This window comes from Hordeum vulgare, chromosome 1H, assembly GCF_904849725.1.
Source record: "Hordeum vulgare subsp. vulgare chromosome 1H, MorexV3_pseudomolecules_assembly, whole genome shotgun sequence".
Lineage (NCBI taxonomy): Eukaryota > Viridiplantae > Streptophyta > Magnoliopsida > Poales > Poaceae > Hordeum > Hordeum vulgare.
Window position 1 is genome coordinate 44,896,384 of NC_058518.1, and position 72,089 is coordinate 44,968,472.

A 72,089-nucleotide genomic window follows, 5' to 3' on the forward strand; every position below is an offset into this window, starting at 1 on the left:
CAGCTTCCACTTCAATTGGTGTAGGCGCCACAGGAACAACTTTTCGCGCTCTACTACACACTGGTTGAAGTGATGGTTCACTAACCTCATCAAGTTTTCACCATACTCCCACTCAATTCTTTCGAGAGAAACTTTTCCTTGAGAAAGGACCCGTTTCTAGAAACAAACACTTTGCTTCCGGATCTGAGATATGTTGTTGACGTGTTCCTGACTTGATGTCTCCATGGTAAGAGAGCCAGAACTGCTCCAAGTTGCTCAACAATTAGCAATTGTCTTGCAATGGCCCACCAGCGCGTCAGTTCGCGTTAGTTTTCGAGGGTAGAGTATTCAACCCAAATTTGTTGGTTCGCCCGACAGTAAGTGAGAGGATACTCTCAAGTATTAGCAGCTGAATGTGTCAGATTCAATCACACCTGAAAGATTAGTATCTGCAAGCAAAGTATCAGTAACAAAGTAGTATGATAGCAATGGTGCCAGAAACAATCTGTTGACAAGGCAGACTATTCCAAACTTTCATATAAATAACGCCAGAAGTTGACCATGGACGGAAAATATTCTTTCCCGTCAACTGCGCGAGAAAAAGTATTGTAGCAGGTAGCAACAGTATAACGAGTAACAATTGTGGGAAGGAACATCAGTAGTGACAGCAATAGCAAGTAGCAACAGTAGCAAGTAACAGCAGTAGCAAGTACCAGCAGGGCAAAGCAAGTAACGACAGCAGAGTAAAAGCAAGTAACAGCAGCAAAGCAAAACAAGTAACATCAGTAGTGGGACAAACTCGTAGGCAATGGGTCGGTGATTTGTTTGGATTATATTCAAAATACAACAGTTATAACACGGAGAGATAAGTGGCTAGCTCCCGTTTGTCAATGTGATGTAGGCATGCATTCCGTGTGTCGTCATACGTGCTTAGGGAAAATAATTTGCATGACATCTATTGTCCATCCCTCCCGTGGCAGCGTTGTCCAAAAGGAAACTACGGGATATTAAGGTTCTCCTTTTAATAAAAAACTGGAGCAACACATTAGCACTTGGTGAACACATTAACTTCTCAAACTATAGTCATCACCGGGAGTGGTTTCGGTTATTGTCACTCCGGGGTTGCCGGATCGTAACACATAATAGGTAATTACAACTTGCAAGATCGGATCTAAAACACAGATATATTGGTGACAAGATAATAATTTCAGATCTGAAATCATGGCACTCGGGCCCTAGTGACAAGCATTAAGCATGGTAAAGTAGTAGCAACATCAATCTCAGAACATAGTGGATACTATGGATCAATCTCCGTCAAAACTAACTCGATTACATGATAGATCTCATCCTACTCATCACCGCCTAGCGAGCCTACGAATAGATTACTCATTAACGATGAAGAGCTTCATGGAATTGGAGAGCGAAGAGGTTCATGATGACGATGGCGACGATTTCCCTCTCCGGAGCCCAAAACGGATTCCAGATCTGCACTCCAGATGAAGAACAGGATGTGGCGGCGCTTCTGTATCGCAAATGCGATGAAATCTTGTGTCTTGATTTTTTCAGGACGAAAGTGAATTTATAGAGCTGAGTTTGGGGCGGCAGAGCCACGTGGGACCCACAAGCTTGGTAGCCGCCACCAGGGGGGTGGCTACAAGGCTTGTGGCCCACTGGCCCATCCCCTCCGGTGGATCTTTACACATGTATTTTTCATATTTTTCAGAAATATTGTCCGTAAATTTTCAGGACGATCCGAGAACATCCATTTGTACACAAAAACAACACTAAGGCAATTCTGCTGAAAACAACGTTAGTCCAGGTTAATTTCATTCAAATCATGCAAATTAGAGTCCAAAACAAGGGTAAAAGAGTTTGGAAAAGTAGATACGATGGAGACGTATCAAATCCCCCAATCTTAAAACCTTGCTTGTCCTCAAGCAACTCAGTTGACAAACTGAAATAGAAAGAAAAACTTTGACAAACTCTGTTTGATCTTGTTATTGCAACTATGTTTAACTCATAACCAGAATTTCAGCAAGATCACAAGTTAACCACATTAGCAAGTGATACAGAGGTCTCACGGTAAACTAATATCAATGGCATAATCAGCTAGCGAGCAAATAATAATAAGTTTCAGATACCAACAATTCAATCAAAACAAACATCAAGCAATATGAATAGGTGGTATCTCGCTAGCTCTTTCTGCGACCGCAAAACATAAATGCAGAGCACTTTCAAAGATCAATGGCTGACTAAACATTGTAATTCATAGCAACGAAGATCCAGTCATAGTCATACTCAATATCAATCGAAAGCAAAACATAAAAATGACAGAGGTGCTCTCTAATTGGTGCTTATACAAAAAGAGGATGACTCAACAGGAAAATAAATAGACATGCCCTTCGCAGAGGGAAGCATTGATTTGCAGAGGTGCCAGAGCTCAAGCTTTGAAAATAGAGATAATAATTTTGGGCGATGCTTTCATTGTCAACGCAATGACTAAGAGTTCTCAATATCTTCCATGCTACTCATGCTATAGGCGGTTCCGAAACAGAAAAGTAAAGTTTTAATTCCCCCACCACCAATCAATCACACTCCACGGCGAGCCGAATCCTCGGGTACCGTCCATACTAACATCAATCCGGGGGAGTCTTGTTTTACAGTTATGTTTTCGATTTAGGTGTGGAACTGGGCATTTCAATTACCGGTCCCTTTCTCGTGAATGACAGTGAATAAACACATGTCGAGGATAACACGCCTAACATGGAAGATATCAATAGCCCCCTGATGACCCACAAGTATAGGGGATCAATCGTATTTCTTTCGATAAGTAAGAGTGTCGAACCCAACGAGGAGCAGAAGGCTTTGATAAACGGAATTCAGGAAGGTAATAATTGCAAGCACTGAAAGTAGCGGTAACAAGTGATTGTGTAGCGATGTGAAACGTAGCAAGCAAAGAGTAACAAGTAAAAAGTAGTAGCAATGGTGCAGCAAGTTGCCCAATCCCTTTTGTAGCAAGGGACAAGCCTGAAAAAAGTCTTATAGGAGGAAAAACGCTCCCGAAGACACACGGAAATTTCTGTCATGCTAGTTTCATCATGTTCATATGATTCGCGTTTGTTACTTTGATAGTTTGATATGTGGGTGGACCGGCGCTTGGGTGCTGTCCTTACTTGGACAAACATCCCACTTATGATTAACCTCTCTCGCAAGCATCCGCAACTACAAAAGAAGAATTAAGACAAAGTCTAACCATAGCATTAAACTAGTGGATCCAAATCAGCCCCTCACGAAGCAACGCATAGACTAGGGTTTAAGCTTCTGTCACTCCAGCAAACCATCATCTACTTACTACTTCCCAATGCCTTCCTCTAGGCCCAAATAGGTGAAGTGTTATGTAGTCGACGTTCTCATAACACCACTAGAGGAAAAACAACATACAACTCATCAAAATACCGAAAGAATATCAAATTCACATGACTATTATTAACATGACTTATCCCATGTCATCAGTAACAAATGTAACTACTCATAAAACATAATCATAATCATGATCAGAGGTGTAATGAGTAGCATCAAGGATCTGAACATAAACTCTTCCACCAAATAATCCAACTAGCATCAACTACAAAGAGTAATCAACACTACTAGCAACCTTACAAGTACCAATCGGAGTCGTGAGACGGAGATTGATTACAAAAGATGAACTAGGGATTGGAGAGGAGATGGTGCTGATGAATATGTTGATGAAGATGCTTCCCTTCAACGAGAGAAGTGTTGGTGATGACGATGATGACGATTTCCCCTCCGGGAGGGAAGTTTCCCCGGCAGGATCGTCCTACCGGAGCTCTAGATTGGATCTGCTCAAGTTCCGCCTCGTGGCGGCGGCAAAACGACGAAAAAGCTCCCGTATGATTTTTTATGGACCAGGACGCTTCATATAGCAAAATAGGGGGGGCTAGTGGGCCGTCAGGGAGCCCACAAGCCCCCACTCCGCCACCAGGGGGTGGCGGTGTCAGGTCTTGTGGCGCCCATGCAGCCCCCCTCCGGTAGTTCTTTCGCCCAATATTTTTTATATAATCCAAAAAAAATCCACGTAACTTTTCAGGGCATTTGGAGATGTGCAGAATAGTGGACTAGGATTTGCTCCTTTTCCAGTCCAGAATTTCAGCTGCCTGAATTCTCCCTCTTCAAATAAACCTTGCAAAATAAGAGAGAAAAGACATAAATATGGCACCACAAGTAATATAACAGACCAAAAAGAAATAAATATCAAAATGAAAGCATGATGCAAAATGGACGTATCACCCCCTGTCACCATATGAGCGGTTTGGACATGCAAAAGAGATTATTTTTTGAAGGTTTAGAGAATGTCACATGCAAATTTACTTGGAACGGAAGGTAGATACCACAAATAGGTAGGTATGGTGGACTCTCATGGAAAAACTTTTGGGTTATGGAAGTGGATGCACAAGCAGTATTCCGCTTAGTACAAGTGAAGGCTAGCAAAAGACTGGGAAGCGACCAACTAGAGAGCGACAACAGCCATCAAGATGCGATGAGTTTGACTAACATTGAATGCAAGCATGAACAGGATATAAATCACCATGAACACGAACATCATCGAGGCTATCTTTATTTTGTTTCAACTACATGGATGAACATGCGCCAAGTCAAGCCACTTGAAACATTCAAAGGAGAATACCATCCTATCATACTACATCATAGTTGTCTCAAAATCTATGTTGGCATTCAAGACAAACCATTATAAGCTCTCAGCTAAATAAGCATAGCATCAGAAACTATGATCTCTAAGTTGTCATTGCAAACATGGTTCTCTCACAACAAAGCTACATCTGGGTCGACAAGCTAGTCATAATTACAAAAACAAAATAGATAGAGTTCATACCAGCTTTTCACTCTCAGTCACTTCATCATATCTCATCATTGTTGCCTTTCATTTGCACGATCGAACGACGTGAACAATAATAAGCGCATTGGACTAAGCTGAATCTGCAAGCAAACACAAAGGAGAAGACAAAGTTATATGGCTCTTTGAAAGCTAAACAGGTGAGCATGTAAGAACCACTAAACATTGTAACCAATATCTTTTCTACCTTGACACAAAGTAAAAGAAAGCTATTTACACGGGAAAACTCCCAACAAGCAAAGGAAGAAAGAAAAATCTTTTTGGGTTTCTCAAAAGGACACAAAACAAGAAAACAAGAAAATGAAAATAAACTAGCATGGATAATACAGTGGCAAAGTGTAAACACCGGCTAACAAAGTGAAAGCATAAGCATGAATGTAAACTCGGTGAGAACACGTACTCTCCCAAGCTTAGGCTTTTGGCCTAGCTTGGTCTACTCCCAAGGTGGGAAATAACCAGCTTTAGGATACTCCGGAGCAGACTTTGGATGTCACTGCTGTGTGAGCTCCTCTGGCTCCCACTGATAAACTAGCGTATGGTACTCGACTGGCGGTTCGGGCACGAAAGTCTGTGGTTGGGCCAAGCCCTAGTATACGTAGATGTCCGCGGGCATTATAGTGTACCTGCCTGCATGAAGATCGAACAAAGAAGGATCAGGCAAAGTAATAGTCTCTCGAGTACCCTGACTAAACACCAGATTATAAATCTTTCATCTACTAGCATCTCTATCCAGAAAATCATGGCGAACCATGCTGTCATAATCCAGATATTTCTCAGGGAGAAGCAACTCTCCTTCCTCTCCCAGTCTAATGGGTATCTCAAAGTGTCTAGCAAGACAGGTAGCATAGATACCTCCATAGACAACACCTTTAGAACGGTTCAGGTTCAACCGTTGAGCTACTATGGCGCCCAAGCTATAAGTCTTATCGTTATAAAGGCCTTCCCGCAAAACCGCAAGGTCTGCAGAACTAAGTGATCCAGCCTCTCCACGGCCAATCAAACATTTTCCCACAAATAGTGAGAAGTACCAAAGCAGAGGAAAATGTATGCTAGCAATTCTAGCGCGAGACACTCCTCTCTCCTCTACAACAGCAATAGAACCAATGAAATCCTCCAAGTCTCGTGGACGAGGGTCACGGATATCCCCAACATATGGTAATTTGCATACGTTGCAAAAATCCTGCAACGTCATGCACTGAGGGACATCGTATATCATGAACTCAACCATGGGAGGATTCTTCCTCAGATAAAAGTTGAAGCTTTGAACGAAAATATTGGTGAGGAGGTATTGTGGGCACTTATCTTCAACGAACGCAGTAAGACCTGCGTTCTCCACCAAGTTATAAAAGTCTTCATAAAGTCCGCCGGCGCGCAAAAGTTCATCACTTGGCCACTCGCACGCTGGAACTTCTGTGACTCGAGGGACTACGTACTTGGGGTGATTCTTCTCATCCTCCTTGGGGTTACGGCTTGAAGAGCCTCTCAAGAACCTCCTCATCATTTCCTTTTTCTAGCTCTGAAAAATTCTGAAATTTTTAGAGACTTCGAAAGAAAAGTGAATAAGGATTAACCCAACTTGTAGCAACTACTCCTACTAGTGCCTAGAGACCATATCACGCGCTAAAACTACTTGGAAGGAAGGACTCCCACCCACCAAACCAAGTCCAACTCGGTTTGGGGGGGGGCCTTCCCCCTTGGACTCGGCCGACCCCCTTGGGGCTCCTTGAGCCCCAAGGCTAGGTCCCCTCCCTCCCACGTATATATACGGAAGTTTTAGGGCTGATTTGAGACGACTTTTCCACGGCAGCCCGACCACATACCTCCACGAGTTTTCCTCTAGATCGCGTTTCTGCGGAGCTCGGGCGGAGCCCTGCTGAGACAAGGTCATCACCAACCTCCGAAGCACCGTCACGCTGCCGGAGAACTCTTCTACCTCTCCATCTCTCTTGCTGGATCAAGAAGGCCGAGATCATCGTCGAGCTGTACGTGTGCTAAACGCGGAGGTGCCGTCCGTTCGGTACTAGATCGTGGGACTGATCGCGGGATTGTTCGCGGGGCGGATCGAGGGACGTGAGGACGTTCCACTACATCAACCGCGTTCACTAACGCTTCTGCTGTATGACCTACAAGGGTACGTAGATCATTCATCCCCTCTCGTAGATGGACATCACCATGGTAGGTCTTCGTGCGCGTAGGAAATTTTTTGTTTCCTATGCGACGTTCCCCAACACTTTCTTCAAAGGCATTATGAACCACTTCGGGGCGCAGCTTCACCACTTTCCCCCGAATGCTATAGCTCATCTCTCTGCCTTCATAGTCCAGTGCGAGTGCTTCATCGGCTGTCCTCCCCATTGGGGGCTGTTCAAACATATTTTCTCTGCTAGATCCCAAACTATCAAACGACTTCACCAGTCGGATGATAAGACACACCTTCTCCAGCTCTGCGGAGGCTTAGGTTTCCAGAAGAAGACTAGGAGTAGTTATCCCGCCCTTCAGCTGATGGAGTCGGTTTAGAACTGGCAGTCGACGTGGTTCTATTTCCAGGACGTTGCTTGCCCGAATGCCACGATAGGGCTGCCTCCCTTTAGCTTAGATCGACCCGCTCCGCCTAAGCAGCTTGCGCTCACGAAGGCGGAGAAGGTCGACATCCAGCCTCTGGTCGACGCACTCGTAGATGTCGTAAGAAGGGGAGTCACCGGCATAGATTTGCTGGAGATTTTCCTCGGTCGGCGCATACAACCACTACAGGCTCGCGACCATGCCATGTGGCACTACGCGGGGCCCGAAGACTCCACTCGGACCAACGTCTTGGGCGTGACCGAGGAGAAGGTGGCGTCGTGGGTGCTCCAGATCACAGGCGCCTGTGAGAACCCCAGAGGGTCTCGGCGAGTGAGGGCTTTCTGCGCGGACAATCCTCCTCCGAACCAGGTGAGTACCATTTGTCGAGTGCACATATCTGTCTTAGTTTTATTGCTTTCTTGAATCTCTGCCTGGCGTCTGATGTCGCCGACTGTATTCTATGCAGAAGTGGACCAACTGGTTTTCTCCTGTCTCGAACGGGAACCCGGCCGAGGAGGAGCAGGGCAGCGTGGAGAGTGCCGAGTATGTCTCCGACAGCGGGGAAACGGAGGAAGAGTCTAGTGAGGAGGAGGAAGACGAAGAGCAGGACTCGCCGCCTCCGCTGCCGAAGCACCGAACCAAGCGCCGACATGAACCTGCAGTTCTCTCAGCCCCTCCAGCATCCTCGAGTGCTCCGCCCACTGCTCCCGTGGTCCCGAGTGCTCGGAGCACCAAGAGGACCAGGGACATTGCTGCTGAGCCTGCGGGTCAGCCTTCCAAGGTGGCTAAACCGAGCGGATCTAAACCTCGGAAGGCTTTGCCGCGGATGAGGGTCACTGTTCCCGTCACCTCAACGTAAGTGCATTGTTCTTCTTCTGATATTCGATTGAACTCCTGTTTGATGGTCGAATGAATTTCACTCGACAGGGTTGCCACCTCAGCCACCTCTCCGGCGCGCCAGGAGGATGATCCCATGGACGCGGACAACGTCGTCTCGTCCCAGCCAGGTGCGTTGTAGCGATTCCGAAAGTTTTATATTATCGCATCGTGAATTCTGTCTTCGGTCTTGCCCCTTTGTTTTTCTGAGATCTCGCGCCGTTCGGTCTCGCAGGGGTGATTTATGTGGATGAGGGTGACCAGGGGAGACCCGAGCAAGCTGTGCAGCCTGTCCTTGAGGCTGTCCCGCCAGTTACTGCTCTCGCCGCGGACGCGCTGCCGATTGAGGCGATGCCGCCGACTGAGGAGGCGCTGGTGGCCGCTGAACCGACTGGAGCGGGCCTTGGGATGCCCAAGGAGCTTCCAACGATGCCAGGCTCGTCAAATGTCGAGTTCAACGTCCAGCGCCTCCCGGAGGATCAGGTGGGAGCGGCCAAGGGGGCCATGGTGCAGGCGGAGCTGATGGCGGGAGAAGCCAAGAAGGCGTACGACTCCATCGCATCCTTGTACCAGCGGAGCTTGGAGCTGCGGGACGATATCCGAGTAAGTGGGCTAGTAAGTATTTACTTTTCTCTTGTAACCCACTGGGTGTGCTCGGATACCGTATGATGTTTGCAATGGGTTCACCCTGAGTGAACCCAGTGGGTGTAGTCCCCGAGACTTCTGTCGAGTGCTTGCACCGGGAGTTGTCTTTATGCATATTGTCTTTGACTTGGTCAGATCCGTAAATAATATGGTCGACTGCTAACAGTTGGGGCACTCGGAGTGCACCTACTGTAAGAGTCCCCGAGAGTAATTTTACTCAGGTCGGGTAGTATTAGCCTTGTAGGCGTAGGTGTTGTCATGTATCTCAATAGGGCGGACCTGTTTGAGTTTCATGCGAGTGGGGTCACTCTCAGTGAACCCACTGGGTGTAGTCTCCGAGACCGCTGTCGACTGCTTGCGTCGGCAGGGGTCTGAAGAACTTAGACTTTTTAGTGTTGGATTTGTCTGATCGTCTCTTGGTGCTGGCTGGCAGAAAACTTGTGAGACGGGGACAACATACGAGACTCTTAGGGCGGAAAAGGTTCAGTTTGCCGGTGAGCTGGATGCGGCACTAATTGCAATGGCTGGTATGAAGGAGGTTCTGGTGGAACGAGAGAAGTCGTTGGAGCAGGCTCGTGAAGCGAACAAGGCACTGACTGCTGAAGTTGAGAAGATGAAGGCTCAAAGGTCTGATCTGATGGGGCAAATGAATGTGCTGAACAAGCGGTGTATAGCGCAGGAGAAATACGTCGGTGACTGGGCTCGGCAGATGATGACGCGTCTGGGTGGTAAGTCCTGTTTTTTTGAGTGCTTGTGGTACGTGCGCTACACTCGGTGCTGATTGTTTGCTTGTCCTGTGTTTGCAGATTTTTGCATGGATGCTGAAGCTGAAGCGGCTGACGTGGAGCGGTCGATTCGCGAGAACATTCCACTCGGAGAGGACGCCAATCGAGATCTGCTGGCAGCGCACATTCGCTTCGGCAAAGTTGGTCTTTTCGTCGGTCGACTGAGAGAAGTCGTCGGCCGGATCGACAAGGAGCTTTGGCCGGAAGATGAATCGCGGCATGAGATGGAAAACTTGATGACTCGACTGGAGGAGGTCCCAAACCGGGTTCAGTCATGGAAGAAGTCTGCGGCTCGCTGTGGTGCAGACATTGCTTTGTCCCTGGTCCGAGTGCATAGCAAGGAGGTGCACGAGGAGAAGCTGAAAGCGTTGAAGGTCGCCAACACGAAGAAAGTTCGATTCGAAGACTTCATGGAAACCTTCCTTGAGAGTGCCACCCGCATCGCCGACGGGATCGACTTGGACACATTCGTGGAGCCCTCCAGTCCTGGCGCCAATCCGGACGACGCGTAAGAAAACTTTTACCTCGGTATGCCGGGTGTTGGTTGTAAGAAACCTTGGCCACTTCTGTTGGCCGTCACATTCTTGGTTTGTTGCGGGTAAGCTTGATCCGCACTTCGAATTTGAATCAAATCGTTTGCTCTTCTGTTGCAATTTTGGCTGGAGTTTTGTTTGTCGTTTCTTGGTGAAGCCAATGGAAAACATGCGGAGCTTGTAATTGGCAGTTTCCTTGACATCTGTGTGAATCTCTTTGAGGGTCTACCAAGTCACCGAGTGGATCTATAGGATACACTCGAGGGTAATAGAGTACTTAGGCGATTCATGATCGCGGCTAAGTCTTCGAGTGCGACAGATATGCCGCACTCGGAGTGAGTTGTTACCCATGTCAGTTGTCTTGACATCCACATGAGCCTCAATGAGGGTCTGCTACTCATGTAATTGTCAGTTGTCTTGACATCCACATGAGCCTCAATGAGGGTCTGCTGAGTCTCCGAGTGGATCTATAGGATACACTCGAAGGTAATAGAGTACTTAGGCGATTCTTGATCGCAGCTAAGTCCCCGAGTGCGACAGACATGCTGTACTCGGAGCGAGTTGTTACTCATGTAATTGTCAGTTGTATTGACATCCACATGAGCCTCAATGAGGGTCTGCTACTCATGTAATTGTCAGTTGTCTTGACATCCACATGAGCCTCAATGAGGGTCTGCTGAGTCCCCGAGTGTATCTCGCGGGAAGCTTTCCCATTTCAGCGATTCTTGATCGCAGCTAAGTCTTCGAGTGTGACGAGTAGTGCACGCTCGGAGAAAGTTATTACTTAGGCGATTCTTGATCGCATCTAAGTCCCCGAGTGCGACGTTCAGTGCATGCTCGGAGAAACTTATTACTTAGGCGATTCTGGATCGCAGCTAAGTCCCCGAGTGTGACGTTTAGTGCACACTCGGAGAAAGTTAGTACTTAGGCGATTCTGGATCGCAGCTAAGTCCCCGAGTACGTCGTTTAGTGCACACTCGGAGAAAGTTAGTACTTAGGCGATTCTGGATCGCAGCTAAGTCCCCGAGTGCGACGTTTAGTGCTCACTCGGAGAAAGTTGGTACTTAGGCGATTCTGGATCGCAGCTAAGTCCCGGAGTGTGACGTTTAGTGCACACTCGGAGAAAGTTAGTACTTAGGCGATTCTGGATCGCAGCTAAGTCCCCGAGTGCGACGTTTAGTGCTCACTCGGAGAAAGTTGGTACTTAGGCGATTCTGGATCGCAGCTAAGTCCCGGAGTGTGACGTTTAGTGCACACTCGGAGAAAGTTAGTACTTAGGCGATTCTGGATCGCAGCTAAGTCCCCGAGTGCGACGGTTGGTGCACACTCGGAGAAAGTTAGTACTTAGGCGATTCTGGATCGCAGCTAAGTCCCCGAGTGCGACGTTTAGTGCACACTCGGAGAAAGTTAGTACTTAGGCGATTCTGGATCGCAGCTAAGTCCCCGAGTGTGACGTTTAGTGCACACTCGGAGAAAGTTAGTACTTAGGCGATTCTGGATCGCAGCTAAGTCCCCGAGTGTGACGTTAAGTGCACACTCAGAGAAAGTTAGAACTTAGGCGATTCTGGATCGCAGCTAAGTTTTTTTTAGACCGGAGTCTGTGACCACGGAAGAATTCTGAATCTGCAAAAGCTCAATCTGCTTTATATTATTTCATCAATACTTGTTCTTTACATTGCTTTAGTCGACGGTCATGTGTAGAAGCGCTTCAGGAGATCTCCGTTCCATGATCGCAGCTCGTCTGTCTCCCTATCGATGTTGTAGAGTCTGTATGCTCCGTTGTTCAGCACCTTGGAGATGATGAAGGGTCCTTCCTAGGGAGGAGCCAACTTGTGAGGTCTTTGCTGATCCACTCGGAGCACCAGGTCGCCTGCTTGGAACGTGCTACTCCTGATGTGGCATGCGTGAAAGCGCCGCAGATCTTGTTGATAAATGGTTGAGCGAGTCAGTGCCATCTCGCGCTCCTCCTCTAGAAGGTCCACTCCATCTTGCCTTGCTTGTTCTGCTTCAGCTTCGGAGAAGAGTTTGACTCGTGGAGCATTGTGAAGCAAGTCACTCGGAAGGACTGCTTCTGCTCCGTAAACGAGGAAGAACGGTGATCGCCCTGTAGATCTGTTCGGGGTTGTGCGGAGACCCCAAAGCACTGAAGGTAGTTCGGTGATCCATGCCAGCGGCATGTCCCACTTCTCGCAGGAGTCGGGGCTTCAAACCTTGCAGAATAAGTCCATTTGCCCGCTCTGCTTGTCCATTGGATTGAGGATGCGCCACGGAAGCAAAATCCACTCGGATGCCTTGGCTTGCACAGAAACCTTTGAATCTGCCCGAGTCAAAGTTTGTCCCATTGTCCGTGATTATGCTGTGAGGTACACCGAATCTGGAGATGATGTCCCTGACAAACTTGATGGCTGTTAGGGCGTCGAGCTTCGTGATGGCCTTGGCTTCAATCCATTTTGTGAACTTGTCGACTGCCACCAACAAATGTGTGGATCCTCCTTGGCCTGTCCTGAATGGACCGACTGTATCTAATCCCCATACTGCAAACGGCCACACAAGAGGGATTGTCTTCAACGCAGATGTTGGCTTGTGGGACTTGTTGGAGTAGAACTGACAGCCTTCACATCGGTCGACCATATCTTTAGCCATTTCGTTTGCCCGCAACCAGAAGAAACCAGCTCTGAATGCTTTGGCGACGATCGCTCTCGAAGAGGCGTGATGACCGCAGGTTCTCGAGTGAATATCTTCCAGGATTAACTGTCCCTCCTCTGGGGAGATGCATCGTTGAAGAACACCTGAAACGCTTTCCTTGTAGAACTGGCCATCAATTACAGTGAACGACTTCGACCTGCGAACTATCTGCCTGGCCTGGACTTCGTCTTCTAGGAATTCCTGCCTTTGGATATATGCAATGATCGGCACAATCCAATCGGGGATGACAGCAAGAATCTCCATGATCAGATCAACCACAGCAGGTACGTCGACTTCAGTCGGATCAGTCAAGCTCTTTGGTTGTGCTGGTTCCTCTGTGAAAGGATCTTCTTTGACTGAGGGAAGGTGGAGGTGCTCGAGGCAGACGTCACTCGGGACTGGTCTCCGAGTGGATCCGAGTTTTGCCAACTCATCAGCTGCTTGGTTCTTCAGTCGCGGCACATGGTGGAGTTCTAGACCTTCAAACTTCTTCTCAAGCTTCCTCACTGCATTGCAGTATGTGGTCATGGTGGGGTTCTTGACGTCCCACTCTTTCATCACTTGATTAACCACCAAATCTAAATCGCCATAGACCATCAGGCGACGGACGCCGAGTGCGATGGCCATACGCTGTCCATAAAGGAGAGTTTCATACTCCGCCTCATTGTTGGAGGAATCAAAGTGTATCTGCAACACATATTTGAGTTTGTCGCCCTTTGGCGATACGATCACAACGCCAGCGCCGGAGCCATTCAACATCTTGGACCCATCAAAGAACATTGCCCAATGAGCCGAGAAGATGTGGGTCGGTTGCTGTTGCTCTACCCATTCTGCTATGAAGTCGGCCAGGGCTTGAGACTTTATAGCTTTCTTGGCCTCGAACTTGATATCGCAGTACAACATCTCCATTGCCCACTTCGCCACTCGGCCTGATGCGTCCCGATTGTGGAGGATTTCCGACAACGGGGCATGGGAAACAACAGATACCGAGTGGTCTTAGAAATAATGGGCTACCTTCTTCGCAGTCATGTAAATCCCATAGATGAGTTTTTGATAGTGGGGATACCTCTGCTTGGAAGGAGTCAGGACTTCGGAGACGTAATACACTGGCCGCTGAACTTTGTATGCTTTGCCTTCTTCTTCTTGTTCGACTGTAAGAACAGTACTGACGACTTGATTTGTAGCCGCGATATACAGAAGAAGGGGCTCTTTATTGAGCGGAGGAGTAAGAACCGGCTGGGTGGAAAGTAGGACTTTGAGGTCGTCGAATGCGACTTGGGCTTCGTCTGTCCACTCGAAAGTATCTGATTTCTTCATGAGCCGGTACAGAGGAAGTGATTTCTCGCCGAGTCGACTGATGAACCTGCTCAAAGCCGCTAGGCAACCTGTGAGTCATTGAACATCGTGTATTCTGACCGGCCTCTCCATTCGGACGATGGTCCCGATCTTTTCGGGGTTGACATCGATCCCTCGTTCAGAAATGAAAAAACCGAGTAACTTTCCGCTGGGAACGCCGAATGAACATTTGGCGGGGTTGAGCTTGATATCGTACCTACGAAGGTTGGCGCATGTTTCTGCCAACTCAGTCAGCAGGTCGGAACCTTTGCGTGACTTGACTATGATATCATCCATATACGCCTCCACATTCCGACCGATCTGGTCGAGGAGACATTTTTGGATCATGCGCATAAAGGTAGCTCCTGCATTCTTCAAACCGAATGGCATAGTGATGTAGCAGAAGCACCCGAATGGGGTGATGAAGGCTGTTTTTAATTCATCGGGGACATACAGACGGATCTGATGATAGCCCGAGTAGGCATCAAGAAATGACAAACGCTCGCAACCCACAGTCGAATCGATGATTTGGTCGATGCGGGGGAGCGGAAAATGGTCTTTCGGGCAGACCTTATTGAGGTGCTTGAAGTCGATGCACATTCGGAGCGACTTGTCCTTCTTGGGCACCATGACAACATTGGCGAGCCACTCGGAGTGGTGAACCTCGCGAATGAAGTTGGCTGCCAACAGCTTGGCCACCTCTTCTCCGATTGCCTTCCTCTTATGCGCGGCGGACCGACGCAGGCGTTCTCGGACAGGCCGAGCGGTGGGATCCACATGCAGTCGGTGCTCAGCCAACTCCCTGGGTACACCTGGCATGACAGAGGGTTTCCATGCGAAGATGTCCCTGTTCTCACGGAGGAATTGGGTGAGCTCGGCTTCCTATTTAGGATCGAGGGTGGTGGAGATGTTCGTCGGGGGAGCAGTGGCGTCCGTCGGGTGGATACTGACCTTCTTCGTCTCTCCCGCCGACTGGAATTCACACTCCAAAGCTAGCTTCTTCGAACGCATCAAGTCAGCGGGGTCGACTGTTTTCTTGTACTCGTCAAGCTCGAGGACGGCCATCTGCTGGTCGGCGATTCTTGATCCCTGCTGCAGACACTCTTCGGCCCACTGTCGATTGCCCGTGATGGTGATCACACCTTTCTGGCCTGGCATCTTCAGCTTCAAGTATACGTAACATGGACGGGCCATGAAAGCGCATACGCTGGGCGGCCCATAATTGTGTGGTAAGCGCTCTGGAAGTCCACCACTTCGAACGTCAGCTTTTCCTTGCGGAAGTTCTTGTCGGAGCCGAAAATGACGTCCAACGCGATCTGGCCGAGTGACTTGGCCTTTCGTCCAGGGACGACTCCATGGAACTGCATGCTGCTCTCGCTGAGTTTGGACATCGGAATGCCCATCCCCTTGAGAGTGTCGGCGTACATGATGTTCAAGCCACTGCCACCGTCCATGAGGACTTTGCGCAGTCGGACTCCCTCCACCACTGGGTCGACTACCAGAGCCTGTCTTCCTGGGGTGGGTATGTGTGCCGGATGGTCCGACTGGTCAAAGGTGATCGCAGTCTGTGACCATTTGAGGAACTTGGGGTTGGTAGGGGTGGCCATGTTCACCTCCCTGTTCACCAGCTTCAGTCGACTCTTGCTCTCAACGTCAGCAAAAATCATTAGTGTTGCATGGACTTGGGGGAACGGATCCTCCTTCTCCTCCTCATCCTGTTCTTTGTCCTTTTCACTCGGTTGCCCTTTGCTGAACCCCTGGATCAGGAGGCGACACTGTCGAGTGGTATGCTTCGCATATATGGGGTTGCCCTCTTCATCTATCTTCGTATGAACCGGACATGGCTGGTCCAGGATGGGGTTATTGAACTGCTTCTTCTTGGGGGTGAACTGAGCCTTCCCTTTGCCCTTGAACTTGGCATTGGTTACGGCTGCAGCTTCTTCCTGCGGAGCGGATGGAGCTTTCTGCTTCTGCTTCCGAGTGTTATTCCCATCTCCATCGGCGACTGTTTTGTGCTTGCCGCTTCGGATGCGGTCCTCTTCTTCGCCATTTGCATAGCGTGTTGTTATCTCCATCATCTTGCTCATGGAGATGTCGCCTGTTCGGTCGAACTTCAGGTACAGATCCCTGTACCGCACGCCTGCCTTGAAGGCGCAGACTGCTTGATGCTCCGTGACGTTCTCCATCGTGTGGTAGAGAGTTGTAGAACGATGAATGAAATCTTGCAGGGGCTCATTCTGCTTCTGGACGCAGTGTTGGAGCTCCACGAGGCCGGCAGGGCGCTTGCACATCCCTTCGAAGGTCCTGATGAACACTCGGGCCAGATCTGCCCAGCTGTAGATGCTTGAGGGGGCCAACTGGTTCAGCCACGCTCACGCCGAGCCGTCGAGCATCAGAGGGAGGTGCTTCATGGCGACATGGTCGTCTCCTCCTCCGATCTGGACTGCTACTCGGTAATCATCCAGCCACGTTTCTGGCTTGGACTCTCGTGTAAACTTGCTAATTCCCGTCGCCAATCGGAAGTTGGGAGGGATGTCAGCCGAACGGATGGCTCGACTGAAACACTCGGGACCAGAAACGATGGTCCTGCTTCCACTCGGACGGTCAATATCGTAACCATCGCGGTGGGCTCGGCCCCTATCGACCCTCCGCTGGGCGATATGCCCTCTCGTGTTGGGCCTTGGGTCGTAAGTGCCGCCGACTGAACGCCGATCATCATGATGTCGGGGCCCGTAGGGCCCACCCCGCGGAGGGGTGCGTGAACGGCGACGATCTTCGGGATTTATGGAACGATTGCCTCCTCTGTGTCGCTGATGAGAACCAGGGCTATGAACTGACTGATGTGTATTCGCATGAACAGAACTATTGTAGATCCTGTTGTGCGACTGGGAGACCGCCGAATTTTGCTGCCGCGCCTTGTGCAACAGGGCGCGGATTTGCTCGATCCCCCTGCCAGCCTCTGAATCAGTCGGCTGAAGGGAATCGGCTATCTTGGCAGCTGCATCCAAGTTGAGGAGGGGTGTGCGGAACAACTCCACGTTGCTCCGCCGAGTGTGCCGATTGGCAGAACAGCGAAGCGGACGACGCGCACCGGACGTTTCGCTGATCTCGTGCTCGTTCCGGCCGGCTTGACGGGGATCTTCGTGGGAGTTGGCCATGTGTACTTCTGCTGCAGGCCCGCGCCCCGCGTACTCGGAACGAAACTCAGTCGGAACCGAGCCCGAGCGCTGGGACGGCGGGGCAACCACAACTGACTCTAGGACCGCCACTTGTGAAGACGCGTTCTGGCGCGCCTGGGCGTGTTGCACCCAACGCTGGAGCCGCGGACGGCGGGACCGCTTGTTGCGGCGCGTGACGGCGGTGTAGGTCGACACCGGAGCCGACTACTGGAGAAGAAGAATGCCGCGGGCGCCGGCACGGAAGTGCGTAGCCCCGCGGCGGGGAAGCGCCTCGACGTCGAGAGGGGCATCCCGAAGCCATGCCGAATCATCGACGATGAAGGAGAGAGCGCCGAAGAGGATCTCGTGACCCATGCTCGAATCTCCGCCGGACGACATGACGAAGTGGTGTAGTCGCAAACTCGCTGGAAGTCGCTTAGACGCTCGCCCCACGGTGGGCGCCAACTGTCATGGGTATAAGCCTGACAGTAGATGTGTAGGGTACGAAAGGGATGGGCAGAGCCTTAGCTACGGCGAGGTTGTATGAGTTCAGGCCCCTCTACGGTGGAGGTAATAGCCCTACGTCTCAGTGCTCAGGGAGCTTGTTGTCGAGTGGAATATCGAATACAGTGAGTTGCTAACCCTTGCACCAGTGGGGGAGGGTGGCTTATATAGAGTGCGCTGCCCTCCACAACGGTTCGGTGCACAGGGGTGGAGTAGTGGCGAATAAATGCCTATGTTACAGGTAACGTACGTCTTAAATGCTAATAAAGGCACATGGAAACGTATGACCGTTTCCCTCCAGGGGGGTTACGATGCACAGAGTGGAATCCAGTCGGTTAGTTTGACAAACTCCGAATGCTAATTTCCGACTGGACGGTCGAGCATCTGTTACCGACTGGATGGAGGGAACTCCTTAGTTCAGTTGGAACTGACTAAGGGTCTTATCCCTTATGAGGGGTAGTCCTTGGGTTGGACCTACAAGGCAGGCCTATGACCCTACCCTAGGACTATGACCCCATCAGTCACGATATCTTTCATGTACTTGGCATACAGATACATCTTCAGCATATCAGTTAACCGCATCTGTAGAAAGACGGGTCTTATCATCTCAACGAAGCGCTCAAAATCCTCATCATCCTTTTTTTGGATGGCTTAGGAGGAAAGGGCATAGGTCTCTGAACCCATGGCTCCCTTTCTTTACCATGCTTCCTAGCAGTAAAGTCATTCTTATCATATTTCTTAGGTTGTGGGTTATCAGGATTAACCATAGGTTCAATCTCCACATCCTCATGATTGCTAGGTTGATCATTATTATGAACATCACTGTCCATATTGTCACCAGGTTCATGTCCATCACCAGATTGTGTTTCGGCATCAGACGCAGAAATATCATTAGGTTCTTCAGGTGTGACAGTATTTGGTGAACTGGCATGCAAGTTTCTATCATCCTTCTTCTTCTCCTTAGGATGACTAGGTGTATCAAAATTGATTCCTTGAGAATCTTGATCAATTCTCTTAGGATGACCTCCAGGATACAAAGGTTCCTGAGTCATTTTGCCTCCTCTAGTAATGACTCTGACAGAGTTGTCATTTAATTCATTGAGCAGGTCATTCTGAGCTTTAAGTACTTGTTCTACCTGAGTAGTAATTATAGAGGCATGTTTACTCAGAAGCTTCGGATCATTGACATTTCTGTCTACACAAGCACTTAAATGGCTAAGCATACGAGTACTTTGTTCCAAATGTGTGCTAACATAATAATTAAAACTCTGTTGTTTGGCAACAAAGTTGTCAAATTCATCAAAGCATAGGCTAGCAGGTTTATCAAAAGGAATATCACTCTCATCAAACCTACGCACATAATTCACTTCTACTACCTGTATCGGGTTATCGAGACCAAAGTTCTCTTCGATAGGTGGTAGATTTTTGACATCTTCAGATCTAATGCCTTTCTCTTGCATAGATTTATTGGCCTCTTGCATATCTTCGGGACCGAGGAATAGAATACCTCTTTTCTTAGGAGTTGGCTTAGGTGGTGGTTCGGGAATAGTCCAAGCATTATCGTTGATCAAGATGTTATTCAATAGGGTCTTAGCTTGTTTTACAGTTCGTTCCCTAAAAACACAACCGGCACAACTATCTAGGTGGTCTCTAGAGGCATCGGTAAGTCTGTTATAGAGGATATCAAGTATCTCGTTCTTCTTAAGAGGGTGATCAGGCAATCCATTCTGTAGCTGGAAGAGCCCCCCCCCCAAGCTTGTGGAAGACTCTCTTCTTGGAGTTGAGCAAAGTTGTATATTTCCTGCAAGGCAGCTTGCTTCTTATGGGCAGAGAAATATTTCTCACAGAAGTAATAGACCATCTCCTGGGGACTACGGACATTTCCAGGAGCAAGAGAGGTGAACTAGGCTTTAGTATCATCCTTTAGAGAGAAAGGAAACATCTTAAGGATATAGTAGTGGCGGATCTTCTCCTCATTAGTGAAAAGATTGGCTATTTCGTGTAGTTTGGCAAGATGGGCTATGACCGTCTCAGACTCATAACCGTGAAAAGGATCAGATTCGACTAGAGAGATTATCTCAGGATCGACAGAGAATTCATAATCCTTATCGGTGATAAAGATAGGTGAAGTGGCAAACTTCGGGTCATATTTCATCCTAGCTTCTCGAGATTTCTCCTTCCACTTGAGAAGTAATTTCTCAGCGTCATAGGCATCCTTACACGCAAGAAAATCCTCAACTATCTCCATAACGTAACCCTCAGGTATATCAGGAAATTCATATCTAGGAGAGCTAGATCTAGCAGGAGCAAAAACAGGTTCTATCTCAATAGTATCGTCAGTTTCAGAAGCATCACGAGCATTGGCAATAACTCTAGCAATATGAGCATCAAGGAACACTCCTAGTGGAACATCAGGGAAAGTAGCATCTCTAGCAGTATCAAGCATAGCATCATCAGGCAAAATAGCATCTCTAGCAGTAACAGGCATAGTATCATCAGGCATAGTATCAAGCATATCATCTCTAGCAGTAGCATCATCAGCATCATCAAGCACATGCGACATATCAAGATTTCTAGCAGGAGGTGATGTCGCAAACTTACTCATAACTGAAGGTGAATCAAGTGCAGAGCTAGATGGCAATTCCTAACCTCCCCTCGTAGTTGAGGGAAGACTTTGGTCTTCGGATCCTTCAGATTCTTCATAGTGATCAGCAGATATAAATCCCAAGTGACTCAGAGAATATAGCAATACCTCCCCGGCAATGGCGCCAGAAAAATGCTTGATGTCAGCTGGTCTTCCTCATGCAACGGCACCAGAAGAATGCTGCTAGCACTCCCCGACAATCGAAACTAGCAGAATGTTGTTGATGGCCCACAAGCGCATGGGATCGCAACAATTGTTGAGGGTAGAGTATTCGACCCAAATTTGTTGATTCGCACGACGGGAGGTGAGAGAATACTATCAAGTATTGGTAGTTGAATTGTCAGATTCAACCACACCTGAAAGATTAGTATCTGCAAGCAAAGTAGTAACAACAAAGTAGCGAGTAACGGTGGTGTAACGAGCAATAGCAACGGCAAGGAAAAGCAGCGGTGACAGCAGTAGCAAGTAGAAACAGTAGCAAGCGACAGTAGTAGCGACAGTAGCAGCAGAGCAAGACAAGTAACAACAGTAGCAACAGTAGTGGTAGCAGTAGAGCCAGACAAGTAACAGTAGTAGCAACAGTAGTAGGACAAACTCGTAGGCAATGGGTCGGTGATTTGTTTGGATGATATTCATCATGCAACAACTATAACACGGAGAGAGATGTGGCTAGCTCCCGTTCTTCAATGTGATGTAGGCATGCATTTCGTGTGTCGTCATACGTGCTTAGGGAAAAGAACTTGCATGACATCTGTTGTCCATCCCTCCCGTGGCAGCGGGGTCCAAAAGGAAACTACGTGATATTAAGGTTCTCCTTTTAATAAAGAACCAAACCAACGCATTAGCACCTGGTGAACACATGCACTCCTCAAACTATGGTCATCACCGGGAGTGGTTCCGGTTATTGTCACTCCGGGGTTGCCGGATCATAACACATAGTAGGTAACTACAACTTGCAAGATCGGATCTAAAACACACATATATTGGTGACAACATAATAATTTCAGATCTGAAATCATGGCACTTGGGCCCTAGTGACAAGCATTAAGCTTGGTAAAGTAGTAGCAACATCAATCTCAAAACATAGTGGATACTAGGGATCAATCCCCATCAAAACTAACTCGATTACATGATAGATCTCATCCTACTCGTCACCGCCCAGCGAGCCTACGAATAGATTACTCACGAACGACGAAGACCTTCATGGAATTGGAGAGGGAAGAAGGTTGATGATGACAATGGCGACGATTTCCCCTCTCCGGAGCCCAAGACGGACTCCAGATCTGCCCTCCAGATGAAGAACAGGTGGTGACGGCGCCTCCGTATCATAAACGCGGCGAAAACTTCTCTTTTTATTTTTTCTGGGACGAAAGGGATCTTATAGACCTGAGGTTGGGGGCGGCAGAGCCATGTGGGCCCCACAAGCCTGCCCACTAGGGGTGGTGGCGGAGCCAGGGCTTATGGCCCACTGGCCCACCCCCTCAGGTGGAACTTGGCGTAGATATTTTTCTTATTTTACAAAACTGCTCCCCGTAAATTTTCAGGACGTTTGGAGAACTTTGATTTCTGCAAAAAAATAACACCAAGGCGATTAGTTCCATTCAAATCATGCGAATTAGAGTCCAAAACAAGGGCAAAAGAGTTTGGAAAAGTAGATACGATGGAGACGTATCAACGGGTCGGAAGAATATCTAACGATATTTTCCGGGTCTCTGGCTACTACCGGTCAGACTGGAAACGAAGGAAAAGTTCCATGTTTGCTATGCTAGGGACGCGTAATAGACCAATGGACCGTGTATCCGGATTTGTCTCGTTCTGCTGATCAACTTTCATGTTGAAAATATTTTGATATGACTTTCGGATTATTTTATATTAATTTTTAAAGTTTTATTCAATAATTAGGAATTAAAAACATATTTAATAAATTTAATTAAAAGAAATTATGACATCAGCATGATGTAATGCTGACATCAGCAGTTGACTGGTCAACTGACCAATGGGTCCCGAGCGTCATAGACACAAGTTTTTAATTAAGATGAAATAGTAATTAATCAGATTAATTTAGTGGGGGACCCACGTGTCTTACTCTAATTATTCTAATTACTTAATTATCCATTTAATTAACCAATTAATTAATATAACTAATTATTCATTTATTTATTTTATTAATAAAAACATATATATATATTTTTCATTTTCTTTTCTCTAAAAACATGTATACATACATAATATAACATACATACAAAATACATACATGTATCTAATACCTACATACATACACAAATAGAAGATTTTCATTTTTATCTCCCTCTTTCTATCTTAACTCTCTCTCTGCATCTCTTTGTTCATCTCTCAGCAGAGAGGAAGGGGGCAATCTCCACTACACCTACGAGACCTCAACGGTGCCGAAACGAGAAACTAACTTCCGGAACGGAACCGTGGCGGAAAACAGAAGGAGAGGGTGGGAGGAGCCCGTAAAAGGGCTCACCGGCGTTGCCGGGGAACAAAGCGGTGAGGCTCGGGTCGGCCGTTGTGGAGGATGACGAGGAGGCCAGTGGTGCGGTGCCGACAAGGAGGAGCCCGAGGTGGTGGTGACCGTTAGTGGTGCGGGGTCGCGGTGGACCGGAGGAGGACCGGCGGGGAGGGGGCCCGGTGACGTGGCCGCCGTGGCCGGTGGGGGCCCCGGTCGAGGCGCCGGTGGGGAGGGGCGGCCACCGGAGAGGTGAGCTCTACCGGAGATGGGGGATCCCGGGGATGGGGAGGTTGACCGACGAGATGGGGGGGGGGGAGGGGTACTGCTCGCGGGGGGCTCTTGGTGGGGAATGGAGGGCCGATGGGAGGGAGGTGGCCCTCGGTCTAGGAGGCTGTGGGGTTTGGTGGGGAGGCAGGGCCGAGGTGGGCACCAAGGCGATTTCCAGGGGAGGAATCGGCAGGAGGGGGCGAGGTGGAGGCAGGCTCCCGCGGGAGGGAGCCGATGGGAGGAGCGCAGGCGGAGGGGGCGAGCTCGGTGGGGGGGGGGTCTGGGGTTCGTCGATGGGTTCTGGACAGGGGGTTAGTGGTGTCGTGGGGTTGGAGGTTGCGGTAGGAGTGGGGGTTGGTGGGAGTGGGGATCGATGGGGGGGGTTCGGGAGGCAGGGGCTCTCGTGGGGTTTGGCCTCGGGGAAGAGAGAGGCCAGCGGTAGGTGGGGAGGGACCGAGTGTCTCGAGAGGAGAGGGGGGGAGCCCTCGGTGGTGGGAGGGGGCCCGTGCGGTTTGGTGAGCGGGAGGGGGTGCCGTGGGGGGGGGGGGTAGGTGGCGATCTCGGGGGCTATTGCCCTAGCGGCGGCAGGGGGAGTTGGGGAGCTAGGGGTTCGGCTAGGGTTTCGGTGGGAGTGGGCCGTTGGATGCTGGCCAGCTGGGCCACTAGGCCCAGTTGGGCCAGGGGGTTTAGACTTTTTTTAATTACTTTCTTTTAATTTAATTTACTTTATTTTACAATTTATTCTATATAATTTTAATACTTTCTTTTATTTACTTATTTTCATTTACTATATTTCCTTTATCTATTATATTTAAAGCTCCTCTTTTAAATATATTGGGATTACCAATAATTCCAAAAGTGCCCGACTCCTATTTATAACTCGTTAGAGAATTTTTACAACTCCCGTGACATTTTTAATTTCACAACCGAAATCCTTTCTCGTTTGACTTTATCAAAATATCACGAGATCATCGATAGAATTTATGATGACGTGGCTTCATTAGCGTGGGATTACTGTTGTTTAATCCGGGGATGTCACAACTCTCCCCTACTAACAAGAATTCTCATCCCGAGAATTAAGAGGTAGAAGGAAAGATCTCGGGGTATTCATCACGAAGATGATCCTCATGTTCCCAAGTGGCATCATCTCTAGAATGATTTGACCACTTCACTTTAAGGAACTTGGTGACTTTGCGATGAGTCTGACGTTCAGCCTGGTCGAGAATGCGGACCGGATGCTCTTTATAGGAGACATCTTGTTGCAGCTCAAGCATATCATGATCCATTGATCGAATAGGATCCTTGAAGAAGAGGCGGAGCTGAGAAACATGGAAGACATCGTGAACCCGAGAAAGGTTCGCCGACAGTTCCAATTGATAAGCCACTTTTCCACGCCTTTCGAGAACAGTGAAAGGACCATATAGCAAGGAGCTAACTTGCCTTTGATCCCAAAATGATGTGCACCTCTCATTGGTGTGACGCGAAGATAAGCCTTTTCGCCAGGTTGATAGACCATCTCTTGATGATGACGGTCATACTGACTCTTCTCACGAGACTGAGCAACCTTCATATTCGCATGAATAATGCGGACTAGATCTTCAGCGTGTTGGAAATCATACGGGCCGAAGAGTGATCGGTCCATTGAACGGTGGATCGAGAATTTCATACCAAGCCAAGTGTAAAGGATATCTAGAAGTCAAATATGTACAGGAGAGCCAGGTTTCAATCCTGTGGAACTTTGGGTTATGGGTCCACCATGTGGGCCGAGAGTAGGTAGAGGGGTGACATCTTGTACGATATTGGTAGCAAGACATGTCAGAGGAAAACCTGTTAGTTATGTTGGCAACCACGTTGGTACCAAGGGCGGGGGACAAATAGAACCATTTTCCTGCTCGTTGAAAACGAGGCGGACCAATAGGCAAAGTTATCATCCACCGGCGGCTACCGGAATGTTATCCACTATAGTAACACGGTCTTATTGACAGAGTTGTACAGTGAGAATTTTACCTAAGCACGGAATTAACACTGCTTAGAAAACTTATGCCACAAGAAAGGTCAAACAGACCAATAGGAAGGAAAATTTGTTCACACACACAAATATTAGAGTATACCATTCCCGAGGAAAACATAGGGTATGGTATACATGATAGGTTATCAAGTACATAACCATTTTGATAAAGAGACAAGAAGAATCAAGATGTTTACCCATACCATGTGGTCTGGATAATTGATCAGGAACACTTTAGCCTTATGCTTCCAATGTTCCTGTTGAAATTCGAAATACCACATCCGTGCTTCAAGGTAGCATCGACATGGTCATCAGATAAAGGATGGATTTGGTTACACAAAGGATCCATGAGAAATAACTTATAAAATAAATCATACGATTTCCCCATGGAAGAACGGTTAACCTTACCAAGGAGGATAATATAACATTAGGTCCTTTGGCCCGGTGTGCCACACAAGACATCACCGTACCCTGTATAAAGACCAAGATTATAATTATAGGGAAATGTTCCAACTATCATATCCGCCCGAGATTCAGATCTGATTGGTGTTAGGATACCTCAGGCTCAAGATACCTGAGAAGAAAAGATGATGATGTAGGAGTCTTAGGATATGAGCTAAACAAGCAATCCTTGAATCAGGAGTTCGGCTTTAAGACATATAAACACAATGTCAAGACATTCATGCCCACATAGAATTCTTACGTCAAAATGCATCTGAGTTCTCATTTGGAAACCATCATCGAGGACAACAAGGCTCCATGTGTAAGCATATATTAGCTCTTCTGAAGGAACTTATTTTCCTTGATAAAATCAGTCAGTGGCTGGGCGTGCTAAGCAAGTTATATGCAGTGAGGATAGCAAATCTTCAAAACATATAACACTTCGCACATGCGTGAATGGCTTGGGATGATCCTAGAGAAAGCAAAACAAAACTTTCACATATTCACGGCGGCAAGAATGCATGTAAATTTTGGGGAAACATTTCTGCTATCAAGCACATTCTTCATGAGCTAGGCACAAGGATAATGCTTCCAAGAGCTTCATCGCGGAACATGGACAAGTTGAGGGTGTGGCTGATGGGCTCATCAACAATCCCTCAAGATTTGGATATGGATGAATTTCCAATATGCAAAAGGACAAGGGGATAGCATTTGTCAAGTCAAATGTTATAATGTTTTTTGCTCAAGGGAACAGTAACAATTAAACATTGGTCGAAGGGTGCACTCGGAAATACAGACGGAGTAGCACAACCAATGTCAAAAATGATGAGTCAACACCCAACACACTAAGAATGAAACAATCAGTTGTTAACCTCAAGGCAATAGGGTTGCCAGAAGTATTGGAATCACACATCAGAGTTCACTTGTCGGTATACCGGTTAGAAACTACACGGGACCAAGAAATGAATGGTGATGGCGAGAAGTATTACTATATCAAGAATTCTTAAGAGGTGCAATGGTGCTCACAACATTCTTGACATAAACATGGTAATACACCAAGGTAGAAGATAACATAAGTTGGATAGCGAGGAACACAGGGGAGAACACAAAACACAAACATGTTTGTGTAGGAGGGAAGGCAAGAAGGTTGTCGACGACAACACATATCATCGAGGGGCAAGGATGGTATTTCTCATCATGCATTCGGTCGATACCTTGCAAGAGCTCGGGATGCTGATGATGATCATGACACATTTGTCGAGAAGCTTCACGAAGATGTAATCGATCAGCGACGACAGCAAGCAAGGGAATGATGAAGCGAGAGGTTGTCAGAATCACAGATAAGACTGCTAGCTTAGACTTGAGATTGTCTTTCACGACAACCAACATGATGTGGAAAACTTGATGTGAGCTTAACGCATAGTTGGAAATGTGTTCCAGAGATGAAGGGCATAGATAGCATGGTCAAGCTCCAACACGACGATGATGATATAGCTTAACAACTTGGAAGGACCTAATCGAGTACAAACTTGTAAGCCAAGGAGATTACGAAAAATTGTTGGATCGCAATGCGTACTTGATTCAGTTATCGATGTACTCGCGTGCCCAACAACTCAAGCACGAGGCACCTGAAATTAAGGAAAATATCAAGTTGATGAGGAGCTCACAAGAAGTTTTCATAGCTCCCGATATCCTCGACCTACAAGGAATAATACTAGAAGGTAGATCAACTTTAAGGTGTGGACCGGTGTGTTGGTCTGAAGAAGACAAGTACTTTAACTCGTCCGAGAATGAAATCAAGGTAGGACAACATGGTCGGAACCACGATTGTAAAGAACAAGATCACATACACCAAATTTAAACCACAGAATGAACGATTATTGATACGAGAAGTTTCTATGATAGGATCAACGTCGTTTCCATGGGCATGAACACAAAGTTCAAGGTCGACTCCCACTTCATCAATGCATCACCTGCCATTTACTCCTCGCCTTTGATCAGGTTGTAGCTTTGAAATAATATCCGACAAAACACCAGAAGAGCAAGACTTGTGAAAACTCTTCGAGTCATATTGATTTAGGAAGGCATAGGTTCAACCCTTCGGGGCATCATTAGGAACATATACCATACATTCCAAAAGTTATTAACACATTGTTGAAGGGCATGACTGACAAAAGCGTAGGGTACAACTTCTCACAGGGAGAAGACACAATTTACCAATGGCATCATATGCCAGGGGATGCAATCACAAGAATTTTCGAAAGCAAAGGATGCCGTCGGATAACAACCCAGAATGAGTCTGGCAGTCCACAAATGATCTGATGTGAGTATCGGTGCTCAATCAGAGGGAGATAGGACGTAATGCATCGGGTTATAGAACATCTGAAAAATATCGCTACTTAACTACCAAAGGAATTAGGATTTCCAGGTTGGTGGTATCAAAATCATATGCTCCGATCAATCAAGGTTGATTTGTCGAGATCCAGCTCTATCTGAAAGGACGTCTGAGCCGGAAGATAATTCATGAGTATCAACAAATGATTGTGTGCATTCACATCAGGTAGAATCAAGAAGATCAAAGGAAAATCACAAAGGATTTTAGTGAATGCTGCTAGACATACAGATTTAACCATAACACAAGCAGGTGAGAAGGTCAAGAGCAATAGGCTGCTGGGGATTCCGAAAGAACGAATAGTAGTTCAAAGATTTTTTCAAACCCATGACAACTGGTGACAGACGGATCCCCGATAAGAAAATTCTTTGCATCTCGTAAAAACAAGAGCATTTGGCAATAAAATATGAATGACATTTGTATACAGTCATCCACAACAGTTGTCGGAGGAAAGGAAGTCTTCTGACGCATTAAGCCATCTTCTGGAATTACGGGGCTCCCCGGGAGGAAATATTTACGAGAACCTAATGTTAGAGTTAGTAAAAATCTTTAACCCGAAAAAGAAGAGAGAGTAGAGCCGAGAGTATAGGAAAGGAGTAAAAGATACTAATACCACCCAATTGAGATGTGGGCCGTAGGCCACAACATCAGTGTTAGTAAAGTTTTTCAAACACTAGACTCAACTTTGGCCAAGGAGTTGGAAAGGGGGCTACCTACAGGCAGTCGGCTCTGATACCAACTTGTGACGCCCTCAGTTTAATTGTACGCTAATCATACACGCAAATGCGTACGATCAAACCCAAGGACTCACGGGAAGATATCACAACACAACTCTAGACACAAATAAAATAGTACAAGCTTCATATTACAAGCCAGGGGCCTCGAGAGCTAGAATAAGAAGCTCGATAAACACACGAGTCAGCGGAAGCAACAAATATTTGAGTACAGACATAACATGGAGTTCCTTAGAGAAGGCTAGCACAAAAGAAACACGACCGAACGAGGTGAGGCCTCCTGCCTGGGAACCTCCTAAACTACTCCTATCTTCAGCGGCCTCCAAGAAGGAGACACCATCGGGATGGCAGACATCGGCAGGAGACTCCACTCCTGGGCTCCGTTATCTTGTCGCAGCAACGGATCAAAGGGACAAAGGGGGAGCAAAGCAACGGTGAGTACGCATCTAAAGTACTCGCAAGACTTACATCAAAACTATGCTAAGTATGCACCAGTATCAAAGAAAGGGGGATGGTTAAAAATGTGGAATGACTGCAGCAATGCGAGGAAAGAGAGAGAAGGCCTAATCCTATCGAAGACTAGCATCTTCAGGGTCTTGCATCAATAGACAAGAATAGAGCAAGGTAACACAATTAATAGTCATATTGTTGCAGCAATATTAATGTGAGGTCACGCCCAGAAATCCTCCCTCGACTCCCTGCGAGGAAGCGATCCTGAAGCAACTAATTCCAGTTAAGTAACAATTGTAGTTGTATAAGATCAGGGCACAACTCCAAGTCGTCCTGTAACCGTGGACACGGCTATTCGAATAGTTAATTTTCATCCCTGCAGGGGTGCACCACATGTCCCGACGCGCTCGATAACACTCTGTCCGGACACACTTTTCTGGGTCCTGCCCGGCCTTGGAATATCGACATGTCGCAGCCCCACCTAAGACTAATAAGAGAGGCCAGCCCGCCGGTCTAAATCCTAAGCACAAAGGGTTCATGGGCCCAGTTCCCCTTCGCACTCCTACACGATGCATGGGTGGCCGACGTCAGTCCTAGCATCCCTTAATCACAAGCGCGATGCATCTCGGGACCACTCGGGCGCGCGCCGCTACGATTGCTGACATCTGAAAAGCTTCGGCTGATACCGCGACGCCGAGTACCCATAATTCTTCCCATATAGACGGTTAGTGCGAAAAGGTCTCCGACCAACCCAGATCAAATACCCAAATCCATTAACATTTTAATTAGGCCATCGACACAGTCTCGCGGGAATCCACCCATCTTAACAACTAATCACCAATGATCCCAGTAACATGGTCGAGTAACTGTGTGGTTGTAACACCGAGGGGAATCGAAGGTATCACCCTCGTTGGATTACAAACGATGTATCCGTCAAGGTGGGCTTAGAGGAATCACCCTCGGGGGCCCCACACTTGAGGGGTTGCACGTTAGAGGCATCGTCGGGAATGGTGAAAGAGGAATCACCCTCGATAACCACGACCGACTAGCTGTACCACAAAGATATCATCAGGAGTACTTAGCGAGGTGTCACCCTCGGTACCCGATAGTATCTCTGTAGCGTCGTACAAATAAGGGGGGTGTATGTGTTGTGTCGGGTCTGGCTCGTTGATCAGGGATCGAGATTTGAAAACAAGCGGGGCAACTGGACTACGGGGTCAGAGGGGATGACTGCTCCACCCATACTAAGCAGATTTAAAGTACAGTGCTGAAAGTAGCAGTTCATCAAAAACAGGCTATGCATCAGATATAGGAGCTAACTACAACGGTAGAAAAATACTAATGCAAGCAGTAGGAAGAAACACATATGCGATATAGGAATGATCAAGGGGGGTTTGCTTGGCTTGTTGCTCTGCGGCAAAGGACTGATCGGCACGGTCGTAGATGTTCCCGACAGCAGCGTCAGTCTCGGGGTCTACCGGTAAGAAGAGGGGGAAGAAACAATAAATAATGGCAACAGTGCAACACAATGCATGACATGGCAAGATGCAGTCCAGACATGAGCTAACGCAGCAACATCCATCGTAGACGGGTCGGAAGAATATCTGACGATATTTCCCGGGTCTGTGGCTACTACCGGTGACACTGGAAACGAAGGAAAAGTTCCATGTTTGTTATGCTAGGGACGCGTGAGAGACGAATGGACCGTGTATCCTGGTTCGTCTCGTTCTGCTAATGAACTTTCATGTTAAAAATATTTTGATGTGACTTACGGATTATTTTATATTAATTTTTAAAGTTTTATTCAATAATTAGGAATTAAATACAGATTTAATTAATTTAATTAAAAGCAATTATGACATCAGCATGATGTCATGCTGACATCAACAGTTGACTGGTCAACTGACCAGTAGGTCCCGAGCGTCATAGACACAAGTTTTTAATTAAGATTAAATAGTAATTAATGAGATTAATTTAGTGTGGGACCCACGTGTCATACTATAATTATTTTAATTACTTAATTATCCATTTAATTAACTAATTAATTAATATAACTAATTATTCATTTATTTATTTTATTAATAAAAACATATATATATATATTTTTTCTTTTTCTTTTCTCTACAAACATGTATACATACATAATATAACATACATACATGTATCTAATACCTACATACATACACAAATACAAGATTTTCATTTTTATCTCCCTCTTTCTATCTTAACTCTCTGTCTCTGGCATCTTTGTGTTCATCTCTCAACAAAGAGGAAGGGGGCAATCTCCACTACACCTACGAGACCCCAACGACGCCGGAACGAGAAACTAACTTCCGTTACGGAACCGGGGCGGAAAACGGAAGGAGAGGGTGGGAGGTGCCCGTAAAAGGGCTCAACGGCGTTGCCGGGGAACGGGGCGGTGAGGCTCGAGGTCGGCCGTTGTGGAGGATGACGAGCAGGCCGGTGGTGCGGTGCCGGCGAGGAGCCTGAGGTGGCGGTGACCGTCGGTGGCGCGGGGGTCGCGGTGGACCGGAGGAGGACCGGTGGGGAGGGGGCCCGGTGACGGGGCCGCCGTGGCCGGTGGGGGCCCCGGCCGAGGCGCCGGTAGGGAGGGGCGGCCACTGGGGAGGTGAGGTCCGCCGGAGATGGGGATCCCGGGGATGGGGAGGTCGGTCGGCGAGATGGGGGGGAGTGCTCGCGGGGGGCTCACAGTGGGGGATGGAGGGCCGACGGGAGGGAGGTCGCCCTCGGTCTAGGAGGCTGCGGGGTAAGGTGGGCGCGGGGCCGAGGTGGGCACCAGGGCGATTCCCAGGGGAGGAATCGGCAGGAGGGGGCGAGGAGGAGGCAGGCTCCCGCGGGAGGGAGCTGATGACAGGAGCGCAGGGGGAGGGGCCGAGCTCGGTGGGGGATCTGGGGCTCATCGGTGGGTTGTGGCCAGGGGGTTGGTGGTGTCGTGGGGTGGGAGGTTGCGGTAGGAGTGGGGGTTGGTGGGAGTTGGGATCGATGGGGGGGGGTCGGGAGGCAGGGGCTCTCGTGGGGTTTGGCCTCGGGGAAGGGAGAGGCCAGCGGTAGGTGGGGAGGGACCGAGTGTCTCGAGAGGAGAGGGGGGAGCCCTCGGTGATGGCAGGGGGCCCGTGCGGTTTGGTGAGCGGGAGGGGGTGCCGTGGGGGGTAGGTGGCGATCTGGGGGGCTGTTGCCCTGCCGGCGGCACGGGGAGTTGGGGAGCTAGGGGTTCGGCTAGGGTTTCGGTGGGAGTGGGCCGTTGGATGTTCGCCAGCTGGGCCACTAGGCCCAGTTGGGCCTCGGGGGTTTAGACTTTTTTAAATTACTTTTTTTAATTTTATTTACTTTCTTTTACAATTTATTATTTATAATTTTAATACTTTCTTTTATTTACTTATTTTCATTTACTATATTTCCTTTATCTATTATATTTAAAGCCCCTCTTTTAAATATATTGAGATTACCAATAATTCCAAAAGTTCCCGATTCTCATTTATAAGTCGTTCGAGAATTTTTACAACTCCCGTGACATTTTTAATTTCACAAACGAAATCCTTTCTCGTTTGACTTTATCAAACTATCACGAGATCATCGATATAATTTATGATGACGTGGCTTCATTAGCGTGGGATTACTGTAGTTTAATCCGGGGATGTCACAATATCTAAAAGAATAGAGCTACATCGCAAGTTATAACATAATTTTCAAAGACCTTTTGACTATGTTCACGATAATTAAGTTCTTTTAATGTAATTATTTAATGAACTTCCACTGAGATAGACATCCCTCTAGTCGTCCAAGTGATACATGACCCACGTCGACTAGGCCGTGTCCGATCATCACGTGAGACGGATTAGTCATCAATGGTGAACATCTCCATGTTGATCATATCCACCATACGACTCATGTTCGACCTTTCGGTCTCCCATGTTCTGAGGCCATGTCTGTACATGCTAGACTCGTCAAGCCAACCTAAGTGTTTTGCGTGTGTAAATCTGGCTTACACCCGTTGTATGCGAACGTTAGAATCTATCACACCCGATCATCACGTGGTGCTTCAAAACAATGATCCTTCGTAACGGTGCACACTTAGGGGGGAACACATCTCTTGAAATTTTAGTGTGGGATCTTCTTATTTACTATCGTGGTTCTAAGGAAATAAGACATAGAAACATGATAAACATCACATACAAATCATATAGTGACATGATATGACCAATATCATCTTGCACCTTTGATCTCCATCTTCGGGGCACGGCTTGATCATCATTGTCACCGGCATGACACCATGATCTCCATCATTGTGTCTCTGTGAAGTCGGCTCTCCAACTATTACTTCTACTACTATGGCTAAGGATAGGAATAAAGTAAAGTAATCACATGGCGTTGCACGTCATACAATAAATTAAGACAACTCCTATGGCTCCCGCCGGTTGTCATACTCATCGACATGCAAGTCATGAATCCTATTACAAGAACATGATCAATCTCATACATCACATATATAACATCACATCCTTTTGGCCATATCACATCACATAGCATACCCTGCAAAAACAAGTTAGACGTCCTCTAATTGTTGTTGCAAGTTTTACGTGGCTGATTTGGGTTTCTAGCAATAACGCTTCTTACCTCCGTGACAACCACAACGTTGATATGACAATGCTATTTACCATTCATAAGGACCCTTTTCATCGAATATGATCCGACTAAAGTGGGATAGACAGACACCCGCTAGCCACCTTATGCAATAAGTGCATGTCAGGCGGTGGAACCAGTCTCACGTAACAGTACGTGTAAAGTTGGTCCGGGCCGCTTCATCCCACGATGCCACCAAATCAAGATAAGACTAGTAATGGCAAGCAATTGACAAAATCATCGTCCACAAGTTTTGTGTTCTACTCGTGCATAGAATCTACGCACAGAACCTGGCTCGGATGCCACTTTTGGGGAACGTAGTAGTAATTCAAAAAAATTCCTACGTCACACAAGGATCTATCTAGGAGAGACCACCAACGAGTGAGGTAGAGTTCATCTTCATACCCTTGAAGACCGCTAAGCGGAAGCGTTACAAAGAACGCGGTCGATGGAGTCGTACTCGTGGCGATTCAAATCACGGAACATCCGATCCAATCACCGAACGAACGACGCCTCCACATTCAACACACGTACAACCCGGGGATGTATCCTCCTTCTTGATCCAGCAAGGGGGAGGGGAAGTTGAGGGAGAGCTCTGGTAGCATGACGGCGTGGTGGCGGTGAAGCTCATGGTTCTTCAGCAGAACTTCGCTAAGCACTACGGAGGAGGAGGTGTAGGAGGGGGGAGGGATGCGCCAGGGGCTAGGGGTCAGCTCCCATGCGCCTCCCCACTATATATAGGGGCGGAGGGGGATGGTTTCTTGCCCTCCAAGTCCATTGGGGCGTTGGCAAAGGTGGGAGGAAAGAAATCCCATCCTTTCCCTTCCCCCCCGATCGTTATCCCCCTTTTTTAGAGATCTTGATCTTATCCCTTCGGGATATGATCTTATTCCTTCTAAGGGGGGTGTTGTTGTGCCTTGACCAGAGGTGTGGGGCCTTTCCCCCACTACCCACGTTCATGTGCCCCCCCATGCATGTGGGCCCCACTCCGGAACCATCTAGAACCTTCCCGGTACAATACCGAAAAATCTCGAACATTTTCCGTTTCCAAAATAGGACTTACCATATATATAAATCTTTACCTCGAGAACATTCTGGAACTCCTCGTGACGTCCGTGACTCATCCGAGACGCCGAACAACTTTTGGTAACCACATGCAATTCCCATTACAACTCTAGCATCACCGAACCTTAAGTGTGTAGACCCTACGGGTTCGGGAACCATGCAGACATGACCGGGATACCTCTCCGACCAATAACCAATAGCGGGATATGGATTCCCATATTTGCTCCCACATGTTCCACGATGATCTCATCGGATGAACCACGATGTCGGGGATTTGATTAATCCTGTATGTAATTCCCTTTGTCTATTGGTATGATACTTGCCCGAGATGCGATCGTCGGTATCGATATACCTTGTTCAATCTCGTTACCGGCAAATCTCTTTACTCGTTACGTAACACATGATCCCATGACTAACTCCTTAGTCACATTGAACTCATTATGATGATGTATTACCGAGTGGGCCCAGAGATACCTCTCCGTCAGACGGAGTGGCAAATCCCAGTCTTGATTCGTACCAACCCAACAAACACTTTTGTAGATACCTATAGTGCACCTTTATAGTCACCCAGTTACATTGTGATGTTTGATACACCCCAAGCATTCCTACGATATTCGGGAGTTGCAAAATCTCATGGTCTAAGGAAATGATACTTGACATTAGAAAAGCTTTAGCAGATGAACTACACGATCTTGTCCTATGCTTAGAATTGGGTCTTGTCCATCACATCATTCTCCTAATGATGTGATCCCATTATCAACGACATCCAATGTCCATGGTGAGGAAACCATGACCATCCATTGATCAACGAGCTAGTCAACTAGAGGCTCACTAGGGACATGGTGTAGTCTATGTATTCACACACGTATTACGGTTTTTGGTTAATACAATTATAGCATGAACAATAGAGAATTATCATGAACAAGGAAATATAATAATAACCAATTTATTATTGCCTCTAGGGCATATTTCCAACACCACATGGATATGTAATCACCATATCTATCAACTGCATAGAAAAATGATTTTATACTACCAATTGTATAATATATCGAAAAGAGATTCCACCTGTAAAGAATAGTTCGGGTATCTGTGTGAAATCTTGTGCTACAAGACTTGCTCTACGTCTCACCACCTTGTGGTTCTCATTCCATTTCTGGAAGAAAACTGGTGTAGGGATTGGTTTTGTGAATACCTTCTTATTATTGAGCAAGATTATTTCTACATGGATTGCACACTTTGCTCGAGTTCAGTCTCGAGTGTTCACTACTGGGAAAGGGCTTATAGATGATCACAAATTAGTGGCGAGCGAAGTGGGTTACCCTCCACAACTATTGTTAAAAACAAGCAGCGGCCGGTAGGAAATATCGCGCGCCACAGCTAGAAGCTCAACTGCGGCGGGCACGGAATGGAACCCGTCAATTGTAATATCTCCCGATTGGGACTTGATTGCATAACTCACCTATGGCGGGCTGCATCTGCCGCTGGCCACAAGTAGGTGACCTGTGAGTGGCGATAAGTGACAATTGTCCGCCACTATATATTTTTGCCACATGCCCAAATTTAGCAGAATATACGTGTGGTGGGGCCGTCGAAGCACCCACCAAAGGTTTTTTAAATTACTGTGGTGGGACGTAGTTCTTGCTAAACACAAAGTATTTTTCCCGCGAGGGGTGCTATCCGCGTCACATATGGGTGGAGGGCTTCTTGCAGTGCCCGCCACTGATAAGATCGTGTGTAATGTGTGCCTCCTAATTGGCCAGTGGCCTCATCCCTGATGACTACTACACAACTTTATTCTTGTAGACTATGTTGGGCCTCCAAGCACAGAGTTTTGTAGGACAGTAGAAATTTTCCCTCAAGTGGATGACCTAAGGTTTATCAATCCGTGGGAGTTGTAGGTTGAAGATGGTCTCTCAAAAATAACCCTGCAATCAAATACAAAAAATCTCTTGTGTCCCCAACACACCCAATACAATGGAAAATTGTATAGGTGCACTAGTTCAGCAAAGAGATGATGATACAAGTGCAATATGGATAGTAGATGTAGGTTTTGTAATCTGAAAATAAAAATACAGCAAGGTAGCAAGTGTAAAATGTCAAGAAAAACATTGCATAAATGCTTGGTAATAAGGCCTAGGGTTCATAATTTCACTAGTGCAATCTCTCAACAATGCTAACATAGTAGAATCATATGATCATCCCTCAACATGCAACAAAGAATTACTCCAAAGTTCCTATGTAGCGGAGAACAATAAGATGAAATTGGTGTAGGTAGCAAAACCACCTCAAAGTTATTCTTTATGATCCATCTTTTGAGCTATTCATATAAGTGTGACAAACAACCCTAGAGTTCGTACTAAAATAACACCCAGGATACATATCAATCAACCCTAATGTCACCTAGATACTCCAATATCACCTAAAGTATTCGTGGGCTAATTATACGACATGCGACAAACAATTTCAGATTCTTCATATTAAATCCAGCACAAAGAACTTCAAAGAGCACCCCAAGATTTCTATCGGAGAACATAGTATGAAAACATGCAATCAACCCATATGCATAGATTCCCAAGGTCACAGAAATCCGCAAGTTGATGCCATAATATATCAAGTGAGTCATTCGAATACCCCAATGTCACTATGGGTATCCGTATGCAATACATACATCAAGTGCTCTCAAACCTGAATATGCAATCCTACATAACAAGATCTTAAAGAGAAAGACTCAATTCACCACAACAATAGCAAGGGACAAAGACTATATGATCCAACTATATTAACAAAGCCTGTGATACATCAATATCATGACATCTCAAGAACACAAGAGGGATGGAGAGAGAGAGATAAAACACATAGCTACTGGCATAGAACTTCAGCCCCGATTATGAACTACTTCCTCCTTGTCACGACCTCTTCCGGGATTATGAATATGGCCACCAGAGATGATACCCCCTCTTTGGCAGGGTACTCTAATGTCTCCAGATTGGTTTTTCGTCGATATATAGAGTTGCGGTGGTGGAGCGGAGGTTCTCTCTTTATTTCTGGAGCTTCTAGTATATATAGGATTTTTCAACCTTTGAATCACGCCAAACGGAGCCACGTGGGCTCCACAAGCCATCACGCCACGGCCTAGGGGGCTCATGGCCTGTTGGCTTGTGGCCCACGGGTGGCTCCCCTCCGGTGGTTCTTCGCTCCAATATTGCTTATTTCCTCCAGAAAAATAGATATAAAAGTTTCGAATGATTCTGAGAACTTTCATTTTATGCACAAGAAACAACACCACGGTAATTCTGCTGAAAATAGCGCCAGTCCAGGTTAGTTCTAACTAAATGATATAAATTTCATCAAAACCATATAAAAGGGTTGTAAATATAGGAAATCATGGCATGAATACTTCATAAATTATCGATACGTTGGAAACGTATCAACATCCCCAAGCTTAGTTCCTACTCGTCCTCGAGTAGGTAAATAATAAAAGAAATGATTTATGAATTGTGAATGCTAGCATAGTATATAAGTTTGATCAATGATAATTCCAATCACTTTTTCTAGCATCATAACGAGCAACTTTTTCATAAAAATCAGCATGGTTGAGTAGGCATCAATTAACATGTCATGGTTCAAACAATGCATACTCTTGAAACCCAACATCATATGTTCTTAGTCATCAAACAATTTCAATGCATCATCAAGTCTAATTAAGATTTCAACCTACTCAATTATCATTTATTCTTCTATGATTCCTAATACTGAAGGCATATTTTAGAACAAACAACATCCATTGAACACAGAGAAAGATAGGGGCTTAATGTTTTGCCTCCCAACATACTTATCATAAAGATAATTGTCAACAATAATGAATCATGACCAAATATATTTGACTGGATTTATATGTTTGGATCTTTCCCCACTACATGGTGCTTGCCAACTAATAGATTGAGGTTGGAATAAGAAGTTGACTCAACATGAAAAGTAAGTAACATGAAAGTAAATAGATTGTCCCTTCGCGGAGGGAAGCAGAGATTTGCATAGGTGCGAGGGCTCATTATTTGAAAATGGAGATGAATATGTAATTTTGGGTGGTCTGCCTTTCATGTCAACGTTACATGCCTTTCATGTCATGTCACATTATTGGTGGTTCCCAAACTAAAATAAAATTTTACTCCCCCTCCAGCATTCAAACACATTCCATGGCTAGCCGTATCCACGGGTTCCCTCCAAACAAAGCTGTATCCATGGGTGCCCTCCAAACAATCAACTTTCTAGGGGGAGTTCTTGTTTATTTATTTTTGTATTATGAAGGACTGCGAATCCTTATTACCAGCCTCTCTCATGCAATGACAAGTGAATAAACACTCATCATTAGAGTAACTCACCTAGCATGGAAGATAATGACCACCCCGTCGCTGCATGAGCAGTGCGGTCACACAAAACAAATATTTATTTGAATATTTTGAGATGGCACATGAAAATTTACTTGGAATGGAAGTGAAATACCATATATAGGTAGGTATGGTGGACTCTCATGGAACACCCTTGGCTCAAGGATTTGGATGCACAAGTAGTATCTCTACTTAGTACGAAGTTTTGGCTAGCAAAAGGTTCTAAACAAGCACCATACGTTGGAGGATCCATAACAATATAACTTCTATGCAAATATACACAAACATAACAATTACGTTGTCTTCCTTGTCCAACTTCAACTATTTGATCAAGTTTGGAAATAAGTAGTTGGTATTCACAATCATAAAAGATGTCCAAGATAATATATTTGTATGTGAAAGTTCACTTTCTTATACTAATAATTCATGAATTGCTTGTATGACCAGTTTGATGATTGTCAAACTTCAATAATTTTTTACTTCATAAATCAGATGTGAAGCTACTACAATGCATAATGCGCATTGATGGTTTAAGATTTATGATATTTCATTCGTTCACAATTTACTCTTAGGATATAAGTGAAGCACAAGAGTAACATCAAACTACTCTCAAAAAGATATAAGTGAAGATCAATGAGTAGTCAAACAATTAAGTAGCTATATGAGGACTCTCTCTCTCAATAAATATTTTCAGATCTGAGTATTTTATTCAAATAGAAAACTAAAACAAAAAATGCACTCCAAGAATAGCACATATCATGTGGACAAATAAAAAGTTTTGGTTCAACATAGGCTAACCGATATTTGTTTTATGAAGAGAGGTGGGATGCATCACATCCCCAAGCTTATATACTTGGAACTTCTTATAATATTTACTTGGGTTGCCTTGGGCATCTCCAAGCTTGAGCTTTTGTATCTTGTTCAGTCCTCTCATATCTCGGTTTCACCTAAGCCTCAAAAACTTCATCCACACAAAACTTGAAAAGAACTCGTGATAGAGGTTAATGCAGATAAAAGTAAATTAATACTTAAGGTACTACCAAGACAAGTTAAATAATAATTTCGAAACATTAGGTACTGTATACTATCATTTCCACAATTTATATCCACTAATATAAGCTATGGAAATTACAGGATAAGTAGATAACAAAACTATGACAACAGTCTATCCAAACAGAACAGTCTATAGAAATCAATTCGGAAAGTGTACCTATGTAACTCAAGGAATTATGAAAATTTATTGCATTATAAATAATTTATATGACACTACTGTGTAAAAATTCCAGAAACTGTCCATGTTCCAGTAAAATCTGCTAATTCAAATACAACAACAAAAGTTTCTGTTTTTGTACAACACACATCATACATGCAATTCAAGCATTCTAAAGGCAATTTCTAGAACCTTTATTGAAAAACAAGATTATAAATAACATATAACATATAAAAAAAAATAAAATTATGCTCCAAGCAAAACAAATATCATGTGACAAATAAAAATATAGCTCCAAGTAAGATGTACCGATAATGTGGGAGACGAAAGAGGGGATGCCTTCCGATGCATCCCCAAGCTTAGATGCTTGAGTCTTCCTTGTATATTACCATGGGGTGCCTTGGGAATCCACAATATTATTTTCTTTATGCTCCTTGTTCTCCTCATATTCGCATCTCACCCAAAACTTTAAAACTTCAATCACACAAAACTTAACGAAACTTCGTGAGACGTTTAGTGTAATAAAGATAGATCATTTGCTTAGGTAATGTCGTGACAAGATTCATAATTGTTCTCACATGATACCTACTATATTATATCATTCTCATAGTTTATATCACTCAATATAAGCAATGGTAACACTAAAAACAAGCAAACTATGCATGCAAAACAGAATCTGTGAAAAACAAAATAGTCTGTAAAGAAATGCATAACTACCATACTTCCCGGACTCTAAAAACTCTAAATAATTAGGAAAATGCTGGGAATTTTCATACCAACACTGTGTAAAGATTTCATAATTTGTTCACACTCTTGTAAAATCAGTGAAATTCTGCACTGGACGTAAAAGTTTTTGTTTTTTGCACAGCATCAAACAAACAAGTATCTCCACTATCCCAAAGGCTTTACTTGGTACTTTATTGAAATAAAAGCTATAAAACATGATTACTACAGTAGCTTAATCAAGTTAACACTCAAAAACATAAATGTTAAATATTGGGCTGTCTCCCAACAACCGCTTTTCTTTAATGCCTTTCAGCTAGGCATGATGATTTTAGTGATGCTCGTATAAAAGTAGTAACTGAGGCATGCAAGGAAGCATCATGAATCACATGAAAAGAATATTCAAGTCTAACCCACTTCCTATGCATAGGTATTTTGCAAGCAAACAATTTATTGTAGCAAGAATCAACTAGCATAGGCAGGCAAAACAAGCATAACTTCAATACCTCGAACACATAGGGAGGAAACTTGATATTATTGCAATTCCTACAAGCATATGTTCCTCCCTCATAATAATTTTCAGTATCATCATGAAGGAATTAAACAATGTAATTATCACATAAATCATTATTTTCATGATGCACAATCATAGAATTTCTTTTACTACCCACACAAGCAAAATTCTTCTCATTCATAGTAGTGGGAGAAAACTCTACAGAATTACTATCATGAGATACTTGATTGATATAATCAATGTGAAAATTAAAATCATGATGAAAAGTTTCATGGTTATCCTTATTATCTATAGCATAAATGTTATCACAATAATAATCATAGATAGGAGGCATGCTCTCATCATAATAAATTTTCTCAACAAAACTTGGGGGACTAAAAATAGCATCTTCATCAAACATAGCATCCCCAAGCTTATGGCTTTGCATATCAATAGCATCATGGATATTCAGAGAATTCATAACAACAATATTTATATCATACTCATCATTCAAGGATTTTACATTAAGCATTTTCATAAATTCTTCCTCTAGCAATTGAGCACAATTTTCTGAACCATCATTTTCATGAAAGACATTATAGAGACTAAGCCAACGAGGAAACCTAAACTACATTATTTGTAGTTTTCTTTTATAAAACCAAACTAGTGAAAACCAAGAAACTAAAATATTTAATTGCAAGATGTAAAATTATACCTTCAAGCACTCACTTCCCCGGCAACGGTGCCAGAAAAGAGCTTGATGTCTACTATGCAACTTTATTCTTGTAGACTATGTTGGGCCTTCAAGCGTAGAGTTCTGTTGGACAATAACAAATTTCCCTCAAGTGGATGACCTAAGTTTTATCAATTTGTGGTAGGTGTAGGATGAAGATGGTCTCTCTAAAACAACCCCCCAATCAAATACAAGAAATCTCTTGTGTCCCCAAGACACCCAATAGAATGGCAAATTGTATTGTTGCACTAGTTCGACGAAGAGATGGTGATTCAAGTGCAATATGGATAATAGATATAGATTTTTGTAATTTAAAAATATAAAAACAAAAATATTGCAAGTGTAAAATAGCAGGAAAACGTTGTATAAATGCTTGGAGATAAGTCCTAGGGTTCATAATTTCACTATTGCAATCTCTCAACAATGCTAACATAGTAGAATCGTATGATCATCCGTCAATGTGCAACAAAGAATCACTCCAAAGTTCCTATGTAGCGGAGAACAACAAGATGAAATTGGTGTAGATAGTAGAACCACCTCAAAGTTATTCTTTCTAATCAATCTTTTGAGCTATTCATATAACTGTGACAAACACACCTAGAGTCTGTACTAAAATAACACCCATGATGCATATAAATCAACCCTAATGTCACCTAGATACTCCAATGTCACCTCAAGTATCTGTGGGCCAACTAAAAAACATGCATCAAACAATTTTAGATTCTTCATATTCAATCAACCACAAAGAACTTCAAGGAGCACCCCAAGATTTCTATCAGAGAACATAGTATGAAAACGTGCAGTCAACCCCTATACATAGATCCCCAAGGTCATCGGAATCCGCATGTTGATGCCATAACATATATCAGGTGGATCAGTTGAATATCCCAATGTCACTACGGGTATCCGCATGCAAGACATACATCAAGTGTTCTCAAACCAAAATATTCAATCCAACTTAACGAGATCTTAAAGTGAAAGATTCAATTCATCACAACAATAGAAAGGGGTAAACACCATATGATCCAACTATATTCATAAATACCGTGATACATCAAGATCATGACATCTTAAGAACACAAGAGAGAGAGAGAGAGAGATTAAACACATAGCTACGGGTCAAAACTGTTGGGGAACGTCGCATGGGAAACAAAAAATTTCCTACGCGCACGAAGACCTATCATGGTGATGTCCATCTACGAGAGAGGATGAGTGATCTACGTACCCTTGTAGATCATACAGCAGAAGCGTTTAGAGAACGCGGTTGATGTAGTGGAACGTCCTCACGACCCTCGATCCGCCCTGCGAACAATCCCGCGATCAGTCCCACGATCTAGTACCGAACGGACGGCACCTCCGCGTTCAGCACACGTACAGCTCGACGATGATCTCGGCCTTCTTGATCCAGCAAGAGAGACGGAGAGGTAGAAGAGTTCTCCGGCAGCGTGACGGCGCTCCGGAGGTTGGTGATGATCTTGTCTCAGCAGGGCTCCGCCCGAGCTCCGCAGAAACACGATCTAGAGGAAAAACTATGGAGGTATGTGGTCGGGCAGCCGTGAGAAAGTCGTCTCAAATCTGCCCTAAAAGCCCCATATATATAGGAGGAGGGAGGGGGACCTTGCCTTGGGGTCCAAGGGATCCCCAAGGGGTCGGCCGAGCCAGGGGGAGGACTCTCCCCCCCCAAACCGAGTCCTACTTGGTTTGGTGGGAGGGAGTCCTTCCCCCTTCCCACTTCTTCCTTTTTTTTTCCTTTCCTTTGATTTTTTCTCCCTTGGCGCATAGGGGATTGGTGGGCTGTCCCACCAGCCCACTAAGGGCTGGTGTGACCCCCCCAAATGCCTATGGGCTTCCCCGTAGTGGGTTGCCCCCCTCCGATGAACTCCCGGAACCCATTCGTCATTCCCGGTACATTCCCGGTAACTCCGAAAACCTTCCGGTAATCAAATGAGGTCATCCTATATATCAATCTTCATTTCCGGACTATTCCGGAAACCCTCGTGACGTCCGTGATCTCATTGGGGACTCCGAACAACATTCGGTAACCAACCATATAACTCAAATACGCATAAAACAACGTCGAACCTTAAGTGTGCAGACCCTGCGGGTTCGAGAACTATGTAGACATGACCCGAGAGACTCCTCGGTCAATATCCAATAGCGGGACCTGGATGCCCATATTGGATCCTACATATTCTACGAAGATCTTATCGTTTGAACCTCAGTGTCAAGGATTCGTACAATCCCGTATGTCATTCCCTTTGTCCTTCGGTATGTTACTTGCCCGAGATTCGATCGTCAGTATCGGTATACCTATTTCAACCTCGTTTACCGGCAAGTCTCTTTACTCGTTCCGTAATACAAGATCCCGCAACTTACACTAAGTTACATTGCTTGCAAGGCTTGTGTGTGATGTTGTATTACTGAGTGGGCCCCGAGATACCTCTCCGTCACACGGAGTGACAAATCCCAGTCTTGATCCATACTAACTCAACTAACACCTTCGGAGATACCTGTAGAGCATCTTTATAGTCACCCAGTTACGTTGCGACGTTTGATACACACAAAGCATTCCTCCGGTGTCAGTGAGTTATATGATCTCATGGTCATAGGAATAAATACTTGACACGCAGAAAACAGTAGCAACAAAATGACACGATCAACATGCTACGTCTATTAGTTTGGGTCTAGTCCACCACGTGATTCTCCCAATGACGTGATCCAGTTATCAAGCAACAACACCTTGTTCATAATCAGAAGACACTGACTATCATCGATCAACTGGCTAGCCAACTAGAGGCATGCTAGGGACGGTGTTTTGTCTATGTATCCACACATGTAAATGAGTCTTCATTCAATACAATTATAGCATGGATAATAAACTATTATCTTGATACAGGAATTATAATAATAACTATACATTTATTATTGCCTCTAGGGCATAATTCCAACAGTCTCCCACTTGCACTAGAGTCAATAATCTAGCCCTCACATCACCATGTGAATTACATTGTAATAAATCTAACACCCATACAGTTCTGGTGTCGATCATGTTTTGGCCGTGGAAGAGGCTTAGTCAGCGGGTCTGCTACATTCAGATCCGTGTGCACTTTGCATATATTTACATCCTCCTCCTCGAGATAGTCGCGGATGAGGTTGAAGCATCGTTTGATGTGTCTGGTCTTCTTGTGAAACCTTGGTTCCTTTGCTAAGGCAATGGCACCAGTGTTGTCACAGAACAAGGTTATTGGATCCAGTGCACTTGGCACCACTCCAAGATCCGTCATGAACTGCTTCATCCAGACACCCTCCTTAGCTGCCTCCGAGGCAGCCATGTACTCCGCTTCACATGTAGAATCTGCTACGATGCTTTGCTTGGAACTGCACCAGCTTACTGCACCCCCATTAAGAATAAATACGTATCTGGTTTGTGACTTAGAGTCGTCCGGATCTGTGTCAAAGCTTGCATCGACGTAACCTTTTACGGCGAGCTCTTCGTCACCTCCATACACGAGAAACATCTCCTTAGTCCTTTTCAGGTACTTCAGGATATTCTTGACCGCCGTCCAGTGATCCACTCCTGGATTACTCTGGAACCTACCTGCCATACTTATGGCCAGGCTAACATCCGGTCTAGTGCACAGCATTGCATACATGATAGAGCCTATGGCTGAAGCATAGGGGACGGAGTGCATATGCTCTCTATCTTCATCAGTTGCTGGGCACTGAGTCTTACTCAATCTCGTACCTTGTAACACTGGCAAGAACCCTTTCTTGGACTGTTCCATTTTGAACCTCTTCAAAACTTTATCAAGGTATGTGCTTTGTGAAAGTCCTATCAGGCGTTTTGATCTATCCCTATAGATCTTAATGCCTAGAATGTAAGCAGCTTCTCCTAGGTCCTTCATAGAGAAACTTTTATTCAAGTAACCTTTTATGCTCTCCAAAAGCTCTACGTTGTTTCCAATCAGTAATATGTCATCCACACATAATATTAGAAACGCCACAGAGCTCCCACTCACTTTCTTGTAAATACAAGATTCTCCAACCACTTGTATAAACCCAAATGCTTTGATCACCTCATCAAAGCGTTTGTTCCAACTCCGAGATGCTTGCACCAGTCCATAAATGGATCGCTGGAGCTTGCACACCTTGTCAGCATTTTTAGGATCGACAAAACCTTCGGGTTGCATCATATACAACTCTTCCTTAAGGAAACCGTTAAGGAACGCCGTTTTGACATCCATCTGCCAGATTTCATAATCGAAAAATGCAGCTATTGCTAACATGATTCCGACGGACTTAAGCATTGCTACGGGAGAGAAAGTCTCATCGTAGTCAATTCCTGGAACTTGTGAAAAACCCTTTGCCACAAGTCGAGCTTTATGAACGGTCACATTACCGTCAGCGTCCGTCTTCTTCTTAAAGATCCATTTGTTCTGAATAGCCTTGCGGCCCTCAGGCAGCATCTCCAAAGTCCACACTTTGTTCTCATACATGGATCCTATCTCGGATTTCATGGCTTCTAGCCATTTGTTGGAACCTGGGCCCACCATTGCTTTTTCATAATTTGCAGGTTCATTGTTGTCTAACAACATGATTGATAAGACGGGATTACCGTACCACTCTGGAGCAGCGCGTGATCCCGTCGACCTGCGTGGTTCAACAGAAACTTGAACTGGAGTTTCATGATCATCATCATTAACTTCCTCCTCAACCGGCGTTGCAATGACAGAGGTTTCCCCTTGCCCTGCGCCACCATCCAGAGGGATGAGAGGTTCGACAACCTCGTCAAGTTCTATCTTCCTCCCACTCAATTCTCTCGAGAGAAACTCCTTCTCGAGAAAAGTTCCGTTCTTAGCAACAAACACTTTGCCCTCGTATTTGAGATAGAAGGTGTACCCAACTGTCTCTTTTGGGTAACCTATGAAGACGTACTTTTCCGCTTTGGGTTCCAGCTTTTCAGGCTGAAGCTTTTTGACATAAGCATCACATCCCCAAACTTTAAGAAACGACAACTTTGGCCTTTTGCCATACCACAATTCGTATGGTGTCGTCTCAATGGATTTTGATGGTGCCCTATTTAAAGTGAATGCAGCTGTTTCTAATGCATAACCCCAAAGCGATAACGGCAAATCAGTAAGAGACATCATAGATCGCACCATCTCTAACAAAGTACGATTACAACGTTCGGACACACCATTACGCTGTGGTGTTCCAGGCGGTGTTAACTGTGAAACAATTCCACATTGTCTTAAGTGAGCACCAAACTCGAAACTCAGATATTCACCCCCACGATCAGACCGTAGGAACTTGATCTTCTTGTTACGATGATTTTCCACTTCACTCTGAAATTGCTTGAACTTTTCAAATGTTTCAGACTTGTGCTTCATCAAGTAGACATAACCATATCTACTTAAATCGTCAGTGAAGGTGAGAAAATAACGATATCCGCCGCGTGCCTCTACGCTCATCGGACCACACACATCGGTATGTATGATTTCCAACAAGTCACTTGCACGCTCCATTGTTCCGGAGAACGGAGTTTTAGTCATCTTTCCCATGAGGCATGGTTCGCACGTGTCAAGTGAATGAAAGTCAAGTGACTCCAAAAGTCCATCAGCATGGAGTTTCTTCATGCGCTTTACACCAATATGACCCAAGCGGCAGTGCCACAAAAATATGGCGCTATCATTGTTTACTCTAACTCTTTTGGTCTCAATGTTATGTATATGCGTATCGCTATCGAGTTTTAATATGAACAATCCTCTTACATTCGGTGCATGACCATAAAAGATGTTACTCATAGAAATAGAACAACCATTATTCTCAGACTTAAAAGAGTAACCGTCTCGCAATAAACAAGATCCAGATATAATGTTCATGCTCAACGCAGGCACTAAATAACAATGATTTAAGTTCATCACTAATCCCGATGGTAGTTGAAGTGACACGGTGCCGACGGCGATTGCATCAACCTTGGAACCGTTTCCTACGCGCATCGTCACTTCGTCTTTCGCCAGCCTCCGTCTATTCCGCAGTTCCTGTTTCGAGTTGCAAATGTGAGCAACAGAACCGGTATCGAATACCCAGGCACTACTACGAGAGCCGGTTAAGTACACATCAATAACATGTATATCAAATATACCTGATTTTTCTTTGCCCGCCTTCTTATCTGCCAGATACTTGGGGCAATTGCGCTTCCAATGACCCATACCCTTGCAATAGAAGCACTCTGTTTCAGGCTTAGGTCCAGCCTTGGGTTTCTTCGGCGGATTGGCAACAGGCTTGCCGCTCTTCTTCGAATTGCCCTTCTTGCCTTTGCCGTTTCTCTTGAAACTAGTGGTCTTGCTCACCATCAACACTTGATGCTCTTTACGGAGTTCAGACTCTGCGACTTTCAGCATCGCAAACAACTCGCCGGGAGACTTGTTCATCCCTTGCATGTTGTAGTTCAACACAAAGCCTTTATAGCTTGGCGGCAGTGATTGGAGGATTCTGTCAGTGATAGCTTCTTGCGGGAGTTCAATCCCTAGTTCAGCTAGACGGTTTGAGTACCCAGACATTTTGAGCACATGTTCACTGACAGACGAGTTTTCCTCCATCTTGCAAGCATAGAATTTATCGGAGGTCTCATACCTCTCGATCCGGGCGTTCTTCTGAAAGATAAACTTCAACTCCTGGAACATCTCAAATGCTCCATGACGCTCAAAGCGACGTTGAAGTCCCGGCTCCAAGCCATACAAGACTGCACATTGAACTATTGAGTAGTCCTCCTTACGTGCTAACCAAGCGTTCTTAACATCCTGATCAGCCGTAGCGGGTGGTTCATCTCCTAGCGTAGCATTAAGGACATAATCCTTCTTTCCAGCTTGTAAGATTAGCTTAAGATTACGAGCCCAGTCTACAAAGTTGCTTCCATCATCTTTCAACTTAGCTTTCTCTAGGAACGTATTAAAATTCAGGATGACACTTGCGTGAGCCATGATCTACAACACAAATAAATTCAAAGTGGATTTAGACTATGTTCAAGATAATTAGAGTTCAACTTAATCAAATTATACGCTAAACTCCCACTCAAAAAGTACATCTCTCTAGTCATTTGAGTGGTTCATGATCCACTTACACTATCCCAAGTCCGATCATCACGTGAGTCGAGAGTAGTTTCAGTGGTAAGCATCCCTATGCTAATCATATCAACTATATGATTCATGATCGACCTTTCGGTCTCATGTGTTCCGAGGCCATGTCTGCACATGCTAGGCTCGTCAAGCTTAACCCGAGTGTTCCGCTTGCGCAACTGTTTTGCACCCGTTGTATGTGAACGTTGAGTCTATCACACCCGATCATCACGTGGTGTCTCGAAACGATGAACTGTAGCAACGGTGCACAGTCGGGGAGAACACAATTTCGTCTTGAAATTTTAGTGAGAGATCACCTCACAATGGTACCGTCGTTCTAAGCAAAATAAGGTGCATAAAAGGATTAACATCACATGCAATTCATAAGTGACATGATATGGCCATCATCACGTACTTCTTGATCTCCATCACCAAAGCACCGGCACGATCTTCTTGTCACCGGCGCCACACCATGATCATCCATCAACGTGTTGCCATCGGGGTTGTCATGCTACTTATGCCATTACTACTAAAGCTACATCCTAGCAAAATAGTAAACGCATCTGCAAGCACAAATATGTTAGTATAAAGACAACCCTATGGCTCCTGCCGGTTGCCGTACCATCGACGTGCAAGTCGATATTTCTATTACAACATGATCATCTCATACATCCAATATATCACATCACATTATTGGCCATATCACATCATAATCATACCCTGCGAAAACAAGTTAGACGTCCTCTAATTTTGTTGTTGCAAGTTTTACGTGGTGACCAAGGGTATCTAGTAGGATCGCATCTTACTTACGCAAACACCACAACGGAGATATATGAGTTGCTATTTAACCTCATCAAGGACCTCCTCGGTCAAATCCGATTCAACTAAAGTTGGAGAAACCGTCACTTGCCAGTCATCTTTGAGCAAAGGGGGTTACTCGTAACGATGAAACCAGTCTCTCGTAAGCGTACGAGTAATGTCGGTCCAAGCCGCTTCAATCCAACAATACCGCGGAATCAAGAAAAGACTAAGGAGGGCAGCAAAACGCACATCACCGCCCACAAAACCTTTTGTGTTCTACTCGAGAAGACATCTACGCATGAACCTAGCTCATGATGCCACTGTTGGGGAACGTCGCATGGGAAACAAAAAATTTCCTACGCGCACGAAGACCTATCATGGTGATGTCCATCTACGAGAGGGGATGAGTGATCTACGTACCCTTGTAGATCGTACAGCAGAAGCGTTTAGAGAACGCGGTTGATGTAGTGGAACGTCCTCACGTCCCTCGATCCGCCCCGCGAACAATCCCGCGATCAGTCCCACGATCTAGTACCGAACGGACGGCACCTCCGCGTTCAGCACACGTACAGCTCGACGATGATCTCGGCCTTCTTGATCCAGCAAGAGAGACGGAGAGGTAGAAGAGTTCTCCGGCAGCGTGACGGCGCTCCGGAGGTTGGTGATGATCTTGTCTCAGCAGGGCTCCGCCCGAGCTCCGCAGAAACACGATCTAGAGGAAAAACTATGGAGGTATGTGGTCGGGCAGCCGTGAGAAAGTCGTCTCAAATCTGCCCTAAAAGCCCCATATATATAGGAGGAGGGAGGGGGACCTTGCCTTGGGGTCCAAGGGATCCCCAAGGGGTTGGCCGAGCCAGGGGGGAGGACTCTCCCCCCCCAAACCGAGTCCTACTTGGTTTGGTGGGAGGGAGTCCTTCCCCCTTCCCACTTCTTCCTTTTTTTTCCTTTCCTTTGATTTTTTCTCCCTTGGCGCATAGGGGATTGGTGGGCTGTCCCACCAGCCCACTAAGGGCTGGTGTGACCCCCCCAAATGCCTATGGGCTTCCCCGGAGTGGGTTGCCCCCCTCCGGTGAACTCCCGGAACCCGTTCGTCATTCCCGGTACATTCCCGGTAACTCCGAAAACCTTCCGGTAATCAAATGAGGTCATCCTATATATCAATCTTCGTTTCCGGACTATTCCGGAAACCCTCGTGACGTCCGTGATCTCATCCGGGACTCCGAACAACATTCGGTAACCAACCATATAACTCAAATACGCATAAAACAACGTCGAACCTTAAGTGTGCAGACCCTGCGGGTTCGAGAACTATGTAGACATGACCCGAGAGACTCCTCGGTCAATATCCAATAGCAGGACCTGGATGCCCATATTGGATCCTACATATTCTACGAAGATCTTATCGTTTGAACCTCAGTGTCAAGGATTCGTACAATCCCGTATGTCATTCCCTTTGTCCTTCGGTATGTTACTTGCCCGAGATTCGATCGTCAGTATCCGTATACCTATTTCAACCTCGTTTACCGGCAAGTCTCTTTACTCGTTCCGTAATACAAGATCCCGCAACTTACACTAAGTTACATTGCTTGCAAGGCTTGTGTGTGATGTTGTATTACCGAGTGGGCCCCGAGATACCTCTCCGTCACACGGAGTGACAAATCCCAGTCTTGATCCATACTAACTCAACTAACACCTTCGGAGATACCTGTAGAGCATCTTTATAGTCACCCAGTTACGTTGCGACGTTTGATACACACAAAGCATTCCTCCGGTGTCAGTGAGTTATATGATCTCATGGTCATAGGAATAAATACTTGACACGCAGAAAACAGTAGCAACAAAATGACACGATCAACATGCTACGTCTATTAGTTTGGGTCTAGTCCACCACGCGATTCTCCCAATGACGTGATCCAGTTATCAAGCAACAACACCTTGTTCATAATCAGAAGACACTGACTATCATCGATCAACTGGCTAGCCAACTAGAGGCATGCTAGGGACGGTGTTTTGTCTATGTATCCACACATGTAAATGAGTCTTCATTCAATACAATTATAGCATGGATAATAAACTATTATCTTGATACAGGAATTATAATAATAACTATACATTTATTATTGCCTCTAGGGCATAATTCCAACAAAAACCTCACCGCGAGGGTGAACTACTCCCTCCTCGTCATGGCCTTCATCGCCACTATGAAGATACCCACCGGAGATTATTTCCCCTCTCCGACAGGGTAGTCGAACGTCTCCAAACTGGTTTTTCATCGATAGAAAGAGTTTTGGCGGGGAGCAGAAGTTCTCTCTTTATTTCTAGAGTCTCTAGTATATATAGGATTTTTCAGCGTTGGAATCACACCAAACGAAGCCACGTGGTCCCCACAAGCCATCAGGCCGCGGCCTAGGGGGTCGTGGACTATTGTCTTGTGGCCCACAGGTGGCTCTCATCCCGTGGTTCTTCGGTCCAATATTGCTTATTTCCTCCAGAACAATATATAGAAGTTTTGAGCGATTCGAGAACTTTAATTTTCTTCACAAAAAACAACACCATGGTAATTCTCCTGAAAACAACGTCAGTCCGGGTTAGTTCTAAATAAATCATCTAAAGTGCATCAAAACCATATAAAAATATTGCAAACGTAGGTGAATATGGCATGAATACTTAATAAATTATCGATACATTGGAGACGTATCAGCCCACCATTCCCTTGCCCAACTTAGCACTAGTGCCTATCCCCAATATGTGCTACAGCTAAGTCGTACCATATGTTCTTCTTCCCTGCAACCCTCTCAATCTCTCCTCACTCTCTCCCTCTTCACTCGCGCTCGCACTGCCTGCGCCCACGCTCGTTGGCCCGCCCCCGCACGCGCGGCCTCCCTCCCACGCGCGGCTGCCTTCCCCCACATCTCGGTCCACCTCCCGAGGCCGCCCTCCCCACGTGGTCGTGCTCCCCAACATCCCGGCCCTTCCGACATTGTTGCGGATATTACTTGCGGTATGACCCGCCCTAATGGGCCGGGTCAGGAAAGTGGCGACTCATACTTGCTTGACCCACATAAGCCTCGGTTTGGGCCTGGGGCGTGTTGGGAGATCTTGTAAGAAGGCCGCCACAGCCCATGAGCCGGATGGCTGTTCAAGAAGGGCAAAGAAGGTAAGCCGCCAAGGAGTCTTCCTTGGCTTGAGATACACGACGACTTAGAGATAAGGGAGGCCACGATTTGTAACATGGCCAGGACTTTGTAAACCCTGTGGCCTCGACCTGCATATAAAGGCGAGTCTCTCGGACGAATAGATCAAGTTAGAAATCATCGAGAGCTAGGTCACGCGAGTTACGCCCTCCTTGTAATGAGTCCATCATCAATATACACAAAGCAGGACGTAGGCTTTTACCTCCACACGAGGGGCCGAACCTGGGTAAATCTGAGTCTCGCTTCCGCTCACCCCCTTTGAGTCGCCACCAAGGTGCTATGGCTCCTTCACTAAGTCCTTTCACGAGGACATCTGCCGTGAGAAAACCACGACATTTGGCGCCTACCGTGGGGCCAGCGCACGGTGGAGTTGAGTTCTCAAAGGGAGCCCTTCCAGGGTCAGGAAGCTATGCGGTCCGCATCATGACCAAAATCCGCCGTGGAAAATACTACATCGACAAACTCGTAGTGGGGTCCTGAAGCCGATTCGGTCGAATCTGGTTACACGGTCCCCTTCGGCAAAATCCACTTGTTCATCGGCATGTTTGGGGCGATCGTACTTGAGCCGGACACCTTCACCTACATCGTCGAGCCGGCCTGGTACGCCAACCCCATCACACATCAGGACAGGGGATGCCACGTTTTCGTCGGCTTTACACAGGGAGCCAACCTACAGGACGAGCAGGTGGTCCAGGAGATCACCCCTGTCAACTCGGAAGACGAGCATCTATGGGCGACACAGATTCAATTCACCCTCTCTACGAGGGACAATTCGAAGGGTTGCCGCGGCCGACAAACTCTGAGAACTTTGCGGGACCCCATCGACAAGTTTCCATCTACATGGCGGGGGCGGCACCGCCTCAGCCAAACCCGACGGGCAACAATGAAGCTGGCGGGTCGTCGAAAGCTCCGGCTCAGGTCATGGCGGACTTGGCGGCAGAAACTGCCAAACTCATGGCGATCGTGGTAACAACAGAGAATCAGGAAACAATCAATGCTGAACTGGCGAAGCTACGGGAGGAGATGGCCAAGACTCGGTGGGACATGGAAGCGGAAGCCGCCAGGATGGCGACACAGCAGTCCCAGATCACTGCGGAGACAGAATGGTTGAACACCGAAGGCTGGCGGCTTGAGCGACAACAGCGGGCTTCCGATGCCATCCACCAGAGGAGACATCATGGTCGCCTCCAGGCCGATCTAAATCCAACTCGCCTCTTCGACAGCCCGCATACCCCCGGGATGGGACCCGATCGGCCGTGGTAGGCCGCTACAGGGGATGGTCCGGCTCACCCGCCGCCTAACCTGCCACCCCACCTCAGCCAACGGAGGCCCGCGCGCCCCTCTTCCACACACCAAGGGGTCACTTCTCGAATCCCGTGGATAACGTGCTGGTGGCAACCCGCCACTTGGAGTCTCTCCCAATTTACGGAAACTCCCCGACCGAAGTGGAGGCAAGAAACGCCATCGAGATGCTGAAAACAGCGGTGGTCCAACATGCGTAATATTCACATAGCCGTGACCTGCTACACTCCACGCCCCAGGCGAGTCACACCCAAAATCTCCATGACGATCTGCCTGCGGTGACCAGCGAGCAACGACGTCTGCCACAGACCAACCCACCCGGGATGCACGACACACGAGCCCAAGACCTTGTGGATGCGGCACGACCGCCCGCCTGATGGAGACGACGACTGCGGTGGGTTAAGGCTATCCGGCTTACGCCCAGTCCCCACCCGCGTCGACCGATACAGGCGGCAGGCACGTTGGGGTGCCCTGTCTCATTCCTGCTCTCTGCAACGAGCGTATGCCAAAGGATTTCAAAGGACCGAGAAAGGTACCCAATTACACACCAGATCTCGAGCCAGAGTCATGGATCGAGAGTTACGAGCTTGCAATGGATATGCTTGATGTGAATGAGGCGGTCTGAGCCAAGTATTTTACCATGATACTCGAAGGCACGGCGCGCACATGGTTGACAAACCTAGCGCCCAACACCATCAACACTTGGGGCAGAGTTGAAGGAACATTTCATCAAGAATTACCGAGGAACTTGCAAACGCCCCATGACCATCGTTGACCTACATCATTGCGTCCAACGGCCGGACGAGTCGGCCCATCATTGGATGCGGCGGGTTGCAGAGGTCATTCATTCATCAGATGGCATCTCGGCGGCTCAGGCAATGCTAATTCTGGAGAAAAATTGTCATTACGAGCCTTTCATGCTGAAGCTTGGGTGACTCAAGCGTAAGGTGCACGACATGGGAGAGTTGATGGACACCCTGACCAGGTATGCTGAGTCAGACGACACTAAGGATCCCGGCGAAGATGATGAAAAGGTTAGCACCGCCAGGAGAGGCGAGTCATCAAAAGGTCACTCCCAGTTCCAGGGGCGGGGCAACCACAACCATGTCGGGCAAAGTAAGAGGAGACAACAAGAAGGTGCCACAGACTTTGTCGCCAATACAAATGCCGGCAACGCGAACCATCGCTAGAAGAAACGGGGCTTTAGTGGGAAGAAGCCGCGCAACTATCACGAGATGCTCAAAGGTCCCTACCCACAACACGCCACGGCCGAAGGACCGCCTACCCACTCTTGGGAGGATTGCTACATGATGCAGGAGTTCCGAGCCAAGGCGCTCAAGAAAGGTCAAGGAGGTGACCAAGGCGGGCGACAAGAACAGTTCGGCACGCCCGGGTCACACCGAAACCCGTTCGATGGATTCCCTAACCCGGGCCCGCAGGGCGGCTCACGGTCTAATGCCGAACAGTACCAGGTCCACAATCAACAGCGGTACAACCTGTAGGGTGTGTTTCAGCAACCACCCCCGCAAGGAGATCCCCAGCGGCAAGATGAAAATGGCGGCTTTCAGAAAAATCCTAAGCAGTTGAACAGTGGGCAGTATCACGTGTTCACCACCAGCACTTGCAAACGGGACCAAAAGGTGAAACATAGAACTTTTAGCATGGTTGTGCCGGTGCTCCCTAGGTACCTCAATTGGTCTGAGCAGCCCATCACCTAGAGTAGGGAAGATCACCCGCCCCGAGTTGATAACCCTGGCGACTTGGCTTTGGTCGTGGCTCCCCAAGTCGGAGGATACAACATTTACAAAGTCCTTATGGATGGTGGCAGCAGGATAAACATCTTATATTTTGATACCTTTTGAAGGATGAACTTCTTAGAGAAAGACTTGATGCCATCTTCCACGGTTTTCCATGGTATTGTTCTGGGTAAGTCGGCGTACCCTATTGGGCGGATCAAACCTAACGTGGCTTTTGGCACGAAGTCTAATTACATGAGCGAGTTTCTCATGTTTGAGGTGGTCAAAATCAAGATCCCTTACCACGCATTGTTTGGAAGGCCAGCTTACGCTCGGTTCATGGCTCGCCCATGTTATGTTTATCTCAAGCTCAAAATTCCTGGTCCTAGGGGGACTATCACAATCAATGGGGACAGGAAAATAGCCCAAGAATGCAAGGAAGGAGATGCGGCTTATGCCGAGACGGCTTGCACGACCGAGGAGCTCAAGTTTCACCAAGCCAATGTTGACCCGGCAGATATGACGCCACTCTAGAGACCAACAATTGACTCGGAGCCTCCCCTCAAGTTTAAACCCACGGATGACACAAAGGTGGTAGACTTCACACCAGGCGACTCAACCAAGAAGTTCACCAGTGGGACGGGTCTGGATCCCAAATAGGAAAGCGCACTCATCAAATTCATCTGTGAGAATCGGGACATCTTTGCATGGAAACCTTCAGACATGCCGGCTATACCGAGAGAATTCATGGAGCACCATCTTAATATTGTCCCCAAAGTAAAGCCGGTTCGGCTGTATCTTCGCCGGTTTAACGAAGAACGACGTAAGGCAATTGGAGAGGAAGTCGCCCGACTTTTGGACGTCGGGTTCATCATTGAGGTTTTCCATCCTGAATGGTTGGCTAACCCGGTCCTGGTGCTCAAAAAATGGCACCTTCCGCATGTGCATCGACTACACCGACCTCAACAGAGCCTATCCAAAGATCCCTTCCCCCTTCCCCGCATTAATCAAATCACTGACTCTATGGGGGGTTGCGAGCATTTGTGTTTTTTGGATGCCTACTCAGGATACCACCAGATCAAGATGGCTGTGGCGGACCAGGAGAAAACGTCCTTCATAACCCCCTTTGGAGCCTTCTGTTATGTGTCCATGCCGTTCGGGCTCAAGAGCGCGGGGGCGAATTATCAAGGTTGCATCCATAATTGCTTGCATGGCCAGATTGGACGCAATGTTCACGCCTACGTTGACGATATCGTAGTCAGATCCCAGAAGAAGGAATCACTCTTGGAGGACCTCAGGGAGACCTTTGACAATTTACGTGTATACTAGATGAGACTTAACCCTACCAAGTGTGTTTTTGGTGTTCCCGCAGGAAAGTTATTGGGTTTTCTAGTGTTAGAGCGAGGCATTGAAGCTAACCCTGATAAAATCGAAGCGATCACTTCATTAGGCAAGCCGGCCAACATCAATCAGGTTAAGCGCATGGCGGGTCGCATTACGGCTCTAAGTTGTTTCATAAGTCGCCTTGGGGAGAAAGCCATCCCTCTTTATCAGTTGCTCAAGAAAATTGATCGTTTTGTTTGGACGAATGAAGCCAACGAAGCCTTCGAAGCCCTGAAGCAACAACTCGCAAAGCTGCCCGTCTTGGCTGCTCTGACTGACAAGGAGCCTATGCTCTTGTACATCACGGCCAATTCTAAAGCAGTGAGTGTGGCAGTGGTCGTCGAGCGAAAAGAAGAAGGAAAGGAATATCCAGTTCAACGACCAATATATTTTCTAGCGAAGTCCTGACCCTCTCCAAACAACGCTACCCGCATTGGCATAAGATGGTCTTTGGGGTGTTTATGGCGAGCCGGAAGCTGAAACATTACTTTCAAGAGCATCCCATCATGGCGCTCAGTTCTGCCCCCCTCGATGATATTATACAGAATCGAGAAGCAACTAGACGGATTTCTAAGTCGGCCATCGAGTTAGGACCTCACCATGTGCGATATACCCCTCGTATGACCATTAAGTCCCAAGCACTAGTGGATTTCATCAACGACTGGACCGAGTTGCAAATTCCAGAAGACAAGCCTGATCACACATACTGGACCATCCATTTTGATGGGTCTAGGAAGTTGGAAGGCTCGGGGGCTGGCGTGGTGTTGACTTCGCCTCAAGGTGACAAATTCTGCTATGTCCTCCGACTCATGTTTCCATGTACCAACAATGCAGCAGAATATGAAGCTCTGCTCCACGGGTTGCGACTCGCCAAGGAGATGAATCTCACCCGAGTCAGATGTTTGGGCGACTCAGATCTATTGGCACAACAGGTTTCTGGCACTTGGGATTCCACAGATCCCCTGATGGCGGCTCACAGGCGAGCTGTGTCGGACGTGGCGGGTCATTTTCATGGTTATGAGGTGGATCACATCGATCATCGACTTAATGAAGCGGCAGATGCCCTTTCATGTCTCGATTCACAACGTAAGTCGGTGCCCCCACCATTGTCTTTTTGGATGTGTTACAAAACCCATCGGTAAGGCTGCCTTCAGAGGAAGATTTGGCGGTGCCAGATCCCAAGTCTCAACTTGTGGCGGCTCTTCGTGCTACCCCAGATTGGGCAGTTCCCTACATGGCGTATCTCACACGAGGCGAGTTACCCACTGATGAGTTGTTGGCCCGCCAAATCGTCCGACGATGCAAGTCCATGGTCATACATAACGACGAGTTGCACAAGCGAAGCACTGCAGGAGTATGGCAAAGGTGTGTTTCTTCTGAGGAAGGTTATATGATTCTCAATGAAATTCATGCAGGCGATTGTGGTCATCATGCCGGGTCACGCTCCCTGGTTTCCAAAGCTTTTAGCCATGGGTTTTATTGGCTGACAGCTCATGCAGATGCTGAAGATATAGTTCGCCGATGTGATGGTTGCCAAAAATTTGGGCGTCAGATACACGTACCGGCTCAGGAATTACGGATGATTCCAATCACATGGCCGTTTGCGGTATGGGGGCTGGACATGATTGGTCCTTCCAAAATGTCGTCCAACAAATACTCACCTATTGCTGGCGGTTGACAAGTTTACCAAGTGGGTTGAAGCAGAGCCGGTTAGTAGCTGTGATGCAGACACAGCTGTTAAATTCCTGAAAAAGTTGATCTTCCGCTTCAGATATGCTCATAGCATCATTACTGATAATGGTACTAATCTATCAAAGGGCGCAATGCAAGAGTTTTGCGGACGGGAGCATATCCGGCTTGATGTATCTGCAGTCGCACACCTCCAATCTAATGGACAGGCAGAGAGGGCGAATCAAGAAATATTGCGAGGAATCAAGCCTCGGCTTATGGGACCTCTGGAACGTACCCCGGGGTGTTGGGTTGAAGAACTGCCCTCAGTTTTATGGAGTATGAGGACCACCCAAATCGCTCTACGGGTTTTACTCCCTTTTTCCCGATCTACGGGGCAAAGGCAGTATTGCCAAGTGACATCAGGCACGATTCACCATGAGTCGCTTCTTATGTGGAACAGGACAATGAGTTAGCACGTCAATACTCGTTGGATGCTTTCTAGGAGGAGCGAGACTTGGCTGCATCACGATCGGCGATTTATCAGCAAGACTTGCGACGCTATCACAGCCGCCGCGTCAAGAGCCGGACTTTCCAAGAGGGCGACTTAGTGCTCCGGTTGATTCAAGACCACACTGGTATGCATAAGTTGTCACCGCCATGAGAAGGACCATTTGTCATCAGCAAGAATCTCCGGAACGGTTCATACTACTTGGTGGATCTTCGCCCTGATAGGCCAACGATAGAGGTTGAGACAACTTGCCCATGGAACATCGCCCACTTACGACCTTACTAAACTTAGAGCCATGGGCTCCTTATTTATTTTTTACAATGTCAAATTTGTAATCTGTTATTTATAAAGCAATAAAGCCGGCACCCACGAACTTTGGGGTCCTTTGCCGTTTCAGCTTCTTGAAAGCATGAGTCTTTATTGTTCCATAAGCCGTCCAAGCATGGGCACTATCAGTATCAAAGAGCATAAGTCACCATGCTACACTTATTTCGAAACTAGATACTCGTAAGCCAAAGAGGACCAAAGTTGCCACGTTGCACGGTTCAAACATGGGCACCTTATATGATTTTGAGAACTAAGCCATCTTACTTGCGGGCTACTAGCTCCCAAGTCGTTTTGCAGTAAGAGCAGATACGCTTCTGCAATCCTATGTCTGGTTTTTTCCCTAATCATAGGTCACTTGGGGGCTTCCACTCACTCAGTTCAGCCTGAATACCCTCTTGGCTAGCGAAAAATTACCGCATTACAAATGGTTGTACTGGACTATGTGTTGTACGAATCACCCTATGGACCCATGTACTCTTGGCGAGCCAATCCGCCTTTTGGACCCTAAACTTGCCTTGATTAAAACATGAAAGGTACCGGCAAGAGCCAACACATGGAAAATAGAAAAACCATTGGTTCACTGAACCTGCTTCACTGAAGCCTCACTCGCGCCTGATTAGCTGGTCTAAATAACTTGGGCTGTTGGAAAAGCCTTCTTGGGGTAGCACTAGAGTTTTGCAATCTCGTCCTATCCTGTCGCAACTCATCGAGCCGACAAATTTTATGACTATCTTCGTGGCACTGCTACAAGGTTTCATAAATCAATTTTATGACTCGTCGCGACTCATTGAGCCGGCTCCTTGTTTATCACTTGCTGCGACCCACTGGGCCGGCTTGTATCCCGCCACGACTCACTGAGCCGGCTCTTGGTTTATTTCCTGCCGCGACCCACAGGGCCGGCTTATTACCTGCTGCAAATGATTGAGTCAGCTTATGATGTTTTCCCTGGTAAACAGGTTGAAGAATTTTTTTGTCAAACTATGATACATGTTTGGAAAGGGCGATTCATGATTCACAAAAGAGCGACACTTCAGAACTGTCAAGAATAAGGTATGGTTGTGAGACTGTTTCCCTGAAACCTAAAGACTATTACATGGCTCACTCGGACATATCGGGCGTCATTTCCCGGTCAGGAAAAGATCAAAATGTTTATGAAGAACCGATTTTATGCTGAATAAGTTCAAGCCACCTTCGGGTCACCCTGCTTCGAGCTTGCTCCATCTTCGATTTGTAAGTTACCCAGTTTCCAATTGCACTTGGACAAGGCAACAAACGCATCTTCATCGCTCAGGATGACAGATACATCAACATCAAAATCAAAGGGATTCTTACGCCGTCGTGGAGTCAGGCTGGTAACTTCGTATGAAGGAGGAGTCACCTTTTTATTGCTGTCATCATACACCGCGTGGTATTTGTTCAAGTCTAGACTGGCCGCTAGCTGAGTCGCCGTGGAGCGAGACTCTTTCACACACCGGTGGTAATCCTCTTCGGTGAACTCCGACTCGTCATCTTGCAATTCTGGGTAACCAGCAGCTATCTCATCTTGCAAGTTCGGAAGCATTGGCCAGACACCGGCTTAGGGTGGTTAGTGCTCCCTTGCGGGTGGCTGACCTTTTTAGTTCTTCTACTTGAGGTGGCAATGTCGACGGGCAATTGCTATCCCACAGACAACAACGCCAGAAATTGACACGTTTACAGAGGTTGGGCTTGCGTTGGTTTTTCCCTTGAAGAGGAAAGGGTGATGCAGCTCATGAGTAGTAAGTATTTCCCTCAGTTTGAGAACCAAGGTAACGATCCAGAAGGAGGGTCTCGTGAAGTCCAGAGTACCTGCGCAAACACAAACAAGCTTGCACCCAATGCTTCAAAGGGGTTGTCAATCCCTTCAAGATTGTTTGCAAAGTGAGATCTGAAGGCGGAAAGTGCAATGAAGTAAAAAGTGTAAGGCTGAAAATATGGTGTGGAGTAGACCCTGGGGGCCATAGTGTTCACTAGAGGCTTCTCTCAAAATAGCAAGTATCACGGTGGGTGAACAAATTACCGTCGAGCAATTCATAGAACCACGCAAAGTCATGACGATATCTAAGGCAATGATCATACATATAGGCATCACATCCGAGACAAGTAGACCAATACTTTCTGCATCTACTACTATTACTCCACACATCGACCGCTATCCAGCATGCATCTAGTGTATTGAGTTCATGACGAACAGAGTAACGCTTTAAGCAAGATGACATGATGTAGAGGGATAATATCAAACGAGTGATGAAAACTCCATCTTTTTACCCTTGATGGCAACAACACGATGCGTGCCTTGCTAGCCCTTCTGTCACTGGGTGAGGTCACCGCACGGTATGAGCCCAAAACCAAGCACTTATCCCATTGCAAGAATCATAGATCTAGTTGGACAGACAAAACCCACAACTCGAAGAGAATTACAAGGATATGAAACCATGCATAAGAGAGATCAGAAGAAACTCAAATAAGATTTATAGATAATCTGATCATAAATCCATAATTCATCGGATCTCGACAAACACACCGCAAAATAAGATTACATATGATAGATCTCCATGAAGATCATGGAGAACTTTGTATTGAAGATCCAGGAGAGAGAAGAAGCCATCTAGTTACTAACTATGGACCCGTAGGTGTATGGTGAACTACTCACGCATCATCGGAGAGGTCATGGTGTTGATGAAGAAGCCCTCCGTGTCCGAATCTCCCCTCCGGCAGGGCACCAGAACGTGCCCCAGATGGGATCTTGAGGAGACAGAAGGTTGCGGTGGCCGAAAAGTACTTTCGATTATCTCCTGATTTTTTTGGGATTTTTAGGGAATATATAGGCGCAACCCCTAGGCCAGGGGGCGCTCAGGGGGCACACAAGCCCAGATGGTGCGGCCTCCTCCCTGGCCGCGGGGTGCGGGCTTGTGGGGCCCCTGAGGCTCCCCTTCCTTGGCTCCCAAGCTGCCCGATCTTCTTCCGTTCCAGAAAAAATCTTTTCGGGAATTTTCTTCCGTTTGGACTCCGTTTCAAAATCACCTCCGAAAGGGATCAAAAACATGGAAAAAACAGGAACTGACACTTGGCACCGAGTTAATAAGTTAGTCCCAAAAAATATATAAAAGGCATACAAAACATCCAAAGTTTGACAAGATAATAGCATGAAAGCAACAAAAATTATAGATACGTTGGAGACGTATCAAGCATCCCCAAGCTTAACTCCTGCTCGTCCTCGAGTAGGGAAGTGATAAAGAATGAATTTTTGATGTGGAATGCTACCTAGCATAGTTGTCCTTTGCAACTTCTTTCACGTGACATGAATGTTCAGATCCGTAAGATTCGAAACAATAGTTTGCTATTGACATGAAAACAGTAATACTTCAAGCAAACTAGCAAAGTAATCATGAACTTTCAAAATAACAAGGCCAATGAAAGTTATCCCTACAAAATCATATAGTCTGGCTATGCTCCATCATCCTCACACAACTAATGTAAATCATGCACAACCCCGATATTGGCCAAGTAATTGTTTTCGCACTCTTACTTTCTCAAACTTTTTATAACTATCACGCAATACATGAGCGCGAGCCATGGATATAGCACTATAGGTGGAATAGAGTGTGGTGGTGGTCACGTTGACTCGGCGTATCAATAGACCATGGAGATGCCATTTAATAGATATCAATGTGAATGAGTAGGGATTGCCATACAAGAGATGCACTAGAGCTATAACTATGTGAAAGCTCAAAAAAACTAGTGGGTGTGCATCCAACTTGCTTGCTCATGAAGACCTAGGGAAATTTTGAGGAAGTCCATCATTGGAATATACAAGCCAAGTTATATAACGAAGATTCCCACTAGCATATGGTAGTGACAAAGAAAGAAGCTCTCAATCATGAAGAACATGGTGCTATTATGAAGCACAAGTGTGAAAAAAGATAGTAGCATTGTCCATTCTCTGTTTTTCTCTCTTCTTTTTTTTTTCATTTGGGCTCTTAGGCCCTTTTTTTCCCTTTTCTTTTCTCTTTTTTTTTTGTTTTTGGGCTCTTTGGCCTATTTTTTTTATTTCCTCACATGGGACAATGCTCTAATAATGATGATCATCACACTTTTATTTACTCATAGCTCAAAGATCACAATGATGATGACTCCATAGGAAATGCCTCCGGCAGTGTACCGGGATGTGCAACGATCTAGCATGGCGTATGACATTGAAACATCTCGCTAGCTATCTTACGATCATGCAATGTGAATATGAGAGTGACGGCACAAGTCATGAGACGGAACGGTGGGAGTTGCATGGCAATATATCTCGGAATGGCTATGAAAATGCCATAGTAGGTAGATATGGTGGCTGTTTTGAGGAAGGAATTTGGTGGGTTTGTGCACCGGCGAGAATTGCGCAGCACTAGAGAGGCTAGCAATGGTGGAAGGTGAAAGTGCATCTATACCATGGACTCACATTAGTCATGAAGGATTCACATACTTGTTGCGGAAGTTTTTATTAGTAATCGAAACAAAGTGCTAAACGCCTACTCCGAGGGGAAGGGTTGGTAGGTGTAAACCATCGCGCGATCCCGACCTCAACACAAAGGATGACAATCAATAGATCAATTATGCTCCGACTTCCTAACATAGCGGTTCATCATACGTGCATGCTACGGGAATCACTAACTTAAACACAAGTATTTCTAGATTCACAACACCCTACTAACATGACTTTTACTATTACCAAATCCATGTCTAAAAAATATTTGAGAGGAACCAAAACTTCTCTTTCTACTCAATGCACATGAAGATGGAGGTTTTTGCATCCTATTTGGGTATCTATCGCTTTTGGGACTACTTTCATAGCATAAGCCAACTACCAAATCACGCACCGCCGTGCTCTAAAGATATAAGTGAAGCACAAGAGAAAAAGTATCTAGCTCACAAGATATAAGTGAAGCACTATGAGCAAAAGTATCTAGCTCAAAAGATATAAGTGAAGCACTATGAGCATTCTAGCAAAATCACGATGAGTGCATGTCTCTGTCTCTCAAAAAGGTGTGCAGCAAGGATGGTTGTGACACAACAAAAAGAAAAGATCCTATGTTACAAGACGCTCCAAGCAAAACACATATCATGTGGTGAATAAAAATATAGCTCCAAGTAATGTTACCGATGGATTGAAGACGAAAGAGGGGATGCCTTCCCGGGGCATCCACAAGCTTAGGCTTTTTGGTGTCCTTGAATTTGGCTTGGGATTCCTTGGGCATCCCCAAGCTTGAGATCTTTCCACTCCCTATCTCTTTGTCCATGATAACATCACCCAAAACTTGAAAACTTCACAACACAAAACATAAACAAAAACTTGTGATAACATTAGTACAAGAAAACAAACTACCACTTCTTTTGGTACTGTAGCAAACTTGAATTCTATCTATATTGATGATGGGCTACAGTATTCTCACTTTTTCATGGCTAGTACCCCCCGATACTAACCATAGTTTCGTCAAAACAAGCAACCAACTCAACAAAAATAGAATCTATCAAAAACAGACCAGTCTGTAGCAATATGTATACTTTGTATACTTCTTTTACCTCAAAAAATCTAAACAATTACGAAGGCCTGGGAAAAAAGCATATCAATCAGGAGCAAAAAGAATCAACTCAAAATCTCTTTGTGAATAAAAATGAAAAATCATCTCGTGAGCGAAAAGTTTCTGTCTTTTTCCAGCAGGATCAAACAACCATTACCAAGACTAGTCATAAAGGCTTTGCTTGGCTCAAACACAAAATAAACACACACAAAAAAAATCAAAACAGAATTATGAAAGTGCGGACGCTACAAAACAGAAAGAAAAAGATAAATTCATTGGGTTGCCCCCCAACAAGCGCTATTGTTTAATGCCCTTAGCTAGGCATAGAAGTGATAGAATCACGTATCGTCGTCTTTGGTGCTCAAACCATAAGTGGCCCTCATCATGGATTCATAAGGCCATCTTATTTTCTTTATAGGAAAGTGTTCCATGCCCTTCCTTAAAGGAAATTGAAATATAATATTCCCTTCCTTAATATCGATGATAGCACCGATAGTCCTTAGGAAAGGTCTACCAAGAATAATAGGGCATGTAGGATTGCAATCAATGTCAAGCACAATGAAATCCATGGGTACATAGTTCCTATTTGCAATAATAAGAACATCATTGATCCTTCCCATGGGTTTCTGGACAGTAGAATCAACAAGATGCAAATTAAGAGAACACTCTTCAATCTCATTAAAACCCAGAACATCACATAAAGACTTTGGAATCGCAGAAACACTAGCACCCAAATCACACAAAGCATTGCATTCATAGTTTTTGATTTTGATTTTGATAGTAGGTTCCCACTCATCAAGAAGCTTTCTAGGGATAGAGACTTCCAATTCAAGTTTCTCTTCAACTGATTTTATCATAGCTTCGACGATATGATCGGTAAAGGCTTTGTTTTGGCTCTAACCGTATGGAGAGTTTAACATGGATTGCATCAAAGAAATGCATTCAATCAAGGAGAAACTATCATAACTGAATTCCTTGAAATCCACGGTAGAAATTTCATTACTACTCAAAGTTTTAACATCGTCTACTCCACTTTTATTGCTTTTAGCATCAAGATAGATGGACTCCGAATCATTGGGGCACTTTTCAACCAAAGTGGATTCATATCCAACCCCATAATCATTAGGTTTGACACAAGAAAACAAAGATTCAATAGGAGTCACACCAAGCACTTTAAGATCTTCGTGATTCTCATCACGAGAACACGCCTTTTTAAGCCATTCATGTCTAGCACGAATTTGGGCGGTTCTTTCTTGGTTCTCAATCATGGAAACACGCATAGCTTTCAAAGTTTCATCCATGTTGATTTTGGGAGGAGCACATCTAACATTCAAAGCATCAACATCACAAGAAATTCTATCAACGCTCTTAGCCAAATCGTCAATTTTGAGTAGTTTTTCCTCTATGGACGCATTGAAAATCTTTTGGGAGTTGATGAACTCTTTGATATTACTCTCTAGATTAGAGGGTATTCTATTGTAATTTCCATGAGTATTGTTGTAGGAGTTGCCAAAGTTATTAGAGGAGTTACTAGGAAACGGCCTAGGAACATAGTTTCCTCTGAAAGCGTTGTTGTTGCCAAAGTTATTCCTAGCAACACAATTAACGTCCAAGCTAGCGTTGCTACTCTAAATCAAAGAAGACAAGGGCATATCATTAGGATCCAAAGGATCACTTCTACTAGCAACCAAATTCATTAACTCATCCATCTTATCACTCAACGAGTTAATTTCTTCTATAGCGTGTACCTTCTTTCTAGTAGGTGACCTTTCAGTGTGCCACTGAGAGTAGTTTGTCATGATGTTGTCTAATAGCTTTGTGGCTTCCCCTAACGTTATTTCCATGAACGTTCCACCTGAAGCGGAGTCCAAGATATGTCTAGAAGCAAAATTCAAGCCAGCGTAAAAGATTTGAATAATCATCCAAAGACTCAAGCCATGAGCAGGACAATTTCTAATCATTAATTTCATTCTCTCCCAAGTTTGTGCAACATGTTCATGATCAAGTTGCTTGAAATTCATGATATCATTACGGAGAGAGATGATCTTAGCTGGCGGAAAATACTTGGATATATAAGCATCTTTGCACTTATCCCAAGAATCGATACTATTTTTGGGCAAAGAAGAAAACCAAGTTTTTGCGCGATCTCACAACGAGAAAGGAAAAAAGCTTCAATTTAATCACGTCATTATCGACATCTTTTTTCTTGTGCATATCGCAAAGGTCAATGAAGGTATTGAGATGGGATGCGGCATCTTCACTAGGAAGGCCAGAGAATTGCTCTTTCATAACAAGATTCAGCAAAGCGGCATTGATTTCGTATGACTCCGCACTAGTGGCGGGAGCAATCGGAGTACTAATAAAATCATTATTATTAGTATTCGAGAAGTCACAAAGTTTGGTGTTTTCGTTCATGGAGACTTCAGCAAGCAAGAAAGCACACAAGAAAACAAAGAGCAGGCGAGAAAAAAAAGGGCGAACGAAAAAGCCAAATTGGTGAAGTAGAGGAGAGGAAAACGAGAGGCAACTGGCAAACAAAGTAAATGCAAGAGATGAGTTTGCGACACCTACTTGGATGAGTTCTTGACTTGATCTTCCTCCCCGGCAACGGCGCCAGAAATTCTTCTACTATCCCACACACAACAGCGCCAGAAATTGACACATTGACAAAGGCTGGGCTTGCGTCGTTTTTTCCCTTGAAGAGGAAAGGGTGATGCAGCACATGAGCAGTAAGTATTTCCCTCAGTTTGAGAACCAAGGTATCGATATAGAAGGAGGTGTTGGAATTATGCCCTAGAGGCAATAATAAATGTATAGTTATTATTATAATTCCTGTATCAAGATAATAGTTTATTATCCATGCTATAATTGTATTGAATGAAGACTCATTTACATGTGTGGATACATAGACAAAACACCGTCCCTAGCATGCCTCTAGTTGGCTAGCCAGTTGATCGATGATAGTCAGTGTCTTCTGATTATGAACAAGGTGCTGTTGCTTGATAACTGGATCACGTCATTAGGAGAATCACGTGATGGACTAGACCCAAACTAATAGACGTAGCATGTTGATCGTGTCATTTTGTTGCTACTGTTTTCTGCGTGTCAAGTATTTATTCCTATGACCATGAGATCATATAACTCACTGACACCGGAGGAATGCTTTGTGTGTATCAAACGTCGCAACGTAACTGGGTGACTTAAAAGATGCTCTACAGGTATCTCCGAAGGTGTTAGTTGAGTTAGTATGGATCAAGACTGGGATTTGTCACTCCGTGTGACGGAGAGGTATCTCGGGGCCCACTCGGTAATACAACATCACACACAAGCCTTGCAAGCAATGTAACTTAGTGTAAGTTGCCGGATCTTGTATTACGGAACGAGTAAAGAGACTTGCCGGTAAACGAGATTGAAATAGGTATACGGATACTGACGATCGAATCTCGGGCAAGTAACATACCGAAGGACAAAGGGAATGACATACGGGATTATATGAATCCTTGGCACTGAGGTTCAAATGATAAGATCTTCGTAGAATATGTAGGATCCAATATGGGCATCCAGGTCCCGCTATTGGATATTGACCGAGGAGTCTCTCGGGTCATGTCTACATAGTTCTCGAACCCGCAGGGTCTGCACACTTAAGGTTCGACGTTGTTTTATGCGTATTTGAGTTATATGGTTGGTTACCGAATGTTGTTCGGAGTCCCGGATGAGATCACGGACGTCACGAGGGTTTCCGGAATGGTCCGGAAACGAAGATTGATATATAGGATGACCTCATTTGATTACCGGAAGGTTTTCGGAGTTACCGGGAATGTACCGGGAATGACGAATGGGTTCCGGGAGTTCACCGGAGGGGGGCAACCCACTCCGGGGAAGCCCATAGGATTTTGGGGGACACACCAGCCCTTAGTGGGCTGGTGGGACAGCCCCAAGGGAGCCTATGCGCCAAGATAAGAAAATCAAAGGAAAAGAAAAAAAAAGGAGGGAAGAAGTGGGAAGGGAGGGGGACTCCTCCCACCAAACCAAGTCCAACTCGGTTTGGGGGGGGAGTCCTCCCCCCCTTGGCTCGGCCGACCCCTTGGGAGTCCCTTGGACCCCAAGGCAAGGTCCCCCTCCCTCCTCCTATATATATGGGGCTTTTAGGGCAGATTTGAGACGACTTTCTCACGGCTGCCCGACCACATACCTCCATAGTTTTCCCTCTAGATCGTGTTTCTGCGGAGCTCGGGCGGAGCCCTGCTGAGACAAGATCATCACCAACCTCCGGAGCACCGTCACGCTGCCGGAGAACTCTTCTACCTCTCCGTCTCTCTTGCTGGATCAAGAAGGCCGAGATCATCGTCGAGCTGTACGTGTGCTGAACGCGGAGGTGCCGTCCGTTCGGTACTAGATCGTGGGACTGATCGCGGGATTGTTCGCGGGGCGGATCGAGGGACGTGAGGACGTTCCACTACATCAACCGCGTTCTCTAAACGCTTCTGCTGTACGATCTACAAGGGTACGTAGATCACTCATCCCCTCTCGTAGATGGACATCACCATGATAGGTCTTCGTGCGCGTAGGAAATTTTTTGTTTCCCATGCGACGTTCCCCAACAGTGGCATCATGAGCTAGGTTCATGCGTAGATGTCTTCTCGAGTAGAACACAAAAGGTTTTGTGGGCGGTGATGTGCGTTTTGCTGCCCTCCTTAGTCTTTTCTTGATTCCGTGGTATTGTTGGATTGAAGCGGCTTGGACCGACATTACTCGTACGCTTACGAGAGCTGGTTTCATCGTTACGAGTAACCCCCTTTGCTCAAAGATGACTGGCAAGTGACGGTTTCTCCAACTTTAGTTGAATCGGATTTGACCGAGGAGGTCCTTGATGAGGTTAAATAGCAACTCATATATCTCCGTTGTGGTGTTTGCGTAAGTAAGATGCGATCCTACTAGATACCCTTGGTCACCACGTAAAACATGCAACAACAAAATTAGAGGACGTCTAACTTGTTTTTGCAGGGTATGATTGTGATGTGATATGGCCAATGATGTGATGTGATATATTGGATGTATGAGATGATCATGTTGTAATAGAAATATCGACTTGCACGTCGATGGTACGGCAACCGGCAGGAGCCATAGGGTTGTCTTTATACTAACATATGTGCTTGCAGATGCGTTTACTATTTTGCTAGGATGTAGCTTTAGTAGTAATAGCATAAGTAGCATGACAACCACGATGGCAACACGTTGATGGATGATCATGGTGTGGCGCCGGTGACAAGAAGATCGTGCCGGTGCTTTGGTGATGGAGATCAAGAAGCACGTGATGATGGCCATATCATGTCACTTATGAATTGCATGTGATGTTAATCCTTTTATGCACCTTATTTTGCTTAGAACGACGGTAGCATTATGAGGTGATCTCTCACTAAAATTTCAAGACGAAATTGTGTTCTCCCCGACTGTGCACCGTTGCTACAGTTCGTCGTTTCGAGACACCACGTGATGATCGGGTGTGATAGACTCAACGTTCACATACAACGGGTGCAAAACAGTTGCGCACGCGGAACACTCGGGTTAAGCTTGACGAGCCTAGCATGTGCAGACATGGCCTCGGAACACATGAGACCGAAAGGTCGATCATGAATCATATAGTTGATATGATTAGCATAGGGATGCTTACCACTGAAACTACTCTCGACTCACGTGATGATCGGACTTGGGATAGTGTAAGTGGATCATGAACCACTCAAATGACTAGAGAGATGTACTTTTTGAGTGGGAGTTTAGCATATAATTTGATTAACTTGAACTCTAATTATCTT